This window comes from Monodon monoceros, unplaced genomic scaffold (assembly GCF_005190385.1).
Source record: "Monodon monoceros isolate NGI ecotype Baffin Bay Population unplaced genomic scaffold, NGI_Narwhal_1 Super_Scaffold_13, whole genome shotgun sequence".
NCBI lineage: Eukaryota > Metazoa > Chordata > Mammalia > Artiodactyla > Monodontidae > Monodon > Monodon monoceros.
The window spans coordinates 37,597,784-37,669,872 of NW_021703769.1; positions in this window are offsets into that span (position 1 = coordinate 37,597,784).

Here is a 72,089-nt window from a genome sequence, read left to right on the forward strand (position 1 = left end):
ATTTCAGCCAGGTGAGAACATGAGCAGAGGACCCAGTTAACCCATCTGGACTCCTAACCCATGGAACTGACATAATACTTTCACCTTGTTTTAAGCCACTATTTGTTAGAGAGTGAAAATGACTACAGTCAGATGTGGTAAAACAGAATGAAGAGTAGTGTTCCTGAAGGCAGCCCAGCCCGATTCCACTCCCCGCAAATCCACTGTCCTCTGTGCACTGTCAGACGTCCTGGTTGACCGAAGCCCCTTCTATGGCCAACCATGGACTTGACTGAATAAGGCCTGAATTCTCAATGTCTCAGCTCTTAGACAGATGCATGGTGGGGAGTTGGCGTGGGGGGCATGGAGACTGGAGATACAGTCCTGCCACCCTCTCTGGTAGCCTCTGTCAGAGGGAGGTGAGAATACTTTCTATCTGCCTTTGTTCACCTGGAACCACCCCCCCCCAAAAAAAGAACTCCCTTTACATGACTGTACAGAGGAACAAATACCGGTTTGCCCCTTACAAAGAGCAAATTTGGGGCTTATTCCCGGAAGAGCTGAGTTTTCTATGTTGACTTGGTTACTTCACTCTAGAAACACCAGCAACTGGCAACTTGAAATAACTAAAAACAAAACAAAATTTCTGCTTGAGCTGACATCCTGATTTTATAATATGTCTACCCCTTTGGCCTCACTCCATGCTTTGTTCCCTAAAGGTCATGGGCAATGCTTACTCCAGTGTCTCTAAAGAAACTCAGCCCAATTACAAGTTTCTGACTCAACACCTGATCCAAAGAGCCATCCTTCCTACCCTTCCCCTGGCCCCTCAGTAGTCCACAGCCACACTGGCTGGGGCAGCCTTGCAGGGTGACAGCTTTCGTCCTGAAGGATGGATGCAGGGTTCTGGCTGCCGGTCCACTCGGCATAATTATCCCGCCTGGGGTTTTGCCCATCATATTGTAACGAATTGCTTTGGAGAGAAAGATCAAACAGCAGGGAAAGCCTCAAGAGGAAGAACACATCTGTTAAGAACTTCCACTGAAAATGTTATAAAGCATTTTTGCTTACTAAATCTTTCAAGTCTGAAACTAAGGGCAACTTAGCTGCCTTGTTTTAAGGAAAGAGAGAGATTGGGAAAGAGAAAGGTGGTGGGGCCGGGGTGGGGGGGAAGATTGGAAAACAGACTTAAGAAGTCACCAAAACTAAGTGAAAAATAATACACACACAACCAGAAAGCCATACGAAATTAAAAGTGCTTTGTGCAGCATAAATATCTAAAACACGCTTTTAAATATTATAAATACATACCTTTAAGATGGTCTTTTGTGTATGCATTTAAGACACAAAGGTGTCAATAACGCATAGGAGTGCTTTATACACAAACACATGTGATCCCAATTTATGAGTATTTCTAAAGGTTTTAATTCTTGGCTCTGTACCTGATTGCAGAGATTCAAACCAACAAGGTTAAAAATTTCTTTTTGTTGTACATCCTTGGAATTGTCTCTGCACTCTAGCAAATACTCTATAAGTTTCAGCAATTACTAGACCTTTGTGTCACTCACTGTGATCCTATAAAATAAAATACCCATTAGAATAAGGAGGGGGAAAAAGCCTGAAATTTCACAAGGTTTGGGGGTCACAGATTGGGCACCTGCTATATTATACATCACCATATGTTAATGCTTTTATTCCTCTACATGACTGTAATGATACTTATGTAGGATACAGTTGTCTATTCTATGACTCTTCTACAGCCACCGAATGCGTATTTGCTTAAGCTGTGAAATGAGACTGGAATTTATGGGAAGTACAGCAACTACCCCACAAACCCATAACCACGATGTCTGGGTCCTAATCGTGTTCTCCAGAAGGCACAACTGTGTTTTACTTTCCTCTTCTTTCCCTCACCCGCCCCTCCTCCTGCCCCCTTCCTCTCTATGCAAAAAGACAAATAGTTGTGGAGACCCCCGCAAAAGCCCAGGAAACTGGACAGAAGAGTGACAGGCTAGGCGCAGGAAGGGGGGCCCCTGCCACAGAGTTGCAAATAGGTCTCTTTCTTGGGTTTGCACAGAAAGTCCTCTGAATGAGATTGCTGCTCTCTGTCCCCTACCTTCTCCCCGATTGTTAATACAGGCAGGAAAAGTACACACTGAGGAGTTTTGAAGGCGGGGGGGAGGGGGGCGGCTCTGGGAAATTTGCTAGAAATGAGTGACTCTCCATTTGGTGGAATACAGTCAATTCCTAACTGTCTGCACCAGTGCTGGAGACAGTGCGGGGATGGTCCAAGGCCCAGAGGAGGTTTCCCTGTAGCCACAGTATGGAGCTCAGCTGCCCTCATCAAAGCCAGCCCCTCGTTCCTAACTGCTGACTCACTCACGGGCTCTTTCAGACCAACCAGCCATCCACACCAGGCCTCTGCCAGGAGCAAAGCGTGGCTTCTCTGCACAGGGTGGAGAGGATGAAGGTACAGGAAGATGTCCCGAGATGCCTGCCATTTCTCAGGGCCACGGTGTTGGTGCTGAGCCTCGTGAGGCCACCCTGTTTCCCCGGAGGCACAGACCATGCTGACCTGGGCTTATCTGTGTTTTTGTTTGTGAGCAGGATTGAGTGGGTGGTAATCAGTGTTCCCTGAAAACCGCCTGGGGCTGAACTATGGGGAGAGCCTCCCTTCCCTAAACCCTGGCCCTCCTCCCCACTGGGCACATTTGGTCTGAGAACTCTTGTGCTGCTCTTTATGATTCAAAAATCTCAGGAGAGCTGGCACTCTAGCAGTCTCCACTTTTCCTTTCAAGAGGAATTCTAGAGGCCGGCATTTTAACCAAAAGGATTAACTCTCTAAGGGTCCCAAGTCAGACATGGTGCTATTTTACAGGAGGGGAAAGCTCTACTTTTGTATCACCAATGATACGTTTTCTTGCTAAAACAGAGTCTTATTTTAATAACAAAGCTACCAAAAAGCCACCTCTAAAATTCATATAACTCTTATTAGTCACTTTAAGTATTTTTTTCTTTTTTAATACTCCGAGGGTTGTTATGCTACAGAGCCATGGGATACGATAATGCCTTCATTTTGAGAAAGAATAAACTGAGGCTGGAAACACAACTATACACAGCTTAAACTGTGCATCTGTACATGTCTTGTACGTATCTTCCCAATCAAACGTACGGAGCCATTAAAATTGCAGCGGGGGGAATAATAGGGAAAAATTTTTTAAACTAACCAAAACATTACTCCTAAGTATTTCTAGTATGGGAATATTAGTACATTTTCTTCTAATTTTCTATGAAATTATTTTAAAATCTATGGTGTTTTAGCATTCATACTGTTTGTACAACTCTGTATCCTTACATTTACAAAAATATTAAGAACATACATGATCATGTCAATTACCTATTCTAACAATAAAACATCTTCATGAATGAACATGCCTTCATTTGCTAAATGATTTCCCTAACTTTTAACCTTTATATGGTTTCTAGTGCCACATTAATATAACAAGTACTGTGTTCAAATCTTTGCTTTTTTTTGCTTAAAAAATGCTTAAATTCAGTCAACCAATGGTCTACAGAATATTTTTTTAGATTCCGATTTTTTAAAGATATTTGGAAGTTAGTTTCAAATCAGTTGCTTTGAAATTATCTATGTTTTATATTGATTTTCTTCAGTTTTTTTTTCCTTATGTAGCCACATCTATAGTTTTCACACTTCCACAAATAAGCGGATGTTACAGCTATATTGTTTTATGGCTGGCTGCTTAAAAACTTAGGATATTCAATGAAGACATCAACTGGAATAAAATTACAAAGTAAGAATTAATCCTAAAACTTTTCATTACAAATTTGTTTTGGAGTTTTGTCTGTTGTTTTGTTTTTCGATACCTGCATTAACTGGATGAATATAACTAGCTAGATAACTGGAAGGATTTTGTGAGGGGACACAAATGTCCTTCATTTAGATTGCGAAATAACAGCAAGCTTTAGAGTGGAGCCCAAACCTAGAAAACTGCCAGGCGTATAGGATCTGTGACACAAAGCGAAGATAAGAATATTCTTTACACACACACACACACACACACACACACACACACACACACACACTCTTCCTCCACTCCCTGTCTCTGGCCTTCCAGCTTGACCTTGCCTGACTGGAAATACAAGCATGCTCTCTCTCTTGTGTTATCATGATGCTGAAGCAATAGAACACTTTAAAATATTAACACTCGGGGAACGGCTAAGGATCTTCCATTTTAATGTCATCTTTAAAAGTGAGGAAATATGTAGTCAGCGTGTGGACAGTTTTCATTTGCTGTCATTGACATATTTTGTAAACTTCCCCGATCTTGACACTGACCTTCACAAATAACTATATACGTGGTTTATATTATTAATTTTCCCTGTGTTCTTCTTAGCCCTTCTTTTTGCTCCATGGACAACTGTGTGTCCCAGCATTACAATACATTTCTGCACAAGAAGTTTATGTCTAGAGAGAAATTTAACATTCCGACGGTTTTTCTTCCCACATCCAGACACACAGTGTCCCCCGCATCCCATCTGCAGGCACAAGATGGTGGTCAGATAACCAGGAACAAAACTCAGGCCTGGAATTCACGCGGCTTTGTGAAGCTCTGAAAAGAATTAAACATTAAGAACATTCATGACCTGTAAAACATATCCTCTAGGGGCCTGGCCTGCAATTTTTGGCCAATAATTGTATGTGACAGCAGAATACAAAGAACACAGCTTGGACGCAGTGCCTCTGAGCGCTCCAGAAATAAAGTGATTTTAATCAGACTACCTACATTGGGCGATTGTCCAAGGTATTTGGCCCTTTACTCCTCTCCCTTCTAAAACGTGGGGTTAAAAAGTCCTTGAAAGTAAATATAACAATGTTTTTGAGGGCCTTAAACCCTAGTTTGAGTTGGTATGTTTCCTTACAATCACCTTCATGATTGCTTTTAATTCCACTGAGTCGCAATCTTGACGTTATTGACAAGAAGAAAAGAACAAACAAAAAGTAACTGAGGAGAGCATTGCTTCCAAACACTCCTTAAAACCTAGTTTACCTGTAGTTTAAATACGATCAACTGTCGCCATCTGCTGTCTACATGTTGGATTTTTTTTCCCCCCAAAAGAAAGAACTAAGACACAGGCATACTTGCTGTCATGGAAATGTCTCTGTGTGTGTGTGTGTGTGTGTGTGTGTGTGTGTGTGTGTGTGTGCACGCGCACGTGCACACGTATGCCGAAGACGGGCAATAATTTTCCAGCATTCTAACTAATTTAGTATGTTTTTAAGAACCTATAGCTAGTTGAGCCCCCATAGCCTCTAATTTAATACAAGATTTTTACTTATGGAGATACCATCACAGACAAAATGAAGTTGGAGCCCAGGACAAATAAAAGATTAAGAACTTGTGTTAAAGGACAGGGCACAGGTGATGGTTCATAGGGAACGACCTGAGGCCTCAGTGTATTTCTCCACCTTGATGGGACCACAGATAACCCCACGAATGTAACTGTCTCCCTCTAAAATCTAATTTTCTGAGTGTCCAGGGTTCCTTGATGGCTTCTGGTTAACACAGGAGATTTTAATGAATATACTCCTCCTCACAGGGGCACGCCTCAGCTAACCAACCAAGGCTTCCCCAAATATAACATTATCCAACCTATTTGGAGGGTACTCCCCAAACACATGTATTTAAGCCTCACAACAACCTTAATAGGTAGCTATTTAAATCTGTTTTATAGATGAAGCCATTGAGACCCAGGGAAGCTGATGGCAGAGCTGCTAAGTGACAGCCAGGACAGAGCTGGACTCGAACCCAGGTCCCCAAGCCGCATCTGGACCACGGAACCACACTGTTACCCAGGGAACAACTCAGCAGGCAGCTAAGAGGATTCCCCCTTTGCAGCTTGCAGCCAGGAATGATCAAACCATTTCCCACTCCCAACTCATCTCCACCGAAACTTCTCCTTTGGAATTTGTCTCCAGCATCACTTATCAAAAAGCTCTGCTGAAGTCTTCTTTCTCCCTGACCACTCGGAATATGCTTGCCTAATAAAATTTCATTTGGCAGCTCATCTGCTCTGTGTCTCCCTACTGTTCCCTAAAAAAATACATTTATTCGACTTTCCACTGTCAGAGTATACTTTCCGGGGACAAAAAGTGATTTTCTTTTCCTGATGCTTCCATAGAAACGAAGCTCCACGAGCAAGTGGCTCTCACACACAGGATACGTCCAGGTCTTAGGAAAACCTCACATGTGTATATCTGTGTTATTGGACCCTGCAGGCCAACAGTTTCTGGTCTGTAACACTGCAGACACTAGTCATTCAAAGTAGCTTCCCAGGGTTATAAAACATTTTCTAAGAAACCAACACATCTCTATTTATTTTTATTTCCTCATCTGCTGCAAATTCCTTTTCTGTGAATTCATTTATATGTTCTCTTTTTTTTTCTTTTCTTTCACATTTACACTCAGTGCCTGATGCAGCTTGGATTCAAAGCAAAAGGAGTTTGGATTTCCAGATGCTTCTCCGGGACCAAGGCTTGTAGAAGGCAGAGGGGAAGTTGAACTTGCAAGGAAGAGCCAAGGAAGCAGCGAACAACCCAGAAGGGAGCTCTGGAGTGAGCACCATCCATCAGAGTAGTGCCTCGATAGGGAAACAGGGTCAGGTGGGCGGTCTGGGTGCCGCATGTCCCTGCCAACCACAGTGGCACAAACCCTGTCTACACTCACACACAGGGCTGTTTCTCTCTCACAATTCATGTCATACAAGCTGTGCTTTTACATGGAACCAGCACCTCATCTATCTACTGATGCTGAGGCTCATTGTAGAAAATTTACTAAAATACGGAGCAGCTGCCCAGTGAGCATGGTCTAATGTATGAAGTTGATCCTCTGCGGAGCTGACCAGAAAAGGAGGCATGCAAATTAAGAGCTCTTCCTCTCCATTTCTCCAGGGAAATTTCAAAAAGGCTTCCTAACTTCAAAGCTTTTGCACAGCAAAGGAAACCATAAACAAGACTAAAAGACAATCCTCAGAATGGGAGAAAATATTTGCAAATGAAGCAACTGACAAAGGATTAATCTCCAAAATTTACAAGCAGCTCATGCAGCTCAATAACAAAAAAGCAAACAACCCAATCGAAAAATGGGCAGAAGACGTAAACAGACATTTCTCCAAAGAAGTTATACAGATTGCCAACAAACACATGAAAGAATGCTCAACATCATTAATCATTAGAGAAATGCAAATCAAAACCACAATGAGATATCATCTCACACCTGTCAGAATGGCCATCATCAAAAAATCTAGAAACAATAAATGCTGGAGAGGGTGTGGAGAAAAGGGAACACTCTTGCACTGCTGGTGGGAATGTGAATTGGTACAGCCACTATGGAGAACAGTATGAAGGTTCCTTAAAAAACTACAAATAGAACTACCATATGACCCAGCAATCCCACTACTGGGCATATACCCTGAGAAAACCAGAATTCAAAAAGAGTCATGTACCAAAATGTCCATTGCAGCTGTATTTACAATAGCTCAGAGATGGAAACAACCTAAGTGCCCATCATCGGATGAATGGATAAAGAAGATGTGGCACATATATACAATGGAATATTACCCAGCCATAAAAAGAAATGAAATTGAGCTATTTGTAATGAGGTGGATGGACTTAGAGTCTGTCATACAGAGTGAAGTAAGTCAGAAAGAGAAAGACAAATACCATATGCTAACACATATATAGAGAATTTAAGAAAAAAAAAATGTCATGAAGAACCTAGGGGTAAGACAGGAATAAAGACACAGACCTACTAGAGAACGGACTTGAGGATATGGGGAGGGGGAAGGGTGAGCTGTGACAAAGCGAGAGAGAGGCATGGACATATATACACTACCAAATGTAAGGTAGATAGCTAGTGGGAAGCAGCCGCATAGCACAGGGAGATCAGCTCGGTACTTTGTGACCGCCTGGAGGGGTGCGATAGGGAGGGTGGGAGGGAGATGCAAGAGGGTAGAGATATGGGGATATATGTATATGTATAACTGATTCACTTTGTTATAAAGCAGAAACTAACACACCATTGTAAAGAAATTATACTCCAATAAAGATGTTAAAAAAACAGAACAAAACAAAAGCCTTCCCAACATTCCTTAAGCTCCTTGTAAGAGGAGAAGCGCCCAGGAGACACATTTCCATTTTTTTGGAAAAAAGAGGACAGACATCTGCTCTCACCTCACCACCATAAATGAATTCCTTGGCTCTGTACATATAGCAGTTCAGGGCTTCTGAGAAGCAGATGCCTACAGAGAAAGAGGTGTGCAAAAGATTTGTTGGGGGAAATTCCTGGGAAGGAGGAAGTAAATGGGAACAGCAGGAGGGAGGGAGGGAAAGCCTTTGGACCACAATGCAGGTCTGTCTACCTGTGAGAGGAGAGAGGAGGTGGGAGGGGCCTCTGACCACAGCATGGATCTGAGAAAGTCCTGGCTGCGCCAGCGGGCAGCCCCGGAGCAAAGACAGCCCCTTAGAAGGAGTCTTGCTTTGGGCAAGGATGACCCGGCTCTGCTTCCTCACTATCCTCAGTGACAGGCTAGGGATGGGGTCGGGAAAGTGCATCTCTGCATGAATGACACTGTGGATTCCAAAGGAGGCCAAAGGGCAGCAGCTGGCCTCCTCATGGAAGGTTCTCTCTGGAAGGGAGATCTGATGAGGACATTACCTTACCTACCATATGTGCTTACCTCGTAGCCCTGAATCCTCAAGAACAAGCTCAGAATGAACTTTAAAAGGAACGTCACCAGGTTAATTCCTCTGTTTCTCTTGCATTCCTACTTCATTCCTGATTCCAAAGGATGGTCTCCAAACACATCCCCAAAACTGACAGCTGATTCAATTGAAACTCAAATTAATAGACCAATAAAGAAACAGCATCTTAACCACTGGAAATATCTAAGTATTTTTTAATGCTGTGAGATTCCAATGTCAGCTCAATGCCACAAATGTTTAATGAATCTGAATACCTACTATGGACCAGATACTCTGCTGGGCCAGCAGAATCCAATTAAATCAAGAAAAATCTTGAAAGGTCCATAGGGTGTCACATTCCGGAAGAACTGAAGAATAATATTTTAGTGCTGATTTTTGCACTTCTGATCATTACTATCTTTTCATTTAGTGTAAATTTTTAGGTTTTGTCAAAGCAAAATTCATACGTCAAATTGAAGTAACGCATAAAATCCTCAATTGAAAACCATCCTCTTCTACCTCTTCTACTTCTACCTCTCATTCTTGAGATGACTGTTTCTAAGCTTCATTTCTGAGGTGACTATTTCTATACATTTCTGTTGTATCTATACTGGCGCTTCATTCAAATCTCCAGATACTACATTTCTACCCCGGTCTGTTGAATTAGCAACTCGACCTTATCTTCTGACTTTTTGCTTTGTTGAATTCCTCCAGAATATTACCAAGCCATAAATAAAGCAAAGCTAAAAATTAGTGCAATAAGGGAGAATGTCAGCTTGGTAGAGTTTCAGCAGTGTCTGAGAGAGAAGGTCAGAACATAAGTTTATAGGTTCTTGAGGCCTATGCTTGGGTGGTTGGAGCCACTGGAATTGGACATGAATTGTTACGCAGTGAAGGTCTTAAAAACGAGACTGGATAAGAAAACATTCGACAAGCGAGATGTTTTCCCAAGTGAGCTGTTGTCTAAAAAAAAAGTGATCTGCTGGACTTTCCTGAAGGTGATGGTAAAGTTATTTATTGATGAATAATCTTTCTTTTCCAGGCAAAGGTTTTCTGGTACAAACAAGTTGGTCATGTGGACACAGGTTGTCACTGCTTTTTGTCCTAACTGCCAGGCAGTGTTCACGCAGGTGGTCACTGTTCTCAGCTCCACAAAGATTAAGCCCATTGCCTTCTTCCTTTCCTATCCCTTCTCAATAGTTACATCACTGTTTCTAATGTTCCTTGTGGTTATGTTGGTAGCTTTAAGTAGCTTTCTTTTTTGTTGTTGTTGTTGCCTATATTTTAATTACGTTAAAAAAATTTATACAATTTTTAAGGTTACTTTCCATTACAGTTATTACAAAATATCAGCTATATTCCATGTTGTACAATACATCCTTGAGCCTGCCTTACAACCAATAGTTTGTACCTCCCTCACCCCTCTATTGCCCCTCCCCCCTCTCCCCACTGCTATCCACTAGTTTGTTCTCTATATCTGTGCGTCTGCTTCCTTTTTATTATATTCACTAGTTTCTAGTATTTTTAAGATTCCACATAAAAGTGATATCTTACAGTATTTGTCTTCCTCTCTCTGTCTTATTTCACTTAGCATAATGCCCTCCAAGTTCATCCATGTTGCTGCAATGGCAAAATTTCATTCTTTTTAACGGCTGAGTAGTATTCCATTGCATATATATACACCACATCTTCTTTATCCATTCATCTGTTGATGGACACTAAGGTTGCTTCCATATCTTGGCAATTGGAAATAATGCTTCTATGAACATTGGGGAGCATGTATCTTTTCAAATTAGTGTTTTTGGTTGTTTCAGATATATGCCCAGGAGTGGAACTGCGGGGTCATATGGTAGCTCTATTCTTAGTTTTTTGAGAAACCTCCATACTGTTTTTCACAGTGGCTGCACAAATTTACATTTCCACCAAAAGTGTACAAGGGTTCCCCTTTCTCCACATTTAAGTAGCTTCTTGACTCTCCCTTTCTTATGCTACCCATTTTAGCCTTGAACTCTTGTTTTGCGAGATGAGTAATTAAGATGGCTACTCTCCCTACATCTCTTCCCCTTCCTTTTCCACCAATTTCTGTCAGCTGGGCTGTGCTTCAGGGTTTAAAACATTTGCATTATGCTTTTAAACATAATTAAGTGTTCTGAGCTGTCACTAATGATTGAGTCAACAACTTAAAAATAACAAGTTGTGTTCACATGAATATACTAAGGATAATACATTTGTAAAATAATTCATATGTGCAGGGCAAATTTTAAGCTCTTTTTATTAACTGATGTCAACCTAGTAGCAGACATTATTAGCTCGGTTTTATGGATGAGGAGACTGGGACAGAGAGAGGTTTCAAATCTTGCCCAAAATGATTTCCTGATTACTCTTCTAAAATGTTGCACCTTAGTTTCCCTAGCCTAAAATACACACTGTGATTCTGCCATGTCTCTCCATTAGTCCACTGCACACAGCTTTTCCTAACTCGGGGCCATCCCAGAGGCTGTTCTCTTTAGAGCTTCCTTGCCCAGACCTTCCTCGCCCAGACTTTCACCTTATGCAGATTTCAGCTAACATCGGTTCCTTAGAGAAGCATTCTCTCACTGCCATATAGCAGAAGGTCCTTCTGCCTTTCTCTCTCATAGCATCCATTCTGTTCTTTCCTAGAAGTTGCCACAATTTGTAAGTACGCAGTTCCTTTTCTGTGTATCAGTGTAATGCCTATCTTCCCTTCAGTACAATAAGAGGCATGATGTTTTGCATCTTAGGCTCGCCTAGCACAGTGCTTGGCACCTAGGAGGTAATTAATTTCTCCATATATAATGGACTATAATGGTTGATAAATATAATTTTATTTTCAAGTTAAATACAAGGTTATTAACATGGAAATCTTATTGGTTATTCAGTGTAGAACAGTGGGATGAATTTGGATTAAATCTAAGACCTATAATAGAAATTAATTTTTAATACATCTACAATATTCACTAGCTTTCTTGAAATTTGATTCATATAAGTATAATGAATAAAGGACAGATGAATTATCCTCCAAGGCATGGAATAGCAATAGTAATAATAAATAGCACTTTGTAAGGCTTTCACAACCCACAAGCATTATGCCATTTTCTTCTCCTGACACTGTGATGTCATCAAGTCACTTACTCGAGGTTACACGAGGTTATACATGGCAGGAAGCAAACACAGCTTTTCTTCCCTAGGTCCAGGGTGCTTACTCAGAGCTCCTCACTTCCCCTTTCTCGATCACATACTAAAGTGCTATTTTCCCTAAGGACTCTTTTGCCTTTAACAATGGGATTGTTTTCATGTTATTATCAGTCATTTTGACTTGTCTGCAACATTCAAAACACTCTTATTTCAGCAGCAGTAACTCTGATCTCTTAGACAGGTGTTTGATAAAAGTCAAATAAATTATTCAGACAACACAGTGTTTGGTGGAGAGCAAAATCCCTTCCAGGGGATTTAGCCAACTTCTAGAAGAAACTTCATGGAAGAGGAATTGGAGTCCAGTCTTGATGTTGCAGAATGATGTTCAGATGAGGGAGAGGCTGACTTTCAAACTCTCTGCTTCACGATGGACTTTCGCCAAAGAGCAGCGGCACTTGCGTGTACTTCTGGGAACCCCCACAGCAGGTGTTCACAGTCCCTGTAGATTTTTAGGATTCATTCATTCATTCATTTATGCACCCACTGATGCACTCCATAAAAAGCTGCGTAGAAAGGATTTTTCACTTGAGAGATTCAAACTCTTTGATGCTAGCTTTGCATTTATTATTATACTGCATGAGAGTGTGTTAGATAACTGAGGTTTTGTTGCAATTCTTGGCTGATCTTGGACTTGGGCTGTAAGGACTGGTAGTAATAAAGTTTGGAATTCTGCTTGGCTTAGGTCACATTTCCTAGAAGCAGGGTCTGAGGTGGGAATCTGAGGATGAGTGATTTCTTGGGGCAAAGGAAATAGTGTGAGGGCAGCAGATGGGGCAGGGAAAGGAGCTGAGTAGGATGTGGTCTCAGCCGGAGCCTGGCTTCCGCTGATCCCAGAGGAAGCCCTGGACCCTACTGCACCAGAGAGTTGTCCCACCTTAAGCACAGGGACTGGATTTTTGTATCTCTTTGTCAGTCACTGTTCAGCTACAGGCTGTTGGGGAAGAGAGGACAGGTGTAAGCCATTAACAGTCAATACTCTATTTTTAATTTGTTGAGGAACCTCCATACTGTTCTCCATGGTGGGGTGGCTGTGACAATTTACATCCCCTCCAGCAGTGAATGAGGGCTCCCTCTTCTCCGCACCCTCACCAATGCCTGTCGTCTCCTGTCTTCTTTTTTTGTTAACATCTTTATTGGAGTATAATTGCTTTACAACGGTGTGTTAGTTTCTGCTTTATAACAAAGTGAATCAGCTATACATATACATATATCCCCGTTATCTCCACCCTCTTGTGTCTCCCTCCCACCTTCCCTATCCCACCCCACTAGATGGTCACAAAGCACCGAGGTGATCTCCCTGTGCTATGCGGCTGCTTCCCACTAGCTATCTGTTTTATATTTGGTAGTGTATATATGTCCATGCCACTCTGTCACTTTGTCCCAGCTTACCCTTCCCCCTCCCCATGTCCTGAAGCCCATTCTCTATGTCTGCGTCTTTACTCCCGTCCTGCCCCTAGGTTCTTCAGAACCATTTTTTTTTTAGATTCCATATATATGTGTTAGCATACAGTATTTATTTTTCTCTTTCTGACTTACTTCGCTATGTATGACAGACTCTAGGTCCATCCACCTCACTACAAATAACTCAATTTCATTTCTTTTTATGGCTGAGTAATATTCCATTGTATATATATGTGCCACATCTTCTTTATCCATTCATCTGTCAATGGACGACTTAGGTTGCTTCCATGTCCTGGCTATTGTAAATAGAGCTGCAATGAACGTTGTGGTACATGACTCTTTTTGAATTATGGTTTTCTCAGGGTATATGCCCAGTAGTGGGAGTGCTGGGTCATACGGTAGCTCTATTTTTAGTTTTTTAAGGAACCTCCATACTTTGATAACAGCCATAATAACATTTGTGGGGTGTTACCTCTTTGTGGTTTTGATTTGCGTTTCCCTAATGATTAGTGATGTTGAGCACCTTTTCATGTACCTGTTGGCCAATTGTATGTCTTCTTCAGAAAAAATGTCTGTTCAGGTCCTTTGCACGTTTTTTAATTGGAAAGGAAACAACAATAGGATATTGAAGAGATATCTGTACTCACACATTTATTGCAGTATCATTCACAATAGCTAAGATATGGAAACAACCTAAGTGTCCATCAGCAGAAGAATGGATAAATAAGATGTGGTGTGTATATATATACACAATGGAATATTATTTAGCCATGAGAAGGAATTAAATCTTGCCATCTGTGGCAACACAGCTGAACCTTGAGGACATTATGCTAAGTGAAATAAGTCAGACAGAGAAATACAAATACTGTATGATTTCACTTATATGTGGAATCTTAAAAAGCCAAACTTGTAGAAAGAGAGAATAGAACAGTGGTTACTAAGGACTTAGAGGGTGGAAGAAATGGGAGAAATGTTGGTCAAAGAGTACAAACTTCCAGTCAGAAAATGAATTAGCTCTCAGGATCTAATGCACAGCATGGTGATTATAGATAACAATACTGTACTATATACTTGAAAGGTGCTAGGAGAATAGATCTTAAATATTCTCACCACAAAAAAAGAAATGATAATTATGTGACATGATGGAGGTGTTAGCTTAGATTGTTCTGTTAATCATATACTGCAATATATAAATGTATTAAATCAACATGTTGTACACCTTACAGTTACACAATATTATATGTCAATTATATCTCAGTTAAGTTGGAGAAAAAAACAGCCAGTACTCTCAGCAGCTAGGGCCTGGTTACACAGGCCAGTAAGTAGGAGAATAGGCTCCGGGTTGGACACCAACATAATCTATCAGACTGGCCATGTATGTATGTGCAAGGATTAAACCTTCAAAATGTGAAAAATCCCCTTTCTGAAATATCAGTCATCACCCTCTTAGAACAATAATTATAAATCTGATAAGTATAAGCTACATTTAGGATAAATTTTCATTCATGCTTGAGTGACAGCAAGTCACACATGTGTCAAGGCATTTTTACACAAGCTTCCTTATGTAATGAGTTTCGTTTTTAAAAGTTCAGATGGTAACACCCACATGCCCCTCCCATCTCCAGCTCAGGAGAAAGGTCATGCTCCACACATGGATTTTCTAGTACACTAGAAATGTACTAGAGAAATGTAGGAGCACACATGATTGCAGGAAGCTGGGGAAGGAAATGGTACAATTCAAGACCTTCCAGTCATCCCAATCACTAGAGCACAGTGTTCATTTGGGGAAATGATGAGAGATTAGGTTAGAAAATGAAGCCAGAGCCCAGATCATGAAAGGCCTTGGATAATATAAAAATAGTTTGACCATTTTTTAAGGACAAGAGGTCCACTAGTTTCCTGAGGCTGCTGTAACAAATTACCACAAACTGGGTGGCTTAAAACAATAATTTATTCTCTCACAGTTGTTGGGGGTCTAGGTGTCTACAGGCCACACTCCCCCTGGAGGCTCTAGGGCAAAATCCCTTCCTTGCTTATTCTAGTTTCTGGTAGCTGCTGGGAACCCTTGGCTGTGGCCCCATCTCTCTCTGCTCTGTCTCCACATCGTCTTCTCTTCCACAAAGTCTGTCTCCCTCTGTCTCTCTCTTACAAAGACATATGTGATGGCATTTGAGGCCCACCCGGATAATCCGAAGTAATCTCCTCATCTCATGATCCTTAACTTAATTAAAACTGCAAGAATCCTTTTTCCAAATAAGGTAATATTCACAGGTTCCAGGGGTAGGGATGTGGACATAGCTTTGGGAGCCATCATTTCCACGATGGGATGCATGGAATCATTTAAATCAGAGGATCAGCATGATCAAATTTATGTTAGAGAAAATAACTTATAAATATGCATTTAAAAGCATTATAAATATGGATTAGATAGAATTAATACTAGAGGCAGGCTGCCTTACTGGAGGCTTGGTCAATAGTTCAGATGGTTAATGGTGAGGAACGGTATAAAGGCATTGGTGGTAGGGAAGAGACAATTGACAGAATTTAAGGACAGATTAGATGTATGGATGAAAGTTAGGAGCCTGGAATGATTCCAAGAGCTCTGGACTAGGCAACTGCATGGACAGGTCCACCTTTCATTGAAGTAGGTCATGTATGGAGGAGCAGGCTTGATGAAAAGGATTGTGGGTTCAGTTTTGACAGAAGTGCAGGAGGAGGAATGTAGTAGAAGAGATGCACTGTCCAGGATGGTTGTTAGCAGATCTCTCCACAAGATGGCTCTCATGCCTTTTCTTTGCTTTCTATTTCCTTCTTGGTTGGAAAACTAATTGCCAATTTACAATGACACAACACATTGACATATTACTTAAATGTCTCTCTACAGACTGATGAATTCACGTCCTCTAATGTAGAAATTATCTCCTATACTGACTCCCTGGGGTATCAGCACATTACGTCTGGATGCCAGAATTCTAATCAAAACATGTAACAATCAGGGAGCGAGGCATACTGCAGGGTGTGGTGCACAGCTGTACTGATCCTTGGCAATCTGCTTACGATTTCTGAATGTGTCAAACTGAGGTGTGACTGTAAGATAAGCAGGTGGAGTGTCTAAGAGACGCCTAAGTGCTGTAACCTGCTAAAGACATCTTGTAAGAAAACATGTCCCATTACAGCAATCTCAAAGGATAAGAGATACATATTTAGAAGCATTTAAGGAGATAAAAAAACAACAACAACAACAACAAAAAACCCTCATGGGAAAGATGTAGGGATCAGTCAGATGGAGATCAAAATATCAGTTCTATTACCAGTAAGGCTGTATTTGAAAATATTATTTATGTGTGAGTTAACAGATTTCCCAATAATTCTCCTCAAGCTTGTTCCTTTGGAAAACCCTAACACCAAGGGAGAGTTTGGGTCTTGAAGTGGACAGGCTGAGTTCCCTTAGGGACACTTGTAACGTGTTTGCTGTGTCCCTCTTCCAGCTTTAATGTGCTTTACTTCTAACTCCCAGAACCTGTGAGCACACGTGTGGGCCACTGGAGCACCCTGAACGTTCATTCAGAGCTATGAGTGGCTGGGGCCGCCTTTGGCCAATGGCTGACAGATGAATGAAAGGGAAGCCTAGCTTCTTCAGATTCAGAACAACTTTGAGACAGCACTTACAGTCCGCAGTTCCCCTGTGGGCTCAGATGAAGCTCCCCTTCTTGAGGCTTGACTCTTGCTTGACTTCCTTCTGCCTCTGTTCTGCTTCCCCTCCCCCCTTACTGGCTTCCCCCTGGGAGCACCACCTATTTAAAATGCTGTGCATGCATCCCTGCCTTGGGGGTTTACTTCTGAGGAATGCAGCCTAATCCGGGGGTCTAGAACAGATGCAGTTAGTCAGAGATCCTCTTCAACCTTGGCGTCTGTAAGCAGCCCTACTTTTTCTTGCTAAGCCTTTCGATTCCAAATCCTTCCAGATGTCATTTCTAAACTGGCAAGATCTCCTCCCTTTCAAGTCGAGTGCCTTCTCTTTTGGAAATCATGAAAACGTCACAGATGGCCTATGATATAAATAATGAGTTATGAAGACAATTATTACTCATCTGTGATGAATCAAACTTCTTTTTACTTAGTCAACAACAAGTTGGACATAGTCATTATATCACCCTTGGGTCTCTGCAGCCACACATTTCAGAAAGTTGTCCTATATTTTTGCCTCGTGGGGTCATGAGCTGAATACTTATCTGAAATGTCACCATTCATCTACTCTCAGACAGTTTCTATGTTAATATTTTTCTTGGCAGTGGGTCACAGGCTCTGCAACCAAAACTACAGCCTTTATTTACAATAGCTTCCGATCTCAGTGCTTTTCTTAATATCCTTCATGAAAATAAATTGTTCCTCTGATGATTTAACTAAGATACCTAAAAAGGCAAAAGAAGTCCTTGAACATGCTCTTTCATTGTGAAGCAGATGACCTCGTTTTCTGTGTTCAGTTTTATGAAAACCTCTAACTTCATCATCCTCTCTGACCTCTAATGATTCAAGCCGGGATGATTATCCTTTTTAAGTCAATGATAATTTTGCCCCAGGAGCACATAAAGATGCACGTTCCTAAGAAGAATGATCAATGGGGAGCACACTTGACTAGGAGGCAGGAAACCCCAGCCATCTTCCTGCATCTGCTTTGAGCTGCCTAACGACGGAGGCCAAGTCACCGAACCTTTAACTCAATTGTCAAAGGAAGGAGCTGCTATCATTACCGCCAAAGTCTACTTTAGCTCCTATGGCCAAGTCCTATGACTCTGGGAATTTTAGTTAGACTTGATTAGACTGACCACACATCTACCTTTGAAAAATATTACAAATTAGTATTCATATTACTGGTTCTCAAAGTGTGATCCTCTAATCAGCAATGTCAGTATCAGCTGAGGACTTGTTAGAACTATAAATTATGGGGCCCACCCCAGACCTACTTAATCAGAAACTCCAGAGGTGGGGCCCAGCAACCTGATGCCTGCCAAAGTTAGAGACCCACAGATTCATAAAATACAAGTCAAAAACCATCATCTTGGTAAAACAAGGATCAAATTTTACCAAACAAGAGCCAGTGGTCTGCAAAATTACCAAGTGTGGTTTTCAAGGCCACCCAAGAGATTTAATTCAATAGGTCTGGAAGAGCTTACATGAATCTACCTTTGAAATAAACCACCAGGAAGATTTCAGGGATCAAACTTCAGACAGTATTCATTAAATGTTAGTATTCCATCAACAGCCGGAAGCGAGCTTGTTGTTGGAAGTTCGATACACACACGTTATGGTTTAGTATTAACTATGTTTTGTTATTACTCATACCCTTGAGTTTTCTGAAATACTCACATATCCTTATTTGAATTTGCTGTTTGTGCTTTAGCTACCGTGATATTTGCCTATTTGCTCTCAATTCCCATTTCCACCCATTTCTGCTCTGCTCTGCATTGTAGGCGGCTGAGGGTCTTCAAACTATGTTGTTTCAGGCTTCCTCACCAGTGACATCTGGTGTTTCTGCGGATGGAAGACCCTGGTGAGATATTCAAAGCTGAGAAGGAGGGAGAGGCGAATGTCCTCTGGCTTCTGATTTCTGTGGTGTCCCCAGTAGCAGCAGAGGCGAGGGCCCAGGGTCCCCGAGCTCACACCAGCCCATGAAAGCTTACTGGGCTCCAGCCCAGGGCCCGAACAGCCTCTCATTCTGGTGGTCAACCCGCCACACCCCCGCCTCTGGGCTCCTCCAGCCCCTTTTTGTTTTGTTTTTCTATCCCTTCCAGAATCTGTGCAGCCAATTCTCTTTATTCAATTTCTTCTGTTTGAAATACTTAGAACATTTCTGTTTTCCTGACTAGAGATTATCAGCTCATTTAGGGACAGCACCCGTGCTTGACACTGTATGCAAATACTGTGGGTGTGTGAATTTTCAAGGAAAGAAGTTCTAAAGCTTGTGTTACATTTCTCAAAGGGAACACTATCCTTCAAGAAATTAAGAATTACATTATCCCAGGGTCCAAATTCTGGAAAGTCATTCCTTTTCAGCTGTCACTGCTCCACGCAGTTTATGAACTCCTGATTACAGGACCTTTGCTCCTACCTTCTGAAAATGGTGCTGTCTATAGCAAGCAATTCCTTCATGGCTAGGGCTGGACACATTTTGTTCCTTGAGCCTGCTCAACATTTTTCCAATTCACCCATAAAATGTAACCATTTCTTTAAAGGGAGCAATGTAACAAAGTCTAGATTCTACATGAGTGGTAGTAAAAGATGGTACATTGTGTACATTTAAATTATGTTACACCTCAAAAGTTTAGAAGCTCCCTCAGAAGGAAGTGCTGAAGTACAGCCGGTCACAAAATTAGGACTAGCAGACAAGGAGTCCAGTCTCATCCCCATGTCTAATAAGCTGTGTGAACTTGGGAAAATCACCTAGCTTCTCTGGGCCAGAGTCCGCCTGTAAAATGGAGGGTTTGGACTAGTTAATCTCTAAAAGATGACTTTCATTTATCACGTTCTGATTCAAAATTTGAATGTGTAAGTCAGTTAAAAGCCTCCAATTATGCATCCAAGACACAGGTTCAAGTACCATGGCGCATGTCTGAAAAATTCAGAAGCAGACGTGAACAGAAAGGTCGTGGGATGTTCCCTTGAAGAAAATGACATTTTTCCTCAGTAGTATTCATACCTTTGTTTATAGTGTGTCAGTTGTGTATGTGTATGCATGTGTCTATAGTGTGTGTGTGTGTGTGTGTGTGTCTACGCAGATCAGTTGCGTTAATGACTTCAATTAATGGCCTCTCTGCATCCATGCTCTTTGGCATGTTTTTGAGAGGAAAACAGGCCTTTTGAGTCCAAAGGCTGGTTTTGAATATTAAGATACAAGGAGGCTGGAGAACTCACAGCATAACATTTATACCATAAGCTGTAGCATAGGGAGGAAAGCACAGGAACGTAAAAGTAATTTCCTGAGCTAGATTTAATGGAAATTGTTGTGGGAGGAATGAGAACTGAAAAAGGAAGATAGTTGGGTATTAATCTTCGAGAGAGGCCTGAGCTTTTCCCCACCTATGGTGAGATTGATTTCTCCGATTATATGGGATGTGCTGGTGCCCCGCTCAGACCCGCTTCACCAGTGGGGACCCCACCCCGCTGAGTTGTTTGCTAAGTCGCAACTGCCCGCTTCTCAGAGAACTGCCTTCCTCTGACGGGAGTTGCCTCCCCAGGTGTATTACACTCTTCCACCCCTGCCTCCAAGAAGCAGCCTACAGCCAATGATCGACAGATGCAGGGTACAACCCAGCCCTCTTGCCTCAAGATGAAAGAAGTCTGAGACACCGTTTACTTTCCACAGCAACTCGTGAGATCACAATGAGGCTAGACTTCAGCTGGAACTACACCACTTTTTAAAATTTTCTCTTCTCCTGTTTGCTTCCTTCACCCCCTTACAATCCTCAGCCTCCATCTCCTGAAAGCCCTGAGTCCCTCCTATTCACCATCCATTAATAAGAGCCAAGCTCCAGGAGTTGCCAAGACAGCACCTGCATGTCAAATGCATTCCCATCTCTCTCCTCAACTCTCTGTTGCCTTAAATAAGAACGCCTGCTTAAAATCCGAGAGCTGCTCTAGTTTATGAAAATCTATTTCTTTGACTCTGGTTGAAAACGCACGAAAGGTAATCTCATGTATTTACATCAAATGCTCCATCTTCTTTCTTTAGGAAATCTCTTGCTCATCTTCAGGTGAAAACATTTTTGATTGCTTTTTTTTTTTAACTGGTGTGGAAAAGAGAAAAGAGACAAATTTTCCACACTGTCAGTTTCATAGGTCTTAGTTACATCCGTGAGTCAGAAATAAACATCTTTAAACTGTTTTCCTGCATATTTACATCCAACAAATAAAAGACAAGAAAATTATTTTCTAGGCCAAAGTCAAGTGAGTTAACTGGCGTCAATGGCTTTTCAGATACTGGTAAAAATCTATTTGATTCTTAACTCTATTAAAGATTTTAAATGGGTTTCCTGTCTTGATATCAGTTTGGATCTTACAGACAGGTGATCAGGAAAATGCCTGAATGGGCTTGAGATCAGTGGACTTGAAAGCCTGCTGGAGTTTCAATACTATGTCTTCACACCTTCTGAGGTATCAGTAGCTTTTCAGGAAACTAGGCAAAATCCGTATTTTTGACGTGGGTTGTTTTTCAGTTTTTCTATGTTTTTAATGATTAAATAACTCAGGGAGACAGAACTATAAAGAGTAAGTTGATGGATACTTGTTTGCCCACCAACTTAAAGTATTAAATATTCACCCCTTATCCCATTTCTTTTATGCATCCCTTCCTCCAAGGCAACTACCAGCTTGTGACGATTATCATTCCTACTTATTTTTAAATAATTTTTCTACCTATGTATGTATCGATAAAAAACAGAATTCTATTTTATGCTTTTAAATTTAAGTGACATCTGTATATGCTATTTTTCGTCAGCATTTCCACTTTGTGATTTTTCACATCACTAGACCTAGCACTTGTTCTCTCATTTCCATTTCGGGTGGTGCTTTATCATAAGATTAATTCTCTTGATGAATATATTGATAATTCTTGTATCGATCTCCTTGTGCTTAGTGTCAATTCTACTGTACTGCCAAAATTTTCCAAAGTGATGGTACCCATGTATCCCATGACAATTAGTGTAAGAGACTGTCACTACTCCATCTTCTTAGCAAAATTTGTCATACTCTACTTTTTATTGAACTGGTTGGCATGAAACTGCTTTCACATCTGTTTTAAGTTTAATTTCCTAGAGTACACCTAAGATTGGGCACCTTTTTAGATACTTATTGAACACTACCTTTTCCTTGCCTATGAATTTGTTGTTCATATCTTTTCCTAATGCTTAATTTTTTTCTTATTGAGTTGTCCACATTTTTGTATATCTTTGGTAACAAGTCTCTGACAATTTATATTCCTTTAAATGTTGTCTCAGTCTGTGGCTTGTTTTACTTTGTGTAGAGTGTCTTATGAAGCACACGTTTTTACTTATTTTATCAGTTATGTACAAATCACCCCAAAATTCAATAGCATCAAACCGCAATCATTTGTTTGCTAAAATTTTGTGGATTGGTGATTTGAGTTGGGCTCATCTCTACTCTCTGTGGTTTTGGCCGGTCTCACTCATGTGTTCGTGGCCATTTGGCAGGTCTGCTGGAGAGCAGCTAATCCCAGATGGCCTCACTCATATGTCTAGCTGGGACTTTTGGATGGGGCCCCTTGGTTCTCCTCCACTTGTCTCCCCCAATGGCTAGTTCAGGCTTCCTCATATGGCAGCTTAGTTCCAAGAGAGTGGAGGTACAAGCTTCATGTCTCTTCAGGCCTCAGCTTAAAAGTCATTAGCATCAGTCCTACAGCTTTTTATTGCTCAGAACAACCCACAAGGCCTGTCCAGAATCAAGACAGTAAAGCTACAGACTCTTAATTGGCAAAGCATGGACACCACACTGCAAAGAGGAGTCATGCTGGAATAGGAGGAATTTGCAATCTACCTGTAAGTCACACTGTAATGTATTTAACAATATTTTAATTCAAATTTCTGTATCTTTTACGTCTTGAATAAGAAACCCTCCAACTCTGATTCTGAAAAGATATTTACCTGTATTTTCTTCTAAATTTATTAGCGTTTTTCTTTTTACATTTAAGGTATCTAATCCAGCTGAAATTGACTTTTTGTGTATGGTGTGACTAATTTCATGTCTTTTCATATCTATAAAACCAATTTTTAGGAACTTCCCTGGTGGCGCAGTGGTTAAGAATCCTCCACCTGCCAATGCAGGGGGCCCAGGTTCGACCCCTGGTCCGGGAAGATCCCACATGCCGCGGAGCAACTAAGCCCACGTGCCACAACTACTGAAGCCCACGTACCTAGAGCCCGTGCTCCACAACAAGAGGAGCCACCGCAATGAGAAGCAAGCGCACCGCAATGAAGAGTAGCCCCCACTCGCCGCAACTAGAGAAAGCCCGTGAGCAGCAACGAAGACCCAACACAGCCAAAAATAATTAGTTAAAAAAACTTTTTAAATTAGCATTCATTGACTATTCCATCATTTCAGCACTGATTTGTGATGGTACTTCTGTCATGTTCAGCAATTACATTGATTAAGTGGAACTCATGAGGCAACAGCAGACAAGAACTTTATTATTTTCCTCTAATCCTCATTCAAACACTTTCTCTTCCCAGCCCAAGGTGGGAACCAACTATAGAAATATAAAGAACTGAAGCAGATGGATCTCAAAATGCCAACTTTCCCACTGGGTAAAAGCTGGATTAAAGGACATGACCTTGATGTTTAGCAACAATGGGCTTCTTAACTCTGAGCCTCAAAACTAGACCTGCCAACCCATCCAAAGCAGCTCTGAACAACTACAGCAGTAACTCTGAATGACATTTGGAGCTTACACTCATGCTGGGCTACTGGGGAGTGAGCGACCAAAATGCCTGGAAATAATTTAATTGCTTAAATGTAAGCAAATAAACTCTAAGCCTTTCCCAGATTTTGTCCAAGGAACAGGCTATCTGCATTTTGCCCTATGTTACTGGTGCTATGGCAACTGAGAATCACAATAGCTAACAGTTGTGAACACTTACACCATACAGTAGGCCCCTCACATGCCTTGAATCATCAAATTAAGTTTATGAGGTGAATTAGTCCAGGTCCTCTAAAAAGCAGACACCAAAATGGGATTAGATGTGCAAGAGAATTGTTAGGGGACTTTCCCCTGAAGGAAAAAACAGTCAGAGGAAGCAGAGCACCATCAGCCCCAGGCAAAGGAGAGGAGAGAAAAGGAAGATTTAGCCGGAAGTGTCTTTGTCTGCAGTGCCCATTCTAATGCATTATCTCAAGGCCATGGGGGAGTCTGTATTGGATTTCTGTTGCTGCTGTAATAAATCACAAATTTTGTAGCTTAAATAACACAAATATATTATCTTACATTTCTGTGGGTCAAAGTTTTAAAATCGAGTTGTTGGTAGGGCTGCATTCCTTCTGGAGGATCTAGGAGAGAATCTGTTTCCTTGCCATTTCCAGCATCTAGAGGCCACCTAGATTCCTTGGCGTGTGGCTCCCCATGTTCAAGGCTGGCAGCAAGGCATCTTCAAATTCACCCCTTTCTGCTACCATCTCTGACCTCCGTTTTGTCATCACATCTCCTTCTTCTCACATTGACTCTTAGAAGGACCCTTGTTGATACACTGGGACCACTAGGATAATCCAGGATAATCTTCCTATCTCAACATCCTTAACTTAATCACATCTGCAAAATTCCTTTTGCCATTAGGATGTGGACATCTTTGGAAGGGGTCATTATTCTGTCTACCACAGAGCCTTCAAGCTAAATCACCCAGAAGAGGATCCTAGCATCTTCCTGGAACGGGCTTCCCTTAATATCCCTGCTATTCTCTCTTGCTGACTGGGAGCAGCCCACGGGAAGTCTCACTGAACACACAGTCAGAAATCCAAGAGGTTCATTTTCATGGCTGCCACATGAAGCAAGTAGAGGAAAGGAAGACATAGAGAGGTTGTGTAACTTATACAAGGATACAGAGCCAGAGGGGAAAATGGCAAATATAAAAAATAATCTAAAATAATAGGGAAGTAGGATAAAGAGTCCCCTCCATGGACCCAATTCTGCCCCCTTCCACCAATGGCAATTCCTAAAGATAATGAAAATTAACAACTGAAATCTTGATTACCATGTAACTCTGGCCTGTCCTCAGTTGCTCCGAGTCCACCACAGGCAAAGAACTTTGAGATGATCTTTCTCCAAACATTAGAGAGCTTAGGTCTTGCAAGGCAGATTCAAGGATATCTTTAAGGGTCAACAGGTATGAGAATGCAAAAATATGTTGGTTCCAAAAGAATCTGGCTTTGATATAGGCTGCTGTATATAAATAATCCTACTTAAATGCCATATTGCAATAAATACATTTACTCTGCCAAACCCAAAACATTATATACTAATGTGACATCAATACTAGCTATTGTTTATCTTAATTCTAAAGAAGAAATCATTAGAATTCTAAATGATAGCTATGTAAGAAGCCATTTCCCCCCAAGAATCCAGGGAGTTTCTGAAACAAAGCATCAGGCAGATAAATCCAAATCAATAAACTTTCCCTCCCCATCACTAGAAAAAGATCAAAAGGATAGTTTGTCAAAAAAAAAAAAAAAAACCTCTAGAGAGAAATAAAATGCTGAATGTTCTGAACATATGGTACCCAGGGGTTGATCATTCTCAAACACAGCCTCACTGTTAAGAAAATTGGCAGAAGACATTATGAGGTTATTAGACCTACACTATAATATTACCTTCTTCCATATTAAACTCTAATCAGTAATACAGGACCAAATGGGTTATTCTATATCCACCCTATCACTAAAAATCTCAACAAAATTTAAAGACTGTAGCCAGTTACATGTCCAACTCATTAACCCCACTGCTATATCAGTTAAAAATTATGCTTTTCAGTGCATTTATTTTATTTCAGAAAGACAGAAATCTCTAAATCTGAATGACCCCATTTTGGCATTTTGGGGAGAAGTTCCAAAACAATGAGTGACTACAAATGTTTATATGTAGATGCTCAAAGGGTTATTTCCTACATTAATGTATACACCTCAATAATAAGAAGATAGGGATTTCAGATCATACAAATGAAGAGGAAAACAGTCCATCTCATTTCTGGGAAAACCTACAGTGTGTTTCTCACGAGAAAACAACAGAATATGGATTTTGGCTTCCCTCCTCTCTATTCTTCATGGGGATGCAAGCTCTTTCTTTATTCGAAGACCTTTCTCTACTTTGATGTCCTTGGTGCCTGACCTCGACCTTTCCTGACAGAAGGATTGCCCAGGGACTGAAAGGATTCTATTTCCCAGTGGAGGCTGCAGCGTCTGCTTCTTTCTTAAACCATTAGTGAGACTAGAGAGGGAAAGAGGAGCCATGGGTTGAATTTACCTCTTTGACTCACGCCTTTTCTTTCACTGTGCACACAAATTGCTCCTTTAGAACCTGGGAGCTGAAAGAAAATATTTTAAAGGAGTTCACTGAGCTTTACAAAAGCCATTACTTTGCTCCATGTGCTATTTCTTCTCAGCGAAGAACATTCATTGACTCATTAACAAACGTATCCTGTGTCACTTTTCATGCAGTGATATATTTTTTTTAATTAGTCATTTCTGTTTGATGTCCTGTGTCCTATTGGAGGTACATCAGAAAGAAATTTCTGCCCACAAATGTTGCTGAATCCAAAGAGGGAATCAAGAGGCCTATATTCAAAATACATGGTAAAAGAAAAATTTGATGCTCAGAATGAAAGGACATGTGATTTTTATATTTTACTCATCAGTATCTGTAATCTTATTTTTAAAAACATGTATAATGTGCCATCAACTCACACTGATCGGTTCTATAACTGAAAAATATCTTGGGGCATTATCATGTCAGGTATACTTAAATTTATTGGGCACTTAGCATGGAAGGAGCATGATACTATGTGTATTACATGCATTCCCTTTTTTAATCCTTTCAATAATCCTATGACATAAATGCTGCTTAGTTTATAGGTAAATAAACTGACTAGAGAGATGAACTTGCCCACAGTCTCCTGGTTTGTAAACAGTGGGGTGGAAGTTCACACCAGATCTTTTGGGGACCCACCATAATTTTATACAACCCTGGTGAATGTTACTGGATTTCCTCAGAGCAATTCCAAGAAAGTTTATACAAGGAAAGGGACTGTTGTAATAGTGACCAAGGAGAACATGCTCACAATCTGTTCAGATATGTGACAACTTCCCTTTATTCTTTAGTCAAAAATCAGTAATGTTTGTGCCATAGATATCAATTTCAGGTCATATGACACAAAAAGAGCAGAGGAAATGCAAGGAACCTGACACACCACTAACGATAGCACTGAGACCTTTCCAGCCTCTTTCAGCTCAGTGCTTCTCAAACATTCACACACAGAAGAATCATCTCAAGGGTCTCATCAGCAGAGATTCTGATTCAACAGGTCTAGGGCAGGGCCTGAGAACTCGAATCTCTACTATGGACCCAGGTGATGCTGATGCTGCAAGTTTGCAACTTAACCTTGAGTAGCCCTGGCTTAGTTGACAGCAATAATAACCTCCCATCTGTGAGTTCAGTTTTGCCAAAGATGGAAGGTCAAGATCTTTGGTGCACATCACTGGAGAGCGTGCTTGAGATGGAAGCTGCAGAATGCTACTGCCATCAATCCTTAGTCACCCTGTAGACTGAGGCCACGCTGTGAGAATCAGTGCTGGTCTCTAAATCAGTGAGTGAGAAACTTGGATGTATAGATGGAGCTTTCTTCCCCCTTTACCAAGGAGGGTCTAGAGAAATATCTGAGGTTTTCTCATTTGCTGTCCTATGAACTTATAATAGTTTAGTCCTCTGGGTGCCCCTTGCATCGGGTTGTAGTCTCTTCCTAATGACTCAACAAATATTTACTTCGTGTCTGCGTGTACCAGACATGGTTCAAGGTGTTGATAGCATAGCAAAGATCAAAACAGAAAATGCCCATGCTTGCATCCACTTACAATTCCCTCCCCAGCTCCCATTCCAGAACTCCAGTTAGCTGGGGATCTGCAAACCTCTAGCTTCATGCCTGCAACCCCTTTCCCTGCAGCAGATCCCATCTTCAGCATCCTTGACAACATGCAGACGGCATTATTATACAGCACAGACGTCTCATTAGAGGGCAAGGATGGTCCTGCCTAATGGTCACACTCTCACCTCCCATTCTCTTGGAATCAGCATTCATCAGTCTTCCTTGGACTTGAAGATCTGGAATTCTGGCCCCTCAGATGGTGGTAATCCCCTTGTAAAAGGTTCATTTCTCTCTGGTCACCCTTCATCCTGTCATGCATTCCCAGGACAGCTGTGGGAATCTCAGATCACATAGCCTTCTCACCTCCCTCTTCAGATTCCTGCTGTGGTAGAGCTGATCGTTACAACTGGCAAACTATTTGGGGGACAACTGGGAACCAGTGATTCAGGGAACCAGTGTGAGGGACAGTGGAAAGAGCACATGCTTTAGGGAGTCAGAACTGTGTGATCATGCACCATTTAACATCTCTGAGACTCATTTTCCTCATCTAGAAGAACTACGGTAATCAGTAACAAGATCAGTTTGGTAAATTCCCTAAGACAGTGGCAGCCATGAAGAGGGCATGGATAATGCTTGCTCACTGGGGCAGACGACTGCAAGGAAGCCCTGGTTCTCCCTCCCTCCCTACATCCACGGCCCGGGTATTAGTTACTTGGGTTGTCATAATACAATGCTATAGACTGCATGGTTTAAACAACAGAAATTCATTTTATCACAGTTCTGGAGGCTGCAGGTCTGAGATCAGGGTGCAAGCATGGCTGGGTTCTGGTGAGAGCTCTCTTCCTTCTTTGCAGGTGGCTGCCTCCTTGCTGTGTTCTCACATGGCAGAGAGAGAGCAAACTCTCCGGTGTGTCTTCTTATAAGGGCACTAATCCCATCATGAGGGTGCTCAACCTCATCCAAACCTAATTATTGCCAAAGGTCCCATCTCCAAATACCATCACATCAGGGATTAGGCCTTCAACACAGGAATTTGGCAGGGGGGACACGATTCAGTCCACAGCACCCCATGTGCTGTGATTTTGCAGATCCTTCCATCAGGAAGCCAAATGTAATTCCTGCAACTCTTGAATCTGGGTGGTCTGAGAGTTGATTTCACCAAAATAATGTGGTCAACATGATGGAAGCCAGTTCTGAGCCTTGGCCTTGAGAAGCCCTGTGAGCTTCTTCTCACTCTTTGGAATCCCTGCCCAGTTGCCATATGAATAAGTCTGACCTTGCCTGGTAGATGACAGAGACTTCGTGGAGCAAGGCTGTGTCAGCCCAGTTATCTGGGCCAATTCCTCAGCTACACGAGTGAGCCCAGAGTAAGGCAGCAATTGACCTTGTTGACCCTCAGCCAACAACAGAGGTGTGAGTGAGCCCAGCCAAGATCAACCTGCCTGGCCTGGATTAGCAGAACCACCAAGATGAACTATAGACTTTTGAAAAACAATAAATGGTTATTATTTTAAGCTACCAAGTTTTGGGGTGGTTTGTTACACAGTGTTATTATAGAAATAGGTAAACTTTACAGTCCTTTCTTCCAGTTCCTTTAATTATTTTGTTCAATGTTATTCATCAAAAGTCAAAACAACCTCTTTGTCCATTTTAACTCCTTCCTCTCTGCACACTCCAACGCAAGGCTCAACGGTCACCCGTCCAAAATACCCCAGTGACTTGGGCAAAGGTATGCTGTGGATCTCCTGGAAAATTTTCTTCTCTGGGGGGTGAATGCTCTTCCCCATGTCTTTTTTCAGGGGATATGGCTACAGGAAGAGTCCTTCTATTACCAGTTTATGTCCAGCCTGACATAAGTTGACAGTTGGACAAACGTCTAGAACCCTTTCGGAATCAGATCACAGTTTGGGTCCAGATCTGATCTACATGGCTCTTACCCTTCTTAGACCAGTGGCTACTAGAGGCAGGTTCTCCTAAAGATAAAGGGCAGAAACACAAGAAATCAAGCACAACCACAGAGCACACTTAAACCTCTTCATGCAGCAGATCCACCAACATTCCATTGGCCAAAGTACTTTGTAAGATCAAGCTCAACATCAATATGTTGGGAAAGTAAACTCTACTTACTCTAGGAGGAGAAGCTATAAATGCAGAGTGTATGTGATTCCAGAAATAGGTTAATAATGGGGGACAGTAATACAACACCTGTGGTTGGGAAATTAATGAACGGCAAATAGAAGTACTTGGAGTTCACTAGAACTAAGACAAGTATTTAATTCCAAGATGCTGCTTCATCAGTGAATATACATAAACACATCATTTTATCTATGTATATTCCAGGCTATAGGAATGTCACTTGAAAAGAAATGCGGCATTATAATTAAATCCATCAGTAGTATGTATTTTAGGTGGCATACAGAAAATATATTCCTTCCCCTTTTTCTTCTGTTCAGCTGAATTATAATCACCAAAAAAGCTGTTTAATTTGGAAATGGCACCAGTAACTAGAAACAGCTTTGATATCAATTTATTATTGAAAGAAAATTTCTGTTCATGCATGCATTTTCTGCTTTAAGAATTGCCTTTGAAATTAAAACCAGTCTTTATTTAGTTTAAGTAAAATGTATTATTGGCTAATATACCATAGAGTATAATCTTGAAAATGTGTAGGTGGTATGAATTTGCTACCACTACAATTCAAAATCAAAGAAACGTCACATTTCTTTATGTCTTTCAATCACATTAAATCTAACTTCAAGTCTGAAGGGAAATTAAATCTTATTCATTATTAGAAACTATCCCACAACTTTCCCTTCACCCTGCTGCATTCTCTCCACCCTTACTTGGCAAAGCCTTGAATGGTACTGGGGTTCTCAGGCAGAACAGAGCACTTGGGGAGAATATGCTGATTGCCAGCACATACTAGTAACCTTTAAACTCTTCATCTTCCAGGTCACCTGGCCCCTGAAGCCTAAGAGCTCGGCAGTTTTCCAGGCACCTTGGACAAGAATCTTCATGAGCTTTGGAATCCTATCCACTCTGTCCAGCCTCCTAGGGGCACCACCACAGCTACCTCCTCTGTGGTCCTGATGGTCTTTGGAGCATGTGGGGATGGGAAGGGGAATCTTGGGCTACTGCTTCTTGCTGGACACACAGATTTCAGTTTCCTCCCCATTCTTGGGGAAACATCTTTTTTCTTGACTTATTTATGACTCTCCTCTGTGACAAGCACCCATCCGCCTCTCTTCTGATTAAAGTACCTGTCCACCTTCTTGGGAAGTGGCTCACTTAATCTTACTGAGTTTTAGCTTTTGAAACATAAAACAAGAAAATATATTTTCTTCAAGGAATTTTCTTTTTGCTCTAAAACAAAAGTTTTGATTGAGGCAAGGGAATAAAGGGAAAACAACGTCTACTTGCTGGGAACGGAGGTCAGTTGGGATGGGGTGGAGAGTGATGGCAACCGTGAGTATGAGATGCTAACAGCTCTCATTGTGTCTGCTTATTGCATAGCAGTGGACCCAAAACACAAATTAATATATCTGAAATTATCCTGACACAAAGCTATTTGTTTTACTATTATTTTATGTCAGATTTGGAATGAAATTACTTCATGTACTTGCATTGCATCCATGTCCTAATATTTTATTCAGTGGAATTGTTCATTAGAAGACTATTAATATGGAGATATTCTTAGTTCATTCGTTTCCTTTATTTTTGTGTGTTTCCTTTATTTTTCCTCTTGGCAGCTGCAATCTAAAGGGTAGCATTTAGAAATTAATTTTAGCAGCTTCTGGGAAACCCTGTACACAGCAAAAATGAGAATGTCAATATCTCACAAGAGGATACCTCACAGCTTTTTAATTTCTTTTAGAATAAACTATTGGGCACTAACAAATGAGAGCATATTTGAATCTTCTTGCAATAACTAGATTTACGGTAGAGGAAAATCTTATTCTAATTCATTCTTAGAAGTGCTATCTTTATCCTTATTCCTTTAATTACTTTAATCCTATATATAAAGTGCTGGAAAGTTTTCTTCATCAGTTAAAATAAGAGTTAAGTTTTTCTTCAATGCCCTCCTATGTCAATCACTAATTACATTTTATCTAGGACCCATAATATACTCTTGTAGGAGACACATGTAGGAGTTCAACTATGGTCTCCACCATGTACAACTGTAACTTTAGTTATCATCAGTGATCTAAAGCAATAAGAAGTAGTTAGTCTTCATTTCCATCCACCCCTAATCTAACAAAATACTTGAATAGTGTTTGTAAAATTCATTCATTCAGAATGTATTTATTCAGCACTTACTATGTGCCAGGCAAAAAATTTAAAACTAAAATACATAGAACAAAAAGCACTATGTAGTTTCACTCTTATTAATTCAAAGAGTTGAGATAGAAAATGTATTTTAACTACAAAAAAAGACTGACTCACTGTTATGTTTGTCTCAAAATATGAAATGAAAAACCCGCTCCTTAGTCTGCATGAACCAATCAATCAGTCATTCAGTTATTTCCACATTTTCTTGATTCAATTCAGTTTTATTGAATGCAAGGCACTGTGTTAAATTCTGAGAATAGAGCCAAGAACAAAAGAGGCATGGTCCCTTGCCTTCAAGATGTTTGCAGTCTTTAAATCATATGTGAATATAAACCACTGAAATACAAATACCAGAAAGCATACATCCAAATAAGGTATCTCATTTCAAAATGCCCACCATGGAATTTTATACTGGGGATACTTACCTCCTTTGGGATTTTTTTTCACAGCCAAATTATGCTTAACCGAAAACAATACTGCCCAATTAAATTCCACGGCATGCTATGCAGACTTTTGCATTAGTTTGGTAAGTAACCAATTTCAGTAATTCAACACCCAAAAAAAGTTTCTCACTCCCTCAAAGCCCACACTGAATTTCTGATTGGATGGCAGGCTTGCATGCTCATTCAGGGCCTAGTTTCCTTCTGTCCTGTTTTCTCTCCTTCCCTGAGGGTGTTAGATGGAGAAGAGAGAACAGAGGATTATGGGAGGTTTTCATGGTCCAGGCTTGCAAGATTGCAGATTACTGCTGATCACATTCCTCTTACCAGACATGGTCAGATGATCACAACTCCTGCAAGGGAGGCTGGGAAATATAGTTTAAGGTTGAGCCCAGAGCAAAGAGGAAACTGGTTTCAATGAACACAGCATTCCTCTGCAACAACTTGTTTCTGGATGCATTTTAGCTGTTCCCAGAAAAACAAACCTGTTTTCACAGAGCAAATGTGTGTCCCATAAAAGGCTACTAAAAAACTATGTCACAGCCTCTCCAGCTCTTTCTTAATTCAATACTTTCAAAAAACTATTTTGATATAATTTACATTTATAGAAGAGTTGCAAAGATAGTACAGAGCATTACTGTACACCCTGCACCCAATTTCTCCTAATGTTTAGATCTTACATAAACATGGTAAACTGTCAAAAATTAAGAAATTAACATGGGCACAATGTTACACAGAGGTGTATTTTGCACTTCACCATATTTTCCACTAATTTTTTTTTCTATTCCAGATAATTCCAAACAGTTCTTTTAATACACACACACACACACACACACACACACACACACACACAGAGGCTCCATTCCTTCTTTAAGTTTTCTAATCCTTCAAGGAAAAGATGTTTTTGTATCCTCATAGGTAATCATTGTTCAGATATCACCAGTTTTCCAAAAGTGAAATCCCACATAGACCATAAACATTATCAGGAGTTTGGCAGTCATCTTTGGAAATTTACTAGCTCTTGGTAACAATGGTAAGAATGGTGGCACAATGGAGTTTTATTGAATCTTCACTATGACTTTTCTTGCAATAGTTCTCTGGAACCTCACAGAAGTTATATGAGCAAGACATAATTTTAACCATTTTTTCCTGGTAAGGAAACTGAGGCTCCAAGAGGTTATGTAATTTGTCAGTCCCACAGCAAGTGAAGAAAACATGGACTTGACTTCAGTTTATTCTAAAATCACCAAACTTCATTGCCTATGATGTAACAGAATCTAATCATCTACATTCTCTTCTTTCTGCAATAAATGGGAATAACTATGGAAGACTGTTTGTTGTGGTTGCCAGGAAGAAAAGATACGACTTCCTAACTAAGGGTCTCTACATTGGCTGTTCAGTCTTTTCCGCCAGATAAATATTACTTCTTCAGAGAGGTCTTCCATGTCCACTGTATATAAAATAACTTCATGCTTCATCTTTCATTATATTACTTATCACAACCATAAAAGTAGGTATATTTTCATAATTCGTCTCCCAAAGAGAGAATAAACTCCACGTGTGCCTAGTTAGCTATATTTCTGGCATTGAGAAATGGAACTAGCACATATTAAGTATTCAGTTTGTTAAATTATGAATAAGTGAACAATTTAATTTTACAAGAGAAGGAAGAAAATAAAACAAAGAGAAAAAACAGATTTCACATTTAGCAAAGACCTATGTCATCTCAATCCTCACAGCAATACACTTTTGAGCTAAACTATATTATTCTCATTTGAATTAGATAATGTTATGGACTGAACTGTCTCGCCAGAGTTTATAAACCCCAACATGACTGTATTTGGAGACAGGGCCCTTGAGGAGGTAATTAAGGTTAAATGAGGTCACGGAGGTAGAACCCTAATCTGACTGGACTGGAGTCCTTATAAGAAGAGGAAGAGACACAGAGCTTGCTCTCTCTCTCTCTCTCCCCACTCAGGCAGAGAGGAAAGGTCATGTGAGGACACAACAGGAGGGTAGTCACTGCAAGCCAGGAACAGAGCCTCCCCAGAAACCAAATTTGCCAGTACCTTGTTCATAGATTTCAAGCCTTCAGAACTGTGAAAAAATAAATTTCTGTCATTTAAGCCACCCAGTCTGTAATATTGTTATGGCAGTCCAAGCTGAGTAAGACAGATGAGAAAAACAAACTTAAGGAGATTTAATAACTTGATCAAGATTCAAAAGCCAGTAAATTGCAGGGGTAAGATTTGAAAATCAATTATATGAAATTCTGCAGCTCAACATATTTGCATTAAATTCAATCTGCACCTACTATTAGTGAATGGAGGTGTTTTATTTAAATAAAATAGATGGGAAAGCGCTTCTTTTCAGAATTAAGTTAAATCAACAGACGTCTGGAGCAGAAAACAAGAAGACGATACAAGAGAGGACTGGAAAAGATGGGGGCAAAGAGGGCTTCCCTGGTGGCGCAGTGGTTGAGGGTCCGCCTGCCGATGCAGGGGACACGGGTTCATGCCCCGGTCCAGGAAGATCCCACATGCCACGGAGCTGCTGGGCCTGTGAGCCATGGCCGCTGAGCCTGCGCGTCCGGAGCCTGTGCTCCACGACGGGAGAGGCCACAACAGTGAGAGGCCCGCGTACCGCAAAAAAAAAAAAAAAAGAAGATGGGGGAAAAGAGCTCGGCCAAAGGCATTTCTGGAGTGGGGTTATACCCATGCATTCATCAGAAGTAACCAACAGGAGGATCATTCAGATACAGCGATTAGAGGGGAAAAAAGAACTATATTAATTTTGTACCTTTATTCCTCACAGTTCAGCATTTACCTAGGATGACAAACTCTCTTCTCCCCTGTTGTCAGAAGCCAAGTAGAAAGCCAACTGATTGGAAGCACAAGAGTCGTTACTTCTGAACCTTGATACTTTCTGGGCTCAGCGCTTCTAAACTTCAGTCTTATTTCTACCTGTGCTTCTTACTGATTTTTGCAAATCTGAATTCTTCTTGGCAGCCTAGTTTTGAGACCTAATTCCTTGGCATTGCACCTCTAACATTCTTGGCCCAGGCCTGAAGGTTAAGCCTTTTGCTTCCAGCAGTAGCATTCCCCGGGGTCTACCAGTGGGATGGGCCAGGCTCCTTGCACAAGTATCATCTGAGATCCATTTTAGAATAAATCTATTCCACTAGTGCAATCAATCTCAAAATGTGGTCCCTGGACTAGCAACGTCAGCCTCACCTGGGAACTTGTTAGAAATGCAAATTCTCAGTGCTCCCCATTCCAGCCCTACTGCATCAGAAATTCTGGGTGATGGAGCACGGTGATCTTGTTTTAACAAGGCCCCTGGGTGACTCTGAAGCACACTGAAGTCTGAAATGTCTGCTTTAGTTCTTAGGTCTTCTCACTCCTTGAATGCCTGTTGGTACAATGGATTAGGACTGAGCAGACTTAGCGTTTGACGGCTTAGCCGTTTAGCTGGTTGCATGACCCTGGGTCCTTGCTCAGCCTCTGTGCTTTTCTGTTTTCTCATTTAAAAAAAATACACCAAAGAGCTAGAATCCAGCTCTCATTTTTTCTGTGCCTGCTGAGGAGTAACTAATGGAGGGTTGTGCCGCCCCATGGTAATCTTAACGGCCTAATGCTTAGCAGTGGCTTTTGTCCTAAGGTTGTCCTTGTGATTGCTGGGCCTCTCTCTGCTGCTTTGGATTTAAACAGCAATATTCCAGCACATTTGTATTCCATAAATCATTGGGGCATGGATTGGAATGCTATACACTCATCTATTTGTAATTGAACTTAATACGGATTTAACCATTAGCTAAACTCCCATGCTTCAGGATTCGCTTTAACTGTAGAAAGCATGACCTTTATTCTAACATGAAAGGGCTCACTCTTGGAGTATTTGAGGTCACGGAATGAGAGAGAATGTTTCTGTAACATCCACATATCCCTCATAGGAAAGTCAAGTATAAAACTAAACCTTCCGAAGCCAGAGTCCTTCAAGCAATTAATCTGGATAAAAAACTTGAGGTGAAGACAGTGGTCACAGAAAATATTAAGCCTGCAAAAATATCTGGTCATGCATATGCCAACGTTTCCGGAACAATGAAGGAATCTTGAAAGTATCACAAAGAAACCACTCTTTGGAAGTTGTTTTTTTGGACCAGAACAGAAATTAAGGAAATGGAATGAACGGAGAAAAAACAGCACAGATGAGTGTCTTAGTTTGGATCCCCCAAGGGAAGATCTTGAGCAAGATTTTAGTGCAGTTACTTTATTTGGGATGATGCTGATGCTGGAAAATACTGGTAGGAAAGTATGGAACTGAGATAGGGAAGGGAAGGAACACAACACAGTGTGTATCATCAAGGATGTTGTCACAATCAGCAACTGAAGTATAGGGTCAGAGGTTCAAGCTCAAGTCCAGGATCTCTGGCTTATCAACTTGGTCCCTTGAAAAACATATCATCTCTTTGTACATCACATCCCTCTATTAGGAAATGGAGGTTAAAACCGTCCGGCGCCTGGGATGATGCACTTTCTATTACGAATATGTAACTACCATCTATTGAACACTGGTCATGTACTAGGCGTGATGCCAATCTTGCCCCCACATCAAAATAGATCAATGTTTTTGCATTTTACTGAGAGATCACAGAGACTACATAATTTTAAAATCATAGAGGGATTTTGTAAGCTACAAGATAATGCTAAAGAGAATTTTATACAGCTTTTCATGCGTCATTAGAAGCCTGTACTTTAGTTCTCAACCGGTAATTCATTAGCTGTGAGGCTCAACCAGATCACTTTGCCTCTTATTAAAAAAAAAAAGGCAGATTATGCAAAATGTTAACATTACAGGATTATGCAAGATGTTAACACTAGGTCCTGAAGGGTGCTCAGGACCTCCCTGTGCATGTCTTTGCAACTTCCTACAAAGTAATTATTTGAAAATGAGAGTTAAGAAAAACACGAGTCCATAGTGTCATGGACTGAATTGTCCGCCAAAGTTCATAACCCCCAGGGTGACTGTAACTGCTACAACCACTTTGGAAAACTGTTTGGTAGAATTTACTAAGCCAAACACGTGACCCAGGAATTCTACACATAGATAGACACACAATAGAAACAGTAGCTTATATGCACCAAAAGATGTATACTAAAATATTCATAGCATAATAATTTGTGGCAGTCAAAAACTGCAAACAACCCAAGAGACCATAAACTATAAATGGATCACACTGTTATCTATTCATGTATTGGAATATAACACAGTGATGAAAATGAATGAGCTACAAGAACACATAACAACGTGAATGAATCTCACAGACAGGATATTGAGTGGGCAAGCCAGATGCAAAAGACCACTTATGAAAAGTTCCCAAAGAGGCAAAACTTAACTATGCTTTTAGAATCAGGGTAAAGTGGGAGGGGTAGTGATCGGAAGGGAGCCTAAGGTGGGCTTCTGGAGTGATAGAAATTTCTATTTCTTGTTCTGGGTACAGGCTACATGGTGAACTTACTTTGTGCACTCATTGAGATATTAAATTATCTATGTGCTTCTCTGTGTCTGTTGTATTTTTTTTTAAGTTTACCTAACAAAAAGCTCTGAGAGTTGAGTTCAATGAATTCAAATGTTTCTTCTGGCTCTAAAATCCTGATCCTGAGATAAGGCTCAGACATCTCCCATCACTATTGAGATGGGGCTGATGGGAGGGTTGGAAACTTGACAAAACTAGGTATATATACTGGCTCTGTTCAGTTCTGCCTCATGGAAATGTCTCTTTGCCTGGTGCAGTTCATTTTACCCACACTGGGGCCCAGCACAGAAATTTACACAGAGAAGTGCAAGTAGCCATATTTTCAGTGCTTTGGGATAATGCAATTTCAGAAACTTCCACAGGGTGGCAAGGATGCTATTTCTGGACTGCCTTTATACACTTACTCCTTTTTTTCTCCCAATCTCTTTCACAATGTGCATGTTTCCCTGTCAGTAGCTATTATAAAAATTGAAGAATACAACTTTATATGGTATAGCATTTCTAACAAATTCTCCATAGTTCAATTAACTTAGGAACCTAAGCTGCAGCTTGAGAACACTAAATAAAATAGAAAAAAAAATTAGTGGGACATGTGGACACAGCGGGGGAAGGGGAAGGTGGGATGAATTGGGAGATTAGGATTGACATACATACACTACCATGTGTAAGACAGATAGCTAGTGGGAACATGCTATAAAAGCACAGGAAGTTCAGCTCGGTGTTCTCTGAAAACCTAGATGGGTAGGATGGGGGGCGTGGGAGGGAGGTCCAAGAGGGAGGGGATATAGGAATACAGGTAGCTGATTCACTTCATTGTACAGCAGAAGCTAACACAACATTGTAAAGCAATTATACTAATAAATAAGTAAAAAAATAAATAAATAATTAGTGGACTGGACACTAGAATTTCTGAAACATTAGAAAACTATCAGAGGAAGTAGCCAAGGGGAGGAATAACAGAAAATGGGTTTCAGGGTGACTGAATAAAGTTATGTGGTGGTTAATGTGGCACCTCTCCCCCTCAACTTTACAAAATGCCCTAGGCATTTGATAAGCACAGAATGCTTTTAGATCCACACTAGCCAGAAGGTGATAGGTTGTTTGCAACAAAAATGGGTGCAAGTATTTCTTTCCAGGTATCCATATCCTTTCATAATGTGATTTTGCAAGAACTCCCATCAAGGGGTGGAGCTATTTCTCCACCTGTTGAATTTAGGTTGGTCTTACAACCTGATTTAACCAAGAAAACAGTATAGGTGATTCTCTGAACTTAGGACTGAACTTAGGACTCAAAAGTCCTTCCATGTTTCTACTTTCCCTTTTGGGCCCCTGACGATGTCATGTGCACAAGCCCGACCTTGTAACCTGCTAGAAGATGAAAGGCTACATGGATCAGTCACTCCCACTGTCCCAGCCAGACAACTGCCAGCATTTAGTCTACCCACCAACTGATCAAAGATACATAAGTAAGACTTGCCAAGATCAGCTGAACCTCACCCAGGTCAGCAGAACTACCCACAAGACTCATAGACGTTGGCAATAATAAATGATAATTGCTTTAAGCCACTAAGTTTCAAGGTGCTTTGTTATGCAACAATGGCTACAGCCATATCAGAACTCTCAACTGAACCTGCTTATTTGTTGCTAACCCTCCTTCTGATGCAGCTTCACTATGGGGTGAGAGCCTTAGCCTGGAAATTAAGAACTCTGGATTCAAGTTTTTGGATTCAAGTAATGGTAGAAAAAGGAAAGACTTGGAAAAATCACCTTTAAAGTATGGTTCATACAGACACACACACACACACACACACACACACACGTTTGTGGGTTTTTTAATCTTGCCGTGGGTGCACACTTTGTGTGTTGGTTTTAAAAAGTGAATTTGGTCTGAGTAACATTGGATGAGGTGACTGGGAGGTCCCACTGGACTGTCCTTAAAGACATAAATTTTGGTTTATGAGGATGGACAATGTCTTAAGTTGGGTCTTCCCAGAGACAGACCCTGGAGGAAAGACTCAAGTGCAAGTAGCTTATTTGGGAAGTGATCCAGGATCCTTAGGGAATGGGGAAGGGACACAGAGAAGGGTGTATTGTCAAGAGTTACCACTGTGGATGACTAGATTTTTATCCTTCTCGGGAACTCTGGACAGAGTTTCTAATACCCACCTTAAATTTATCCTACCACAAGGGTAGGAGAACTGGGGTATTTATCCCACAAACCTCCCTCTATCATCGGTTGCAAGCTGCTCCCAAGGGGAGTTTATCTCTCAGTACTTCCAGCCACATGCATGGACAGAGCAGGCTCTGGTAAAGAGAGAAAACACTCAGGCAAAGAAAGAGGGGGCTGACAGTGATAGGGGCTGGAAATGGTAAGGACTGAGGGGAAACAGCAGGACACCAACAGCATCTGCCACCAAGGTTGTTTCTTACACCTAGGATATTCTAGACATGTAATTAATGTTCACGCGTATAGTCTTTTCTTGACCTAAACACTTTTCTCTTCCAGAAATTAACTGATTTTCTTCCCAAGCTTTAGTATATATCAATAAAATGGGTCCCATTTTCACTCCCTGCATACAGTTACCTCCTCTATGGCTGAGCTGTGAAATGTAGAGATTATTCTCAACTACCAGTGTTGGTGAGTTGCTTTTGAAGGGATTCAGGGCATTTTGAGAATATTATCAAAAACGTGGGGCAGAAAAAAATGGAAAACTATATAGGACCAGGGACAGTTGCATTCATGCCAATGTCAAAGTTCATTGTACACGTTTTAATGTGTCATTGTAAGATGGATGTGGAACTACTGAACACATCAAAAGAAAGATCTGTTGGGATGTGATGATTTTTTTTGAGAGCTACATATACCATGCGAGAGCTTCTGTCATCCAAGTTACTCTAAGACTGTTTTGTGTTCCTGCTGTGGTTGTGAATGACAGCTCAATATAATGCGTGTGGAGGAGAAAAAAGGGAGAAATTCTTGTTCAGAATCAGGGTTTCCATGTGCCTAACAACAGCCATAAAGAATAACTGCATCTTCAAACAACCCTGAAACTCTAACTTAAGGTGATGAAGCATCCATATTCACTCATATATGAGTGGGTGAGATGAATCAGATTGTCTCAAACTGTGGCATCCTATGAAAAATCAAAGGCATGCCAGGCTATTACCTTTCAGAAATTGACTTCTCACAAGGATCCTCTACCTCTTTGTCTGCCATCATGGAACTGTCCTTTGCCTGCCTTAATAAACTTTAACCCTCTGGATCAAGAAAACATTAAAAATAAAAAAAAAAACAGTTTTGCCCATGAGATGCTATTATCTCTAACAGAAAGAGACATTTCAGAATGGATGCCAAGTACAAAAATGTTTTGTGTTAACTGTTTATGTTTTTTGCTTTATTGAAAACCTTCTACGAAAGAACGATTCCAGGCAGAAATCAACCGTAACTTTGTCCAGAGGTCAAAGGTAGTATTTTTATTTTCTAATGATACAGCTTCCAGTCTTAGTCCATGCGGGAGGGAAATTCTCCCACTGGCTTTGAAGAAATAATTTGCCATGTTGTGACAGGACAACGTGGCTAGAATCTGAGGGTGACCTGTAGTAGTTGAGAGCAACCCCTAGCTGATAGCCAGGGAAAAAAATTAGGGACCTCAGTCCAACAGTTGTGAGGAACTGAACTCTGCTAACAACCTGAACAAGCTTGGAATAGTACCTCAGCTGAGCCCAGCTGACACTTTGATTCTACTTTGTAAGATGCTGAGCAGAGAACCCAGTAGTGCCACGTCCATATTTATGACCTAGAGAAACTGTGAGATAATAAAAGGGTGTTGTTTTAACTGCTAAGTTTGTGGTAATTTGTACTGGCATCAATAGAAAATGTATACATAATCATTTACATACATATAGAGGTAACACTGATGTTGTTTGTAATAGGATGTTAAAATGAAACTCTGTAGCAGACAAATCCACAATTACAGTCAGAGATTTCAATACCCCTCAATCAATAAGATAGAACAAGTTAATACAATAAGGAAATTGAATATTTGAACAGCACAAACAACATCCTTAACTTGATTAAACACTATACCAGCAGAATGCATATAGTTTTCAAGGGCACATGGAACATATCAAAATAGATGATATTATGGGTCACAGAACAAGTCTAAATGCATTTAAAATAATCTTAAATTGAATTAAATTAGAAATTAAAAACAGAAAGACTCTAGAAAATCCCCCAAATATTTGAAACTAAATAACACACTTCTAAGTAATCCCAGAGTTTAGAGGAGAATTTTAAAAGGAAATTATAAAGTATTTTGAACTAAATAAAATTGAAAACCAAAATATCAAAATATGTGCAATGCTACTAACATAGTAATTAGGGGTAAATTTATAGAAATAAATTCTAATAGTAGAAAACATGAAAGATCTCAAATAAATGACTACAGCTTCTACATAAAGAAATTAGAAAAAAGAAGAGCAAAAGAGAGCCAAATTAAGCAGGAGAAAGAATTATAACGACTAAAACGTAAATAAATGAAATAAAAACAAGAAAATAGAGACAAATTAATGAAACTAAAAGCTGGTTCTTTAAATACACCAGTAAGCATGGTAAACCCAGCCATACTGATGAGGAAAGAAAGTGAAAGCACAATTAACCATGTCAAGAATGAGAGAAGTGATATCACACAGTTCATATATATATATGTATATATTCATATATATATATATGATTTCTATATATATCAAAAAGACATAAAGAGACTATTATGAAAAATGTCATGCAGATATGTTAAACTTAGAATTAAACAGAAAAAAAAATCAATGAAAGATACAAACTACCAATATTCAATAAAGAAGAGACAGATGACCTGAATAGCCTCACATCTATTAATGAAATGAAATTTAAAGATAAACACTTTCTCAACTAGAAAATTTCAATCACTGGTGGCTCTACATTGGTGTTTTCTTACTCATACAGGAAGAAATCATACTAATTCTGCAGAAAATACTAGAAAATTGAACAGGAAGAATATTTCAAGTCACTATATGAAAAAACAAATTACTCTATGAGGTCAGCATTACCCTGACACCAAAACCAGAATGAGATATTACAAGAAAGGAAAACTATAGACCAATATCTCTCATAAACATAGATATAAAAGTTATAAATAAAATGTTAAGAAATTGAATCAAAGACTATGTGAAAAGGATATATATCATGATCAAATGGCATTTACACCAAAATGCAAGATTGGTTTAATATTCAAAAATTAATCAATGTAACTCACTATTTTTTTTTTTATTGGAGTATAGTTGCTTTACACTGCTGTGTCAGTTTCTGCTGTGGAGCAAAGTGAATGAGCCATACGTATGCATATATCCCTGGTCTTTTTGGATTTCCTTCCCATTTAGGTCACCACAGAGCACCGAGTAGAGTTCCCTGTGCTATACAGTAGGTTCTCGTTAGTTATCTATTTTATACATACCAGTGTATATATGTCAATCCCAATCTCCCAATTCATCCCACCCCCCTTTTCCCCTTGGTATCCATACATTTGTTCTCTATGTCTGTGCCTCTATTTCTGCTTTGCAAATAAGATCATCTATACCATTTTTCTAGATTCCACATATATGTGTTAATATACAATATTTGTTTTTCTCTTTCTTGACTTTGCTCTGTATGACAGTCTCTAGGTCCATCCACATCTCTGCAAATGACACAGTTTCATTCCTTTTTATGTCTGAGTAATATTCCATTGTATATATATACCACATCTTCTTTATCCATTCCTCTGTTGATGGACATTTAGGTTGCTTCCATGACCTGGCTATTGTAAATAGTGCTGCAATGAACGTTGGGGTGCATGTATCTTTTTGAATTATGGTTTATATGCCCATGGAATTATATCAGAAACTCAACTCAACCTATAACTCAGCAACAACAACAACAAAAACAGCAACTCAATTTAAAAATAACCAAAGGGCTTAAATAGACATTTCTCCCAAGATACAGAAATGACCAATAAGCATATAAAAAGTTGCTCAACAACACTGATCATTAGGGAAATGCATATCAAAACCACAATGAGATAACACTCTTGCTCTAAAAAGTGTACCTGGAATCTATCAGGTTGGCCAAAAAGTTCATTTGGGTTTTTCATGTTACGGAGAAACCCGAATGAACTTTTTGGCCTACCTAATATTTTAATCAGGTACAATAAGATACATAGACATGAAAACAATTGTCATGAAGAAGTTTTTACTCACAAATTTCTAGAAACAGTAAGTATGTCAAGCCATTCAGGACCACATGGGGAAGCACGGAGGTGAGTCAGGAGGTGGGAGAAGGAGAGGACGGAGCATAGCCCAGAGTCTTTATTGGAGTCTTCCTGGGGAGAAATGGGCCAGGGGGCTGAGTTTAGGATTGGATATTTTGAATGATTTCAGCAGGCTCTAGACTATAGGGGTGGTCCCTAGCTGTCTAGTGCCTGGCCATGGGGTGATTTAGAGCAGGAAGAATACTGGCTTGGTGTGTGAGACTTTCATAAAGGAGATGGTTGGGGCTGTGGGCTCTGGGTTAGTCAGTTTGTATATCAAAGATGCACTCACAGGGGAGTCACCTGCTCTCTCTAGGAACTGTCTAGCCCTGGGAAAGGCAGTTTCTCTAGGATCAGAAGCCAAATACCAAAGCATCAAGAATACAGAAAATATACTTGATAAAACTTCACACCTATTAAGATGGCTATTATACAAAAAACAGAAAACAAGTTTTGGTGAGGATGTGAAAAAATTGGAACCCTTGTGCATTGCTGGTGGGAACGTAAAATGGTACAGCTGCTGTGGAAAGCAGTATGGCAGTTCCTCAACAAGTTAAACATAGAATTAATATGATGCAGCAATTCCACTTCAGGGCATACACAAAATAATAATTGAAAGCAGGGACTCAGATATTTGTACACCCATTTCATAGCAGCATTATCCACAATAGCCAAAAAGTGAAAACAACTCAAATGTCCATTGACAGATGAATGGATAAACAAACATGGTATATACACACAAGGGACTAATATTCAGTCTTAAAAAGGAAAAATATTCTCATACATGCTACAACATGGATGGCCTTGAAGACATCATGCTAGAGGAAATAAGCCAGACACAAAAGGATAAATGTTGCAAGATCCCACTTACATGAAGTACTCAGACTACTCAAATTCATAGAGACAGAAAGTAGAATGTGGTTGTTAGGAGCTGCGAAAAGGGGAAATGGGGAGTTATTGTTTAATGGGCACAGTGTTTCATTATGGGATGATGAGAAAGTTCTGAAGATGGATAGTAGTGATGGTTGCACAACAATGTAAATGTACTTAATGCTATAGAACTGTACACTTAAAAATGGCTAAAATAGTAAATTTTATATAATATACATTTTACCACAATAAAAAAAAATTAACAACAATACAAAATGAGGCAGTTTCTCTCCATAAGCTGTGCTCTTCACCATTTTGTTGTAAGTAATAACACGGAAATGCTTTAACCAATGTGTACCTGTATGAATATACAGGGATATATAGATATATAAAGTACCATTAACTTAAAATTAGGGTGAGAGCATTTGGGTATGATTGTGATATGATATTTCATAAAGCATTCTTTAATAAGAACCTAACCAAGAGAAAATAGAGTACATATACATTTTGGGGAAAAAGTTATAATCCATTATTAATCTTTTCTCAATTAAAATAGAAACCTCATTCTGTAGTCTACTTTTCTATTCAGTTATATTCTTCTCCTCCTCCTTCCTCTTCCATTTTCCACATAATCTATAGTTCAGCCTCTGCTGTGAGCACACCAAGCAGCAAAAGGGAGATACTGACATTTCCATGGACTAATAGGTTTGAAAATCTCCAGTAAGTACACTAACTGTTTCTGTTGCAAAGACACCCGCAGAGAAAAATAGAGGAGCAGAGCAGGAAACTATCCTTCCATAGAGAGGTCATAACTTCCAGAATTTGCTAATCTAAAAGCAAAAGAACATGGCCTAAAAAAAGCCAGCCTGTAAACAGAACCCAGAAATCCCTGTACTGTCATTTTGACCAAGGACCTTAGTCTTACGAGAAAAAGACTTGAAGATTAACTTTACTATTGGTCAGATGCTTCAGTTAAAGCAAATAAAATCCACTTGACTAGATTAACTAGAAAAGTATGAAAAGATATTAGTAGCTATCAGAATGAGTGGTTAGCTGGAGGAACAGACAAGGTTGAGCTTCCAGGATCCGCACACACAAGCACACAGCAATGCTGTGGAATAGGCTGGATTTAAAAAGAAAAAAAAAAAAAACAAACAATGCCACTGTCACATCACACACTAAAAGGAAGGAACTTGGCTTTTCTACAACAACTTCTGCCACATGTACTAATGCCAATTGTGTTGGATTTTTTTAAATATGTCAACTGGGTTAGGCTCCAGTCCTAAGTTATTTAATTAAATACTAATCTAGATGTTGCTATGAAGGGATGTGGGGGATGTAATTAAAGTCCCTAATCAGTTGACTTTAAGTGAGGGAGATTATCAAGGATAACCTCAGTAGGCCTTACTGAATCAGTTAGAAGACCCAGAAAGCAGGGATGAGGCTTTCCTGAAAAAGTGAGAAGAAATTCTGCCTGTTGATAAAAGTTTTGGCCCATTTCATGGAGTTCCATCTTGCTTATGATCTGCTCTTCCTGACTGCCCGTCCTACAGATTTCAAACTTGCTCATTCAACTCACACAATTGCATAAGTCAATCCCTTGTAACAAATCTCTCCAGTTAGCTAGATGGCAGTAGAGATAGGTAGAGATACAGAAATAGAATCCCACCGCTACATCACTCCATGACAAGAATCTGACTCTGAAACCACGACCATCCCCCAAATCCAGAAGCTACCTGTGAGAAAAACTGAATTCTACTCAAAATAATTTTCTCCTGTCCCCCACTTCCAAACCTATATCTCCCATAGGTATACGTAAGTCAATCACCTATATCCAAGCTACAAGAAAAGCTAGGAACTCAGTTCTGATTTCTACTTTGGAAATACAGAATTCCTCACAAGGGAATTTTCCCAAATACAGAAAGGCTATTCAAAAAATAGAAAGCAGTCATGAATACAATCACTGCTTCCAAAATTTCTGGCTTCTCAAAACTTCTTAAAGGAAGTTTATTCTTCCTTCTCAAAGGAAGAATTCACTTATTTATCTCGTTTAGTTACACACTGAGCTTTACATAATTGAGATCATATTGGCTTTTGTTACACAAACCCATGTGATGGCTATTTTTCTATGTTAGTACACATAGGGCTATGCATCAGTCAGGATGGTCTAGATTACACAACTGTAACAAATAACCCCCGGCTCTCAGTGTCTTAATACAACAAACAATTTTTTGTTCATGGTACAAGCCCTATGTGGTTAGGCAAGGGGATCTTTCATGGCAGTCCATTCAGAAACCCAAGATGACGATACTTTTCCTTGAAACATACTTCCATAATTGCCAAGACAGGAAAAGGACACACGGTATATTGTGCACTCTACCTTAAAACGTCTTTAAGAGGTGACACAGGTTATTCTGCTCACATTTTATCAACCAAATGTAGGACGTGTTGGCAAGTGTAATCCTCCCATATATTTTAAAGAAGCAGAATAGTTCTTAATCTTCTTGATTACTCAAGTTTTTAACACCTGTAAAAGAATGCCTGTGCTTCATATTTAAAGGGTTACTTGGTGGTGATTAAAAAGAAATTTATCAATTCTAAAGTTCTCATTATATAACAGCTAGATACAGTAGGGAGTCAGAGCAGGACAATTTCATGATAAACCCTAGAAGAGGAATGTGACATAAATATATGAAGTATCTTCATATCAGGGCATAAATTGAGAGATTTCTGGGGCACTGAGAGGATTTCTAGGACAAGAAAGAAGGAACATGAAGAGTTTAAAAGCACCTGTCTGTGCTGCTCTTCTTAGGTTAGAACACCAATCCTTAAGGTGGGAAGTAGGGAAACGAACCTGCTAAATATGTCAACTCCTATAGAGTTACAGAAGGATCTGATAACATCAGGAGAAGGATGAATGGATCTATTTCACAGTGCAGCCTTAGGGGGAGGGCAATTCTCTAAAAGAAGCCCCATGCACCCCATGGTGTCTTATCAAATGTACACCGGAAAAATAGCATTTGCACAAGGTAAATCTGAAGATCATCTGTTTCCTCTTGGTCTTCTAGAGAATGCCAAAATTCCCCTGTGCCTCAGAGATGGGGATAAAGATGTGTGGCAACGGCCTGAAAATGTGATAAAGAAGCCAGTGTGCTCTACGGCAGGGGCCAATGGTTAGAGCCAGTCAGCAGTGGATGCCTGAAAGACAATTCAGAAGGCAAGGCAAGACCAGTCACACCTCAGCAGGTACCAGTACAGGAGTCAGAAGAGACAAGTCACCCATGGCAAAGAACGCTGATGATTTGAGTATAGTGTCTCTAAGGATTTGGCCAATATGCCACAGAGCTCTTTCCTTGGTGCAGTATTTGAGGAGATCCAAAGGGAAGTGGGAAAAGAGAAGAGACTGAATCATGAAAAATTGAGAGTTTAAACCAGGATAACTGAGATGACAACTAGCAGAAAGAGCTCCCTGCCCTGCCTGAGGGAATATTAGGACTGTTAGAGAAATAATAAGGTTTATTTTATAATAGTAAGGAATATTAGGACTGTTAGAGAAATTAATAAGGTGTATTTTATTTGTACAACTATTATTTTGTGTAAATGTGTGATCCAAAAACAAACACCTTCAAATGTGTGATCCAACAACAAACACCTTCAAATGTGTGATCCAACAACAAACATCTTCAAAATCTAGTGAATTTGAGTCTATATTTCCATGGAAAAGGTGACCATTAATGAAAGTTGAAAATAAGTACTCAAGAAATGAAATATCCTTAAGATATTCTTTAGAAATTGTACTCTATGGTAGCTTTATGCATAAAATTATTCTAGAAATCTCTCAATTAAAAAATAATTTGTTTTTATTTCTCCTTAAAGTGGAGATAATACTATAATGAAGTCCCATATGCCCATCATCCATATTCAATAATTATCAATGTTTTACCATTCTTGCTTCATTTTGTTCTTTTTTTCTCTTCACTCTCTCTCTTATTCTTTCTTTCTCATTTTCCTCTCACTCTCACTTCCATCCTTTTACCACCTCTCTCTTTTCCTCTTTATTTTAAGGCTGATATAACCTTAATATGTAAATTTAAAGATAACAGTACAAAAAAACTTCAGACCAGTATCAACATATGGCCATAGCCACAAAAATCCAAATAAATTATAAGCTTCTTTGTACACAGACACTTATACACCCATATAAAAAAACCATTTAGGAAGAGTTGGGTTTATTCTAGGAATGGAAATATCTTTTTTCATTAAAAAAAACTAATAATGTAATTTAATATAAGCTGACTATGAGAGGAAAAAATCATTTTCAACAGACACAGAAAAATCATTTAATAAAACCAATTTTTGTTTATTAAAAAATACTTGCAAACTAAGAAGAGAAATGAACTTGTTAAAACCTCATTGAGCAATATATTCATATAGATAAACAATGATACCACTTTCTTTAAAATATGCAACAAGAAAAAGACACTGTGGACGTTCATTTAATATTATACAAGAGATCCTAAAAGGAGCCTATGAAGATGAGAAAGAGAATTTAAAATATAAATACTGTAAATAAACAAAATATTCATTGTTCATAGATGTTATAATTGTTATAACTGTGAACATAAAAAACTCAACACAAGGGCTTCCCTGGTGGCACAGTGGTTGAGAGTCCGCCTGCCGATGCCCCAGTTCGTGGCCAGTCACATTCCTCTTCTATGATGCCCCAGTTCGTGCCCCAGTCCGGGAAGATCCCACATGCCGCAGACCGGCTGGGCCTGTGAGCCATGGCTGCTGAGCCTGCACGTCCGGAGCCTGTGCTCCACTATGGGAGAGGCCACAACAGTGAGAGGTCCACATACCACAAAAAAAAAAAAAAAAACTCAACACAAGTTAATAGAGTTACTAGAATAGTTCAGAAATATTAGTAGGTAGAAAATCTTTATTAAAAGTTGCATCCCTAGATACCAGGAATTAACAACTTGGAGCATACATTTTTTCAAAGAATTATATAAAATCCTCATAAATCTTATGTAAGATAGGTAAAATTATAACATATTATTCAAAGACATAAAAGAAGACTTCAGTAATCGAGAGATAAACCAAGTTCATGGATGGTAAAACTCAATATTATAAAAACGTCAGTTCTCCCAAAATTAATCTATAAATTCAATGCAATCCAACAAAAATACCAACAGCGTTCTTAAAAACCTAATTTTAGAACTTGAAAACTAATTTTAAAATCATAAGGAAAAGTAAAGGACTAAGAATAGTCAAGATAACTGAAAAACATGGTAGGGGGTCTCAGCCTACAAAATAACAATTATTAAAATACAAGTATTGTAATTAAGATACTATATTACTGGCTTAGGAACAAACAAAAACGATAAAAAAAACAAATAATGAGCTCAGGAACAGAACCACAGACTGGTCAACTTGATCTCTGACTGAGGTGCAGGTTAGTGAAGAAAAAATGGACTAGATAGTAAATGATGCTGAGGCAATTATTATCCGTTGAAAACGGATATGAAAACATATGAAACACAAAACGTATGAAAAAATTTTTCCATTTGGATTAAATGTCTCAATGTTGAGGGTACCATGCTGAGTGCCTGTACCAGCCCCTTTTTCTCCAGCACTCATCCCCTCTGGGGCAAGGGAGCTGGTGCTGGGAGGGGGAAGAGCACACACTTAAAGGGAGCAAAGCTAGCTTGGACCAGACCCTCAGGGCTTCTGCTCCAGCAACTTGGGACCCGACCCTGCACGCAATACGGTGGTGCGGCCACTGAGCAAAGGAGAACATCAATAAGGAAACAGTGGTCTTAAATGACATATTAGTCCAGCTGGACTTAATAGATATCTACAGGACATTCTATCCCGAAACAGCAGAATGCACATTCTTTTCAAGAGCACATGGAACATTCTCCAGAATAGATGACATACCAGGCCACAAAACTAGTCACAACAAATTTAAGAGCACAGAAGTATTTTTTCTGACCACAACAGTATTAAACCAGAAATCAATTATAGGAAGAAAAATGGGAAAAGCACAAAGCATGGAGACTAAACAACATGCTACTAAAAAACCAGTGGGTCAATGCAGAAATCAAAAATGAAATCAGGGCTTCCCTGGTGGTGCAGTGGCTGAGAGTCTGCCTGCCGATGCAGGTGACATGGGTTCGTGCCCCAGTCCGGGAAGATCCCACAGGCCGCAGAGCAGCTGGGCCTGTGAGCCATGGCCGCTGAGCCTGCGCATCCAGAGCCTATGCTCCACAACGGGAGAGACCACAACAGTGAGAGGCCCGTGTACCGCAAAAAAAAATAAAAAAGAAAGAAATCAGAAAATACCTCAAGACCAATGAAAATAAAAACACAACTTTCCAAAATGATGGGTTGCAGCAAAGCAGTTCTAAGAGGGAAGTTTATAGTGATACAGGCTTACCTCAAGAAACAAGTAAAGTTTCAGGTAAACAACCTAACATAACATCTAAATGTATTAGAAAAAGAACAAACAAAGCCCAAAGTCAGCAGAAGGGAGGAAACAATAAAGATCAGAGAGGAAATAAATAATAGAGAGATCAAAAAAAAAATCAATGAAACCAAGAGCTCTTTTTTTTTTCTTGAAAAGATAAACAAAATTGATAAACCATTATTCAAGCTCATCAAGATAAAAAAAGAGAGTACACAAATAAAATAATAAAAGAGGAGAAACAGCAGCGGATATCACAGAGATACAAAAAAATTGTAAGAGAATACAATAGTTATATGCCAACAAATTGAACAACCTAGAAGAAATGGACAAATTTCTAGAAACACTCAACCTTTCAAGACTGAATCAGGAAGAAAAACACAATCTGGGCAAACCAATCACTATTAATGAAACTGAATTTATAATTTAAAAAAAAAAAAAAGCCTCCTAGCAAACTAAAGTCCAGAAGCTTCACAGGGGAATTCTACCAAACATATGAAGGAGAGTTAACACCTAACCTTCTCAAACTATTTCAAAAACTGAAGGGGAGGGAACACTCCCAAATTCATTCTGTGAGGCCATAATTACCCTGGTACTAAAACCAGAAAAAGACACTGCAAAAAGAGAAAATTACAGGCCAATATATCTGATGGATATAGTTGCAAAAATCCTTAACAAAATATTAGCAAACTGAATTCAGCAATATACAAAAAGGATCATACACCATGATCAGTGGAATTTATTCCAGAATGCAAAGATGGCTTAACATCTGCAAAAAGAATCATTTTTATACAGCACATTAACAAAAGAAAGGACAAAAATCATATGACAATCTCAATAGATGCAGAAAAAGCATTTGACAAAATTTGACATCCATTCATGATAAAACTCTCATCAAAGAAAATATTGTGAATATTGTAATATAATATTGGAAATCAACTATACTTCAATACACATTTTTAAATGTTGACAGCAGAAAATGTCTTTATGACTGTAGTATATAGGAAGAACTTATTTTTACAATGCACAAATAATAGAGAAAAAAAGATGAATCTAACTTTCATTGTATTTTAAAACTTCTGTGCATTAAAAGACACCATTTATAAAGTGTGATGATGCTCCACAGATTCGGAAAAAATATATACAAGCTGTATACACAAACAAGGAATAGTACCCTCTGTATGCATGTACACCGGTCACTCCCTATCTGCTGATGTGGAACCCTGGGATGGGGAGGCCAACTGTACTACACAAATTTAAAAAAGGGACTTGAAAAGAAAAAGACAAATACCGTATGCTAACACATATATATGGAATTTAAGAAAAAAAAATGTCATGAAAACCTAGGGGTAAGACAGGAATAAAGACGCAGACCTACTGGAGAACGGACTTGAGGATATGGGGAGGGGAAAGGGTGAGCTGTGACAGGGCGAGAGAGAGTCATGGACATATACACACTAACAAACGTAGTAAAGTAGATAGCTAGTGGGCAGCAGCCTCATGGCACAGGGATATTGGCTCGGTGCTTTGTGGCAGCCTGGAGGGGTGGGATAGGGAGGGTGGGAGGGAGGGAGACGCAAGAGGGAAGACATATGGGAACATATGTATATGTATAACTGATTCACTTTGTTATGGGGCAGAAACTAACACACCATTGTAAAGCAATTATACCCCAATAAAGATGTTAAAAAAAAATAAAAATAAATAAAATAAAAAATAAAAAAAATAAAAAAGGGACTTGAGCATACATGGATGTTGGTATCTGCAAGGGTCCTGGAAGCAAGCCCCCAGGGATACCAAGGGAAGACTGTATTAGTTTTCTATTACTGCCATCACAAATTACTACAAACTTGACAGCTTAAACAACATAAATTAACAATCTTACAGTTCTGTAGTCTCACAGGCTAAATTCAAGGTGTTGGCAGGGTTGTATATTTTTCTGGAGGCTCCCAAGGAGATCTGGTTTTTTTCTCCTTAAGGTTATTGACAGAATTCAGTTCCTGGTATTTATAGGACTGATGTCATCATTTCCTTGCTGGCTGTCAGCTCAGGGAAGCCAGCTAACAGATGCCACACACATTCTTTCCTCCATCTTCAAAGTCAAGGGTGGCAGGTTAAGTCCCCCTCATGCTTTGAATCTCTCCTTCTTTCTTCTCATCTCTCTGACCTACCCCTGCCTCTCTCCTCTGCTTTTAAAGACTTGTGTGAGTATATTGCTTCCATACAGATAATCCAGGATGATCTCCCAACCCAAGGGTCTTAATTTAATCACATAATCAGAGTCACATTTTTCCATGTAAGTAACATATACACAGGTTCTGGGTGTTAGGATAGAAACAACTATGGGGGTCATTACTTTGCCTGTGGGTATATCTTTTGATATGCATATATAACAAGTCAATAACAGAAATACAAATTACCTAGTTAAAAAATGATAAAGGGATGAAGGGGAAGATGGTGGAAGAGTAAGATGTGGAGATCACCTTCCTCCCCACAGGTACATCAGAAATACATCTACACATGGAACAACTCCTACAGAACACCCACTGAACGCTGGCAGAAGACCTCAGACCTCCGAAAAGTCTGAGCCGTGTGGATGAAAGGCGCTTGGTGCTGCAGCCAGGAGTCAGTGCTGTGCCTCTGACGTGGGAGAGCCAACTTCAGGACACTGGTCCACAAGAGACCTCCCAGCTCCACGTAATATCAAATGGTGAAAATCTCCCAGAGATCTCCATCTCAACACCAACACCCAGCTTCACTCAACGACAAGCAAGCTACAGTGCTGGACACCCTATGCCAAACAACTAGCAAGACAGGAACACAGCTCCACCCATTAGCAGAGAGGATGCCTAAAATCATAATAAGTCCAAGGATACCCAATATCACACCACCAGACGTGGACCTACCCACCAGAAAGACAAGATTCAGCCTCATCCACCAGAACATAGGCATTAGTCCCCTCCACCAGTAAGCCTACACAACCCATTGAACCAACCTTAGCCACTGGGGGCAGACACCAAAAACAACGGGAACTAAGAACCTGCAGCCTGCAAAAAGGAGACTCCAAACACAGTAAGATAAGCAAAATGAGAAGACAGAGAAACACACAGCAGATGAAGGAGCAAGATAAAAACCCACCAGACCTAACAAATGAAGAGGAAAGAGGCAGTCTACCTGAAAAAGAATTCAGAATAATGATAGTAAAGATGATCCAAAATCTTGGAAATAGAATAAAGAAAATGCAAGAAACATTTAATAAGGACCTAGAAGAACTAAAGAGGAAACAAGCAACGACGAACAACACAATAAATGAAATTTAAAATATGCTAGAAGGGATCAATAGCAGAATAACTGAGGCAGAAGAACAGATAAGTGACCTGGAAGATAAAATAGTAGAAATAACTACTGCAGAGCAGAATAAAGGAAAAAGAATGAAAACAACTGAGGACAGTCTCAGACACCTCTGGGAAAACATTAAATGCACCAACATTCGATGTATAGGGGTCTCAGAAGAAGAAGAGTAAAAGAAAGGGACTGATAAAATATTTGAAGATATTATAGTTGAAAACTTCCCTAATATGGGAAAGGAAATAGTTAATCAAGTCCAGGAAGAGTCCCATACAGGATGAATCCAAGGAGAAACATGCGAAGACACATATTAATCAAACTATCAAAAATTAAATACAAAGAAAACATATTAAAAGCATCAAGGGAAAAACAACAAAAAACACACAAGGGAATCTCCATAAGGTTAACAGCTGATCTTTCAGCAGAAACTCTGCAAGCCAGAAGGGACTGGCAGGACATATTTAAAGTGATGAAGGAGAAAAACCTACAACCAAGAATACTCTACCCAGCAAGGATCTCATTCAGATTTGATGGAGAAATTAAAACCTTGATGGACAAGCAAAAGCTGACAGAGTTCAGCACCAACAAACCAGTTTTACAACAAATACTAAAGGAACTTCTCTAGGCAGGAAACATAAGAGACGGAAAAGACCTAGAATAAAAAACCCAAAACAATTAAGAAAATGGGAATAGGAACATACATATCAATAATTACCTTAAATGTAAATGGTTTAAATGCTCCCACCGAAAGAAACAGACTAGCTGAATGGATACAAAAACAAGACCCATATATATGCTGTCTACAAGAGACCCAATTCAGACCTAGGGACACATACAGACTGAAAGTGAGGGCATGGAAAAAGATATTCCATGCAAATGGAAATCAAAAGAAAGCTGGAGTAGCAATTCTCATATCAGACAAAATAGACGTTAAAATAAAGACTATTATAAGAGAAAAAGAAGGACACTACATAATGATCAAGGGATCAATCCAAGAAGAAGATATAACAATTGTAAATATTTATGCACCCAACATAGGAGCACCTCAGTACATAAGGCAAATACTAACAGCCATAAAAGGGGAAATCGACAGTAACACATTCATATTAGGGGACTTTAACACCCCACTTTCACCAATGGACAGATCATCCAAAATGAAAATAAATAAGGAAACACAAGCTTTAAATGATACATTAAACAAGATGGACTTAATTGATATTTATGGGACAGTCCATCCAAAAATAACAGAATACACATTGTTCTCAACTGCTCATGGAACATTCTCCAGGATAGATCATATCTTGGGTCACAAATCAAGCCTTGGTAAATTTAAGAAAACTGAAATTGTATCAAGTATCTTTTCTGACCAAAACGCTATGAGACTAGATATCAATTACAGGAAAAGATCTGTAAAAAATACAAACACATGGAGGCTAAACAATACACTACTTAATAACGAAGTGATCACTGAAGAAATCAAAGAGGAAATCAAAAAATACCTAGAAACAAATAACAATGGAGACATGAAGACCCAAAACCTATGGCATGCAGCAAAAGCAGTTCTAAGAGGGAAGTTTATAGCAATAAAATCTTACCTTAAGAAACATGAAACATTTCGAATAAACAACCTAACCTTGCACCTAAAGCAATTAGAGAAAGAAGAACAAAAAAAACCCAAATTTAGCAGAAGGAAAGAAATCATAAAGATCAGATCAGAAAAAAATGAAAAAGAAATGAAGGAAACGATAGCAAAGATCAATTAAAATAAAAGCTGGTTATTTGAGAAGATAAACAAAATTAATAAATCATTAGCCAGACTCATCAAGAAAAAAAAGGGAGAAGACTCAAATCAATAGAATGAGAAATGAAAAAGGAGAAGTAAAAACTGACACTGCAGAAATACAAAAGATCATGAGAGATTACTACAAGCAACTCTATGCCAATAAAATGGATAAGCTGGACGAAATGGACAAATTCTTAGAAATGCACAACCTGCCAAGACTGAATCAGGAAGAAATAAAAAATATGAACAGGCCAATCACAAGCACTGAAATTGAAACTGTGATTAAAAATCTTCCAAAAAACAAAAGCCCAGGACCAGATGGCCTCACAGGTGAATTCTATCAAACATTTAGAGAAGAGTTAACACCTATCCTTCTCAAACTCTTCCAAAATATAGCAGAGGGAGGAACACTCCCAAACTCATTCTATGAGGCCACCATCACCCTGATACCAAAACCAGACAAAGATGTCACAAAGAAAGAAAACTACAGGCCAATATCACTGATGAACATAGATGCAAAAATCCTCAACAAAATACTAGCAAACAGAATCCAACAGCACATTTAAAGGATCATACACCATGATCAAGTGGGGTTTATTCCAGGAATGCAAGGATTCTTCAATATATGCACATCAAACAATGTGATACACCATATTACCAAACTGAAGGAGAAAAACCATATGATCATCTCAATAGATGCAGAGAAAGCTTTCAACAAAATTGAACACCCGTTTATGATAAAAACCCTGCAGAAAGTAGGCATACAGGGAACTTTCCTCAACATAATAAAGGCCATATATGACAAACCCACAGCCAACATCGTCCTCAATGGTGAAAAACTGAAACCATTTCCACTAAGATCAGGAATAAGACAAGGTTGCCCACTCTCACCACTCTTATTCAACATAGTTTTGGAAGTTTTAGCCACAGCAATCAGAGAAGGAAATAAAAGGAATCCAAATCGGAAAAGAAGAAGTGAAGCTGTCACTGTTTGCAGATGACATGATACTCGACATAGAGAATCCTAAAGATGCTACCAGAAAACTACTAGAGATAATCAATGAATTTGGTAAAGTAGCAGGATACAAAATTAATGCACAGAAATCTCTGGCATTCCTATACACTCATGATGAAAAATCTGAAAGTGAAATTAAGAAAACACTCCCATTGCAACAAAAAGTATAAAATATCTAGGAATAAACCTACCTAAGGAGACAAAAGACCTGTATGCAGAAAATTATAAGACACTGATGAAAGAAATTAAGGATGATACAAATAGATGGAGAGATATACCATGTTCTTGGATTGGAGGAATCAACATTGTGAAAATGACTATACTACCCAAAGCAATCTACAGATTCAATGCAATCTCTATCAAACTACCACTGGCATTTTTCACAGAACTAGAACAAAAATTTTCACAATTTGTATGGAAACACAAAAGACCCCAAATAGCCAAAGCAATCTTGAGAACGAAAACGGAGCTGAAGGAATCAGGCTCCCTGACTTCAGACTATACTACAAAGCTATATTAATAAAGACAATATGGTACTGGCACAAAAACAGAAATATAGATCAATGGAACAGGATCGAAAGCCCAGAGATAAACCCATGCACATATGGTCACCTTATCTTTGATAAATGAGGCAGGAATGTACAGTGGAGAAAGGACAGCCTCTTCAATAAGTGATGCTGGGAAAACTGGACAGGTACATGTAAAAGTATGAGATTAGAACACTCCCTAACACCATACACAAAAATAAGCTCAAAATCGATTAAAGACCTAAATGTAAGGCCAGAAACTATCAAACTCTTAGAGGAAAACATAGGCAGAACACTCTATGACATAAATCACAGCAAGATCCTTTTTAACCCACCTCCTAAAGAAACGGAAATAAAAGCAAAAATAAACAAATGGGACCTAATGAAACTTAAAAGCTTTTGCACAGCAAAAGAAACCATAAATAAGACCAAAAGACAACCCTCAGAATGGGAGAAAATATTTGCAAATGAAGCAACTGACAAAGGATTAATCTCCAAAATTTACAAGCAGCTCATGCAGCTCAATAACAAAAAAACAAACAACCCAATCCAAAAATGGGCAGAAGACCTGAACAGACATTTCTCCAAAGAAGATATACAGAATGCCAACAAACACATGAAAGAATGCTCAACATCATTAATCATTAGAGAAATGCAAATCAAAACTACAATGAGATATCATCTCACACCAGCCAGAATGGCCATCATCAAAAAATCTACAAGCAAGAAATGCTGGAGAGGGTGTGGAGAAAAGGGAACACTCTTGCACTGCTGGTGGGAATGTGAATTGGTACAGCCACTATGGAGAACAGTATGGAGTATCCTTAAAAACCTACAAATAGAACTACCGTATTACCCAGCAATCCCACTACTGGGCATATACCCTGAGAAAACCATAATTCAAAAAGAGTCATGTACCAAAATGTACATTGCAGCTCTATTTACAATAGTCAGGAGATGGAAGCAACCTAAGTGTCCATGATCGGATGAATGGATAAAGAAGATGTGGCACATATATACAATGGAATATAACTCAGCCATAAAATGAAACAAAATTGAGTTATTTGTGGTGAGGTGGATGGACTTAGAGTCTGTCATACAGAGTGAAGTAAATCAGAAAGATAAAGACAAATACTGTATGCTAACACATATATATGGAATCTAAGAAAAAGAAAAATATCATGAAGAACCTAAGGTTAAGGCGGGAATAAAGACACAGACCTACTACAGAATGGACTTGAGGATATGGGGAGGGGGAAGGTAAGCTGTGACAAAGTGAGAGAGTGGCATGGACATATATACACTACCAAACGTAAAATAGTTAGTCGGAAGCAGCCACATATCACAAGGAGATCAGCTTGGTGCTTTGTGATCACCTAGAGGGGTGGGATAGGGAGGGTGGGAGGGAGGGAGACGCAAGAGGGAAGAGATATGGGAACATATGTATATGTATAACTGATTCACTTTGTTATAAAGCAGAAACTAACACACCATTGTAAAACTATTATACTCCAATAAAGATTTTTTTAAAAAATGATAAAGGATCTAAAGAAGCTCAAATTGACAAAAAATACAAAAGATTCTTTTTATCACTAGTAAATGATGGAAATCAACATTAAAATTATTTATTATTTTACCTGACAATACCTAGTGTTGGTTAAGATGTGAAACAATGGAAACTCTTATATTCTATTTAATAGAACATTAATGTGGGAAAACACTTAGGAGAGGAATTTGGCAAAACTGGTTAAGTTAAAGATCTTTCTCTCTCAATCCAGCAACTTCACTTCTGTGTAATTAAGCATCCCTGAGAAAATTTCATCCACAGACAAAAAGAGACAGGTACAGTGATGTTCTTGCAGTTGCAATAGGAAAGTAAGAGAAATAAATGTCCACCAAGAAGAGAATGGATAAATTTTGTTCATACAATAAAGCATTAAACAGCAGTGAAAACATAAGAACTAGAAATATACTTCACAACATAAAAGAATCTCAAAAGATATTAAGTAAAATAAAATCAAGCTACAGAAGATACTCAGAATATAAATTTTTCAAACATAATGAATATTCAAATACTGTTTAGTGATACAATTAGATGTAGTAAAATTGTAAAGAAATGCATGGGTGTGCTTAACATTGAAATTCAGGATTACACTTTCAAGTAGGGGAACAGAGAGGGATCTGGACTATACAGGTCCATGAGTATATTTTTTAAAACAGATGACAAGTTCAAGAGAATAGCTGACCCCTAAACTACATAGGTTTGAACTCCACGGGTCCACTTATACAGGGACTTTTTCCATAGTAAATACTACAGTGCTAGTCTGTTTGCAGTTGGTTGAATCTGCAAATGTGGAACTGCAGGTACGTTGGTACCTCGTGTATATGGAAGATGGACCATAAACTATACACAGATTTCCAACTCCATGGAGGGTCGGTACCCCTAATCCCTGTGTTCAAGGATCAACTGTACTTCTTATTTTTATACGCGTTGTGCGTGTGAAGAATTTTAAAGTTTTACCCAAAAAAAGTATCACTGGGAGAAATGTGGAGGAAAATTCAGAAGGGGCAAGTGTAGCTGCTATACAAGTAACATGGCTACTGCAGTGACCAAGAGGAAAGGTGCTGAGAGCCCAAGACAACATGGTGGTGGGAGATAAATGGGCGGGGATTCCAAAGATATTTGGGGGAATTAATCTACATAACCAATTTTTTTTTTTTTTTTTTTTTTGCGGTACGCGGGCCTCTCACCCTTGTGGCCTCTCCTGTTGTGAAGCACAGGCTCCAGACGCGCAGGCTCAGCGGCCATGGCTCACGGGCCCAGCCGCTCCGTGGCATATGGGCTCCACCCGGACCAGGGCACGAACCCGTGTCCCCTGCATTGGCAGGCGGACTCTCAACCACTGCGCCACCAGGGAAGCCCTACATAACCAATGTAATAGGGGTTGTGATATTATGATATAATAAGAAATATATATTAGGTCTTTGTCCCTGGTTCCTGGCACAGAGCTCCTATAACCCTTATAATTTCCCGAGAGACAGAAGGGAGAGGAATGTCTTTCTTATTCATAATAAGCCACTTTCAACCACACCTGAGTTTACCTTTAGAAGTGCTTTAGTGGGAGATTATAGGATGAATTTAATTTTCTGGCTTGGGGGACTTTTCTGAGTAATGAGCCTGCTCCACTGTCATAAAAGGGAAGCCAAAACAGCTCCCGGAAGCAGCCGTTGACCGTGCAGCACAGGAAGTGGTGCAGCACAGGAAGTTGATGGTGGTCCAGCCCCATGCCTTCTCCCTCATGCAGGTTAAACCCTTTTACTTCACGGTCTCCTAGAGATTCAGATGGAGCTCCCGCTGCCCCCAGTGCGAACTTGCTTGTTAACACGGCCCCTACCCTGTACTGACTTTCTTCCCTGTCCGATCGCAGGCCCCTACGCCCTTGGTATTTCCTGTATCTCCCAATCAGACAATTTGCACTCAAGCCCTTAAGGCCTTCTCCTAGGGAAACTCAAGCGAAGAGAGAATGAAAATCAAATGATGGTAGGCTGTGGAGAGAAGAGGGGGATCCCAGCAGTGGTCTCGCCCAGATATTGTCCACCTAAGCTACAGAAAGGTGGATAAAGGTTCCCAAGATAACTGGCACTGGAGTAGACACCTCTTGTCTAGTCACCAGCATCGTACCCCAATACTGATGGAGTCTTCACAAGGGTGTTCTTGTTTTGTGCTGTTCAGTGACAACACCACAGGCGTTGGTAAGATTTGCTTAATAAAACAGAATGACACATTAAAGTTATATTGTTATTACTCTGATTAAAAGAATTACTACTGTGCCGGAAGAAGTTCTCCTTGCGGAAACACTGTTAATTGACAGCTGGGAAAAACTGTGGTGATAAAGTTAATTAACTTTACCGGGTTTCTCTGGATTTTACAATATACGTCTTTTTTAAAGGCCACTGCCAGCTATCTTGGTGCAACAAAACAAAGAGCTCTGCAACAGTAACTCAATCTTCCTATTTCACAGCAAAGTCTGAAGTGAACATATGGCACTAGAAGGAACGACATTCAAACAGCTCTCCGGGGAAAACGGCCATCATTGGCTTGCTTTCAGATAACTGGAGCTTCAAGACCAGTATTTTGCAAAGTATGATGCACGTACAACTTGTATCAGAGCCCCCAGTGGTGCTTTGAAAATATATAATATTGGGATCAACCCCAGATTTACTGAATCTGAATCAATGAGCATGGGGCCCAGGACTCTGCATTTTTTAGCCAGCTCACTGGGAAATTTTTCTTAGGCTCATTTATACTTCCTGCAACGCTACCAATGTGAGCTTTACCTGGGCTAGCAAGTATCCTTTTATTTATTTATTTGTGGTACGCGGGCCTCTCACTGTTGTGGCCTCTCCTATTGCGGAGCACAGGCTCCAGACGCGGAGGCTCAGCAGCCATGGCTCATGGGCCCAGCCGCTCCGCGGCCTGTGGGATCCTCCCGGACCGGGGCACGAACCCGTGTCCCCTGCATCGGCAGGCAGACTCTCAACTACTGCGCCACCAGGGAAGCCCAGCAAGTATCCTTTTTTAAGTAAGCAAATTAATGTATTTTGGGCTATTCATACATTCAATATTGAATTTAACAGGAGCTCAGCTGCGTGAAAGCAATGGTTGTCAAACTGCATTTGAATATGCTGTAGGGACCCAACATATGTTTGATTCAACTTCTATTTTTAAAATATTTTAAAGCTTTAATTTGCATACTCAAATGTGTTGGAGTCCAAATTTTTAGCACATTGGAGACCACCAACTTAAGCCATGTTGCCAATTCAACTAGATTTTGTGCTGACGTCTAGTAGTTTCCTACTATCCCCTTGCATATATTCCACTTGTATACATGCAAGATGAGGTTTAAATTCTGCCCTCACAGTTTTCTGTAGGAGTGAGCATGTCTGCACATATAAAACTGTGCATGTGAGCTCCAAACTGCAGCTAGGGCTCACCACATTCCACCCCATCCAGAGGGGTCCATGCATAGCACAGGCTCTGCACCTACATGGGAAATGATGCGATAAGTGAACACAGAACACATTTTGCCACGATGATGTCAGAGTTTTAGCCTTTACAGGTTTTAAGTGTTTGTGTCTATCATTTATACTTATAAATGTTGTCATAATATTTCAAGTGAGAGTAATAAAATTGCCCTTAAAACCAGAAATGGATCACAGCATAAATAATGAAAAAGCAAAAAGGACTGTGTTGTTAGAATGGAGATCTGAGCAGGCACAAGAGGAAATGACTGGCAATGGGTTTTTCAGCCAGAGGGGGTCACACTGGGGACAGTGCGAAAGTATTGTAGTGAAAATTCTCACGAGTCTCCAGGAGACAACAGAGCACAAGACAGCAGCTGGGTATTTGGCTTCACCTCTGTAAGGCAGAAAATTGCCCAAGTGTTCACTGTGTTTTATGTGCTGAAATTTTTCTGTTTTTTCATATAGCCCTTCTCAAGTTACAATGCCAAATTTAAAGCACACAGAGTCGAAAACTAATGATTTCAGCCTCTTTCAGCAAAAAAAATTGCACAGATTTATATAAAAAATGTATGCAAGCAACGTTTAGACACGAAGATTAAAATACACTATAAGGGGCTTCCCTGGTGGCGCAGTGGTTGAGAGTCCGCCTGCCGATGCAGGGGACACGGGTTCATGCCCCGGTCCGGGAAGATCCCACATGCCGCGGAGCGGCTGGGCCCGTGAGCCATGGCCGCTGAGCCTGCGCGTCCGGAGCCTGTGCTCCGCAACGGGAGAGGCCACAACAGTGAGAGGCCCGCGTACCGCAAAAAAAAAAAAAAAAATACACTATAAGTACATTTAAATTTTTTTTAATACAATACACTACAGTGTCATTCAAAAGAGTTACTGCAATGTGAGTGAGGGGAGGACGTGGTCAAAGAGCAACAGCACACTGTCAGCATCCTCACCTGCTGAAAACAGGGAGCATGAGGCTTTGTCCTACAATGAGCTTGTGACCATTTTAAATCTAATAAGTGAACACAAAGATGACCGACCCTGTGACCATCTCAGCTTTAGTTTTTAAGAAGTGTGTTTCTGCAGATGAACATCAGGAAGATTGTTGTTGCAAAATATTGGACATCCAGGAGGGGGATATATTGTTAAATGTTGACACCTGTTGTCAACTTGCCATCATATAATTCGGCACTTTTGGTCAGACTACCTGTGCTGCTGGTGCAAAGGCAATGGCACCAACAATGGCAGGAGTGGAAGCTCTCATCTAAACATCGCTGAAAAGTCAGGTGAGCATTGACTTTGATGCCAATATCTGTCAAAAGTGTTGAATGATATATAGCACCAATGTTGTCATTTTATGACAGGTGGCCTTCCAATTAGATTGTGACTTCTCTGAAATAACATGAATGATGATTTCCAAACATTGTCACTACTTGAAGATGTTTATAGGGAGCCCTAAGGTAAGAGATTCCTAAGATTCTGTCTGTTGAAATATACATCCTGTATATCTTTATCCATGAAGTATGACTAGAGGATGAGAAGGCATTGCCTTGTGCATGCAGACAGGTGCTCTGTTCCTTGGAATAAGTTTATTTGGATGATCTACTGCATAAAATAACAGGGTGAAGCCAACTGAGGCAGAGCCTCACATGACCAAGACTTAATGGACATGGGTGAGAAGAGCGGTGCCTGAGGAGAGGGTAGAGGTCATGAAAGTCTGGAAAAGAGGAAAAGACTGAAGTCCGGGGTCTGCACAAGCCGGGTTCCCTCACCTCTTGATTCTTCCTCAGTTGATGGAGCTGGGCATTGGCTGCCCCAGGTGGAAGGACACTTAAGAAGGAGCAAAATGAGAGCAATTCCTTCGAATTTGACTACTGTGCTTGACTTCACATTAACAGTCAGAGATCAGCTGGATGGGGTCAAAAATTCCTGACTCTGTTAGCTAATAACCACAGCTCAGAGGGAACTCAGCTGCCCAACCTTGCACACCTCGCTGGATTTTTTTCCCTGAGCTGAATGACCTCAATCTGGCTCACAGAAAATCATGTGGCATATGAAACATTTCTTACAATGTCAGCAAAAGGAAAAAAATTGGCTTTTCTGAAATTTTGTGTAGATTGCCGAAAAGATGAGCACTGAGAATTTTTTTAAATGAGATTGCTGAATATCTTATGTTACTAAGTATATATGAAATGAATTTTCTATCTCTCCCAAATGAATGCTTATCAAAATTTGATACATAAAGTAATTAGATAGGTATTTTAAATAATTCTATTTTGAAACAAAATATTTTCATTTTCAAATTTGCAGACATGCTTGAAGTGTATTTTGATAGGTCAAGGTGAATTGTTACAAACTTGTTAGCATTTGCCACAACCTATTTGTTTAAATCGGGGCTTTTGTTAAAACTCTAAATGCGAAAAATATTTTACAAAATGAGAAAAATTATATGACAAGGTTGGTGTAAGACTCCAAATGCCGCCAGTAAGCCCTGATTTTGGATCTGTGTTCAGGCAACATCCTTTAATAATCTCCTCATTGAATTTATAATAAGTAAATCTAATGAACTGAAAATTGCAAATAAATATATATTAAAAAACACCCACTGCTTTTATCTGTCTATTGGAGGAGCGTATAAGACTCAGTTAGGGTCTATAAAGAGCATTTGCAAACCACAGCACTGAGGCAGGAGGAATTTGATAGGAAGATGAAGTCAGGAAGCATGGAGCTGGGGTCCAGATGAGGCCTGGGAAGGGCTGAAGGGTGATGTGGAAGAAAAGAATCCTGAAAGGAAGGAGGGACCAAGAGAGGACTGGAGAGGGGCCATAAAGAAGATGGCAAGATAGTTGTCCTGCCAACTTCTGCCACATGGAACCTCTGCCCAGGAGAGAGACTGTTAGTACATTAAAATTTCACAACAAGTGCCAACTTGGGGTTGTCACTGTAAGAATTTTTTTTCATGCAGGGATCACACTTGATTGGAGACTTTTTTATGGCAACAATTATCCATGAAAATTGCATCCTAGTCCGTATCACTCTATAGAGTGGAAACAAGCACACGGATAAGCTTTCCAAACAGGATGGGAAATTTAAAACTGTTAATAATTTTCATGCACTAAACACAGCTTTAACGAAACCTCAGTGTCTTTCTCTCAGTATAATTTTCAAAAGATTAAAAAAGATGCAAAGTTAAAGTTCCAATTAAGGAAGAGTCAAATTAAGATGAGAAAAATGTACAGAACCCGATAAAAAAGACATAAAACTAGTTGTAACTTCATGAGCAACTTGGCAAAGGTGGAAAGTGAACTGTGTGCTCAATCATTCAGGTGAAAGTCCGGACACACTGGGTTTTGAAGACACCTTGTGGTCTCCCCAGGAAGACAGAGCAATTTCTTATCTAGACCAGATCTGAAGAGGTGGCCTGAGGGGGCAAAGAGCTCACTGCAGCATTAGCAACTCATGGGGCAAAGCTCATAAATGTCTTTCATGACTCCAGTGCTAGGAAAAGCATTTCAGATGATTCAACCACAAAATAATGTACCGTGATTAAATAAAATCAGTTGCAAGCCAGGATCATTAAGCAAAACTGCTGTCTGACCTGGAGGAGTAGGTCAGCACATTATTGAGTGCTGTTTGGCAGTGACGCAGTGACATATCGGAGGACTCACAGGTTAATACGACTTTCCTTAGCTTTTGAGTCAAAAATACTTTTAGGTATGCAGCAGACCAAAGTAAAAATAATTTGTCCCCCAGTGACTGTTGGGATGTACGACCTTTCAAATTTAGATGATAGTTTCAAACTTTGATTGATCATGAACAACCAGTGAAGGGCATAAACACTGCATGTATTAGTTTGCCATTGCTGCTTAACAAATTACCCCAAAACTTAGCAGCTGAACACAACCATATGTATTTATCTCATGTGGTTTCTCTGGATCAGGGATTCAAAAGCCACTTAGCTGGGGGGGGCTACAGTCCTTTGAAGGCTTGCTGGGGTGGAGGGTCCACCTCTCAGGTGCTGGGTGTTGGTGAGAGACCTCACTTCCTCTCCTCATCCTTGAGGGCCTCTGCAGTGGCCTCCTTGAGTGTCCTCACAACATGGTAGCTGGCTTCCCTCAGAATGAAGGATCCAAGGGAGCAAGGGCAAAGCCACAGTATCTTTTATGACTTATCCTTGGAAGCCACACACTGCCACTTCTGCCCCATATCCCTGGGCATCTCTGTTCACATAGGAGGGAATGACGCAGGGAATAACTAACAGATAGTGGAGACCACTGGGATCTTATAGGCTGGTTACCACATTCCCCCAAAAGAAATTTTTGTGGAAAATCTAACTCCTATTCCTCTTCTATTTTAGAAGAATAAAAACTCCCTAACACCCTCACATTTAGACTGCTAACCAGATAGAGCCCATAATCCACTCCTAGTAGGAAAACCAAAGAAGAGATTGTTGAGCAGTCACAAAATTTTAGATCTGTATAGATTCTGGAAATTCTGAGACCAAACAGGTGCCCAAGAGAATGTGTTAGGAAAGCTGTGAGTTCCTAGACTGACCACAAGGAGACAACCTGCTAGAGTGAGCTGAGGGAGGGCCCCATCTCACAGCAAATTTAGTAAATAGTGCAGACCAGTATAGAAATAATTTTTTTTTTTAATGGAGGCAGATCCCAGAGATCATATGTGGCCACAAGAGAAAGATTTTGTATTTAAAAAAAATTAAAATCACTGTTTTAAGAGTGCTTTCATATGTACTTGGGAGATCTCAACCTGTTTTCCTCTTGCCTTCCATTAAAGAGTCTTAACTCTCTGTACCATGCTAAAGGGTATAAGACACCTGGCTTAGAACCAGTGGTGTGCTGGTAAATACTTAACACCTGGCTTTCCAGGAAAAAAATAATCTGTTTTGTAGAATTTGCCAATTTCCATTTGGAAATATTCCCATCTGGAAATATTCCCATCATGGCTGATTTCAAGCAACCAAAGTGACGCAGAGCTGGAAAGAGACATGCATAACCGGCTCCAGCAACACCACTGCTTCTAACCCATGCTTAATACATAGTAGAATCTTTGTTCCCTTCTAGCTTTTGTCCAACTGATCTTGGCTAATGTCTTAGGTGGACATCAACAAATTTTTCCTTAAAAAGCTAGATAGTAAGTATTTCAGAATTTGTGAAATATACAGTTTCTGTCGCAACTATTTAGGTCTGCTATGGTGGTGCAAAAGCAGCCATAGGCAATATGTAAATAGCGGGCATAGCTATTTTCCAATAAAACTTTATTTGCACAAACTGGTGACTGGCCTGCAGGCCACAGTTTTCTGACCCATGATTGTAGGTGAGCAGATTCTCTGGAAGCAGAGCCTGAGACAAGGATTGGGTGCATGTGCTGTATTGAGGGAGGACTCCTTATAAGGGAGTGAAAGAGCAAGACAGGGAAGGGCAAGGAGATGAGCAAGGATGTGGTGTCAAGTAAAGTGTAACATCAGCCTGATCCCACAGAGGAGCTCTGCAGTACAAACCATGCTACAGAGTCATCCTGCCTTGAAGTAAAGGGGCTTTGGTATGCCCACATCAGTTGCTGGTTGGCCAGGCTCCACAGTGGAGGTTGGAGCATAACCCCTGAGGTGTCTCCGTGTCTGGGCAAGGGGTTTCAACCAAGGACAATTGTTTGGCAAAGGTTGCAGCTGTGGGCTGTTAGCTGCCCACAGATACTCACAGGTGAAGGCATCAGCAGGTAAAAGGAATCTGGTCCAGAAACAGCAGTGTTTACACAGCACAGGTTCTCCCACTTTAACATGTGGGGATTATTCTGGAGGGCTTGTTAAAACATCAGTTCCTGGGCTTCCCTGGCGGCACAGTGGTTGAGAGTCCGCCTGCCGATACAGGGAACATGGGTTCGTGCCCCGGTCCGGGAAGATCCCACATGCCGCGGAGCGGCTGGGCCCGTGAGCCTATGGCCGCTGAGCCTGCGCATCCTGGAGCCTGTGCTCCACAATGGGAGAGGCCACAACAGTGAGAGGCCTGCGTACCGCAAAAAAAAAAAAAAAAAAATCAAACAAAAACATCAGCTCCTGAGCTTCACCGCCAGTGTCCGCTTCAGTGCCTGGGGTGAGACCAAAGAATTCGCATTTCTAAGTCCCCAGGTGACGCTACTGCTGTGACCCAGGGGCTACACTTTGAGCACCACTGTATTACAATATTAACCCCTTGAGTGCAGAAAGCTTGCATGATCCACCTGTGTTATTATGGCTTCTGATTATGATCTGAAGGATGGGAGGGCAAGTATAGGGGAAGGAAGGAGTTTTTCAAGTGGTTTTTATTCTCTTTGGCTCCAACCCATCCCTTATTTGATAAATCTATCTTTTATCTGAGATACATTTGTAGTATACTGCATGGATTTAGTGAAATGATTGACAATATTATTTAAAGAAAATTTAAGAATTCTTTTCTGAATTATTATTATTATCCTACTGATAATAATAATATTAATATAATACACTATCCTATATCCTATCCGACTGCCGACACCTTCTATATTCCATGAATCACCCCACAACACCTTGAAGATGGTAAATTATCCAGAAGTATAACTTTTAACCAGAAGCTGATCTTTATCATCCAACTTGCATGATGCCAGGGCAAAGGCAGATGATCAGATTATCCCCAGGGCTTGCTGGGACAGCTGTATGAAGTGTCTTGCCTTCAGCAACACTGACAGTGGAAACTGAGAACACAGCTGCTCTTGCCACACCTTATGCAGGTAGAAACAGTGCTCCTTGTGACAGCGAGCAAACCCAGGGGCATAACTGCAAACCATGAGAGGAATACCAGGTCTGTGCTCCTGGCCAGGCCAGTTAGTCCCATCAATTTGAATTTGCTTTCCTCCAGCGAGTCCACTGTTGGCAGCTTCCCAAGATCATTAGCTCCTCTTTAAGAAAAAGGCAAATGATGACAGTACTCCTGACATTCTCCAAATTATAAACCTTTGTATCTTTATTTCTCCATTGTCATCTCATAGAAAGTCCATGGCTGGACTTCTGTAAAAACAGAACTGCAGAATCTCAGGACTGGAAGGATTATTAGAAATATCTGGGACACTTGTGATATCTTGACACACCAGAATGACAACCAGTTTGAAGTGTGACCGAATAATTTGTTCCTAATAACAAACAGCAACATTTGCAAATAACTAACTTTTTTAATGACTTGGAGAGGACTTGAGTTATTTTCATAATGTCAATGTCAACATGCAGTCTAAAATTTTCTTAAGCAAGTGAGAAAATCGTGATAATAAAGCTAATGTTTCTGGAACTGTGCATCTCCCTGCCTATTCCTATCGAGGTGTTTCACTTGGAAATATCAAGGCGAATGTGGGTGAAGAACTGTTACTACAATCCAGTGGAAATATCACGTGAGCCACAACATAAGTCTCACATGGAATTTTAATGTTTCTAATAGTCACATTAGAAGAATAAACAGGTGAAATTAACTTTAATATATTTTATTTCGCCCAGTATATGCAAAATATTATCATTTCAACACATAGACAATATAAAAAACACTAGAGGGACTTCCCTGGTGGCACAGTGGTTAAGAATCTGCCTGCCAACGCAGGGGCACGGGTTCGATCCCTGGTCTGGGAAGATCCCACATGTCACGGAGCAACTAAGCCCATGCACCACAACTACTGAGCCGCCGCACCTAGAGCCTGTGCTCTGCAACAAGAGAAGCCACCACAATGAGAAGCCCCGCACACCGCAACAAAGAGTAGCCCCCGCTCGCTGCAACTAGAGAAAGCCCGTGTGCAGCAACGACGACTCAAGGCAACCTTTAATTAATTAATTAAAAAAAAAAACACTAGATAATTTTACATTCTTTTTTTCATACTTAGGCTCTGAAGCCTGGTGTGGATTTTACACATAGGGCAATCTCAATTTGGCCACGTTTCAAGTGCTTGGCTAGGGGCTACCTAATGGACAGCTTGGGTCTAGACTAACCCCTTTAATTCATGGCAAAAAGCAGAATCCTAAGGCCCAAAGTGACTTTTCCAAGGTCATGAAGCTGATTACAGAAGAAAAGGAATTTAATCTACGCCCGCCCACTCTGTCCCACACCAGCAAACCACAGCACCTCAATCCTCCAGAAATTGTTGCTTCCCTCCTAGAAGAAGCCGAATAAGGACTTGACCTCAGGGCAATATAGCATAGTGATTAAGAGGACAGGCTCTGGGGCCAGAGTGTTGGGATTCCCACCATGGTTCTTCCATGCAGTGTCGTTTTGTCAGGTTACTTATTTTCTCAGTGCCTCAGTTTCCTTATTTGTAAAATGGGAATATTACTAACAGTACCTGCTTTCCAGGGTGGTATAAGGATTAAATGTGTGAATGTATATGTATGTGTACATATACATACATAGAGATACCCATACAAAACTCAGAAAAGTAAATG